The sequence below is a fragment of the Panthera tigris genome, chromosome B1, assembly GCF_018350195.1.
Source record: "Panthera tigris isolate Pti1 chromosome B1, P.tigris_Pti1_mat1.1, whole genome shotgun sequence".
Classification (NCBI taxonomy): Eukaryota; Metazoa; Chordata; class Mammalia; order Carnivora; family Felidae; genus Panthera; species Panthera tigris.
This window is the reverse complement of record NC_056663.1, coordinates 66,831,418-66,903,506: the sequence shown is the minus strand read 5'-3', so window position 1 is coordinate 66,903,506 and position 72,089 is coordinate 66,831,418. Positions and strand designations below refer to the sequence as shown.

Below are 72,089 nucleotides of genomic sequence, written 5' to 3'. Positions count from 1 at the left end.
CAATCAAAGAGTGCCCCTTAAAATTTCTTGTGAGACTGAGGAACCTGGGTGGCTCAGTTGGATAAGTGTCCAACTTCAGCTCAGTTCATGATCTCTCAGTAACAAAATTGAGCCCCACCCCGGGCTCTGTGCTGACAGCTCAGAGCTTGCAACCTGTTTCAGATTCTGTGTCTTCCTCTCTCCCTCTTCCCCTCCCCTACTTGTGCTCTGTTTCTGTCCCTCAAAAGTAAATAAACATTAGCAATTTTTTATTTAAATTCTTGTAAGACTGTTTTAGTGATCTCGAATCTCTTTAGTTTTTATTTGTCTGGGAAACTCTTTGTTTCTCCTTCTATTCTGAATGACAGCCTTGCTGGATAAAAAATTCTTGGCTGCATATTTTCCTCATTTCAGCATATTGAGTATATCCCTCCACTCCTTTCTGGCCTGCCAAGTTTTTGTGGAGAGATCTGCTGCAAAACTGATCTGTCTTCCATTATATGTTAAAGATTTTTTTTTAATAGAAAAGAAAATAGAATAAAACATTACTCATTCTTTATCCAAGAAAGAGAAAAGAAAGAGAGAAAAATAACAACAAACAACTAACAGAAAAGGAACAAACCAGCAAACAAACAAACAAAAAACCCAAATGAAGCTAGCTCCAGTTTTCCCTAGAACTGAAACTTTGTAGCACACTATGATCCCTTGACTAAGTGTGTGGAAGAGATTTGTGCTGGTCTTTTGGAATAGGGGCCTGCTGCTCTGGTTCTCAGTAAGACTTGCCCTATTGGAGATGTGCCTGGAGGGTGCAGGTGGGGGAGGGGGGGCTTTGTGTAACAGCTCTGTTCTCCACTTAGTGGCACTACTTAGGTCATTGGGGTCAATCACTACAGGTGTGCAAGTGGTGAAAATGGCTTCAGCCTCTCTCTAGTCTCCAGAGTGGGAATTTAACACCCTCACATAAATAAATGTCATCAGTCACCCCTCCTTTGTCTTAGGCTTAAGTCTGCATCCCTGTGTCCAAGCTGTTCGTCTTCCAGGTGGTGGCTCCCTTCAGAGTTTTATATCAGATGGGGCTGTGTTTCAAAACCCCACACTCAGAGACCCCCGGGGCTCAGACCGCCACTGATCCTCTGGGGGAAGGTCTTGATGAGCAATGGCTGGGTAATGACTTGTCCTAGAAAGCATTCTTGCGACCCCACAATGGCAGATGCAGAATTTATGGTAAATCACAACACATAGCCAGTGCCAGGGTTTGTTGCCCTCAGCCAGTGTCTTTATTCCTATATGGTAAACGTGGCAGCTCTCTGATGCCTTCCGGGACTTTTGCCTGCCTGTGAAGAGGGTGTATTGCATCTTCCAAATGCACTCCACGCAGGAGAACCCCTTCTCCTCAACCATACTGCAGCTCCCGGGGATTCACCCTGCCTCCTCACCGGAGCACTGCCAGGCACTGAACTCCAAAACTTCAGACTCTGTGCTCCACTGATTATAAAAAACTGATGGTATTGAAACCCTCTCATATTTTCCCATCAATGGTTTTGGGGAACAGATGTCTTGTTCAGGCTCCTTTGAGTGTTTTCACCCTTCCTCTCTCTCTTTCTCTCCAGTTAATTTCGGGCAGAGTGCTTTTCCTGCATGATCCCAATACACTGCGCTCTCTTCCCCTTTCTCTTTCTCTCTCTGTCCTCTCTCTGCGAAAACAGCTCCCTACCCTTTGCAGCACCACACCTTTTTTCTCCTCCAGTTCACCTCTCTGCACCACATACATGCAAAAATCTCTTGCGCAAATTATGCAGGTTGTTGGGTTAATCCTCAGGTCAATTTCCTAGGTGTTCAAAATGGTTTGGTGTTGATCTAGCTGTGTTTCAGGGGTGAGACAAACTCAGGGTGCCCATACTAGTCTGCCATCTTAACTCCTCTCCCTATTATTATTATTATTTATCTGACAAAAGGGACAAAAAAGATAATGAAGAATTAGGATGCATTGAAATTTATTAGGATGCATTAGGATGCCCTTTTAAAGTGGCATCTAGTGTAAACTCAACAACAATTTAACAATTAGCTACTTCATGTCCACTACAGTGGCCCACTTATTGAGGAACTGTGTAAAAATGAGGACAGGTTCCAATACACATGGGTTTCAATTATTATGATATCATGCAAAAGCAAGGATTGCTTTATATTAAAAAAATTTGGGATCATATGGCCTTTCTGCTCTATATCTCTCAGTTAGTCAATTATCCTTAAGTTTTCAGGATGCTCCCAAAATCTTTCTTGATAGTGTACATAAACAATTTTGCACTAGTTTTATGAACATTCAGAACATTGATAATACCAATAATAAGTGAAGCAACTTAAAATATGCTGATTTTATCATTTTCATAGAATCATTCCACACTCTCAACATGCATTATGTCATTTAATGTTTACAGAACTTTTAGAAGTAGTAACTTTTAGTATGCTCATTATACAGTCAAAGGAAAAGTTTTACTTGCTCATATTCACAGTCCTAGTTGCTGGCAAAATAGACACTTGAAACCACGTTTCACTTCAAAAGCTAAATGCCAGAGCCTTTTTATACAGTTATTGTGATTTCCTCCATGTGGGAATTGCCATGGAAAGCATAAAGCATGAATTTTTAAATCACTTTATCCTAAATTGAATCCCACATTTGAAATTTACTACCCAATCAAAAAAAAAAGCAGTTAAACTTTTTGAGAGAATTGTTTCTCCTAGTGATTCTCTAAGAAAAGCTTCCAGTATAATGCACATTGCAGTCTAATATTCACTTTTCCCCCTCTTACCCTACAATGAAAAAAATGAATTTTTAAGAATACTTGTGGAAATAATAGATTGAAATCTCCATAATTCAGAAGTGGGAAGTAATTATTGAGTTAACAAGTTATTTCTTAATGTATTTGTATAGTTTGAAGATACTAGTAGGAAATTTTTAGATATGCTACCAAATCAGCACAATATTTCCATATAGATAAATCACTCACAGATATGAATAACACTTGGATTTAACTTTTATAGTGGAGATGATTAATATTCTACATGTATTATACAGTTGTTTATTATATACTGTTCTTCAACAGTCTACAGGTAAAGCATATCTAAGTTCTTTAACTATTTTTAAAAGTACATGAAAGCGGCGCCTGGGTGGCGCAGTCGGTTAAGCGTCCGACTTCAGCCAGGTCACGATCTCGCGGTCCGTGAGTTCGAGCCGCGCGTCAGGCTCTGGGCTGATGGCTCGGAGCCTGGAGCCTGTTTCCGATTCTGTGTCTCTGTCTCTCTCTGCCCCTCCCCCGTTCATGCATGTCTCTCTCTGTCCCAAAAATAAAAAATAAAAAACGTTGAAAAAAAAAAAAGTACATGAAATTCCAGTACATTACTTTTTCAATAAAAGAAATATAATGTTGATCTCTGTATCTTCAATTCATTAATCCTTCTATGTGCTAAATTGTACACAGGATATAGAAAATATAATATTTTCATCTTAGAAGCATTTATACTTATGGTGTAGAAATCAATCTTTTGTTAATCAAGTAATTCTGCTTGGTAACAAAGATTATTACTGAATGGCTAATGTATCTCTGGGAACATCACAACGAATTTGAATAGGTTTCTGTATCTCAGATCCTAAGTGGGGAAAATGGTCAATTTTGTGGGAGAAACAGGTATTTTCAAAAAATGTAGTAGATTTATGAGAATTACAACAGCAAAAAGAATTCTTTAAGGCCCAGAGCAGAGTCATTTCCTTCAGGAAGATCAGATTATTGAGGGATATTTATGTCTATGTTTTAAGCCAAAGACTATGGAACAAGGGGTTCCATCCAGAATTAGATAGTCCCATTGCTGCTGAAGCCTGATGTGGACTCTTAGAATATGAAACAAAAGTATTTGAAAACAATATTTACATTATAATCAAGTAAACTAAATTAATTGTACATAAATGCAGGGGTTATCTCTGGAAGGCATGGCTTGTCACTGCCTCCTGCTGTTTAATGTTTGCAGTTTTTCTCCTGGCAGCTTTTCTTTTTACAATTTTTCTTCACTCTGTGCTGCAGGACGCTTGGTGCTGTTAGCATGCTCCCTTCTTCCTTTGGATTATATTCTAAGTCCTACAATGTACAGTCTTTCTCTTCTTTCTAGATCCCATTTTATCATTTTCCCTATTTCCCATTTCTGACTCCCTATCTCCACTGACTCACTTTGGTCTAGGCAAAGTGTTATGAGCAATAGCTTCTTTTCTAACCTTCCAATTTCTATTCTAAACCATTTTAGTATCATCATCCATACTTTTTTCCAAAATGTAATTCCAATCACACTGTTTCCTCATTAAAGTTGTTCAGTGGCTCTTCAGGGCTTTCAAGGATGAAGCTCAAACATCTTTTTTTTGTTAATTCCAAACATTCTATGTAACCAATTCCTATTTTAACTCCTCTTTATTTATCTCTTCTATTTTGCTCAATCATTTATGGACAAAACTGGCTTCTTACTCTTCCCTCAGTAAGTGCACTTTTGTGCCTGTGTGGTTTTCTTCAAGTTATTTCTTATGCCTGGACTGACCTCAATCACCTTGCTTTCGTTATTCACTTGAATACCTTCTCTTTCAATCTACATCTCAAGTATCTTTTTTTCTAAGAAAGCTTTATCATCCCAAGTCTTATTTGGATGCTTCACACCAGTCTTTGTTATCAGATGCATGAGGCACTGCTGTGACTAAGAATATCCACATGTTACTAAAAGATATGAGACATTTGAAGGTCCATTGTATGTATGTATGTGTGTGTGTGTGTGTGTGTCTGTGTATGTATGTATGTATTTATTTTTTTAATGTGTATTTCTTCTTGATAAAGGGACAGCTCTCGTGAAGGATAGAGAGGGAAACGAAGGTTCAGAAACAGGCTCTGTGCTGATAGCAGAGGGCCCAATGTGGGGCTAGACTTCATGAACTGTAAGAGATCATGGCTTGATTCCAGGATGGAATGCCCAACCAACTGAGCCACCCAGGTGCCCCATCAACTTCTCTATGTTTAATTAATCATTTTACTCTGAAATAACTGAAGATCCACGGGGTGTTGCAAAAATTAATATGGAGAGATCCCATGTACAGTTTTTCAAATACCTTTGATGATAAGTTCTTGCAAATGATAAGAGAATATAACAATTAGGAAACTGACATTGATCTTGTTCACATTTCTGCAGTTTTACAAGTACTTTTCTAAGGGTGTGTGCACAAGAACAGATGTATGTATTTAATTCTGAGTAATTTTATTACATCTTTACATTTGTGTATCCACCACCACAGAAAATAATTCCATCACCATAAAAGATCCCTCATGTTATCTTTTCTTAAGTGCATCCACTTCCTCCCCCATTCCTAGCTCTAGCTCTAGCAATTAAAAACAAATAGGGTGCCTGAGTGGCTCAGTTGGTTAAGTGTCTGACTCTTGATTTTGGTTCAAATCAGATCTCATGGTTTGTGAATTCAAGCTCCGCATCAGTCTATGTGCTGATGGCATGGAACCTGCTTAGGATTTTACGCATATATATAATATATATATATTATTATTATATATTATATATATTATATTATTATATGTATATATATAATATATATACATATATGTATGTATTTATATATATAATATATATGTGTATATAATATATATAAATATGTGTGTATATATATGTAGAATATAATATATATAAATATATGTATATGTGTAGAATATAATATATATATATACATGTATATATATATTATATTTTCTTTTTTATTTCCATAGTTTTCTCTCTTTTAAATTGAGGTATAATGGACATACAACCTTATATTAGTTTCAGGTACACAAAATAACATTTTGATATTTGCATATATTATGAAATAATCACAATAAGTCTAGTTAACTAGACTTATGCACCATCATAAGCAGATAAGAATTTCTTTCTTGTGATGAGAACTTTTCAGATTATATTCTTTGCAACTTTCAGCTATGCAATACTGTATTACCAACTATAGTTGCCAGGCTGTATCTCATATCCCCATGACTTATTTAGTTTATAACTAGAAGCTTGTTCTTTGTGACCCCTTTCACTGATTTTGTTTACTACCACCTCATTGCCCCTGCTGCTGACAACCACTGTTCTCTGTACCTATGAGCTTGTTTTTCTTTTTTCTATTTTAGAATCTATACATAAGTAAGTTCATATGGTAGTTGCCTTTCTCTAACTTATTTACTTAACATACTGCCCTCAAGGTCCCTGCTATCACAAATGGCAAGATTTCATTCCTTTTATGGCTGAATAATATTCCACTGAATAATATTCCATATATATATACACATATATTCATTGCATATATATGTGTGTGTGTGTGTGTGTGTGTGTGTATACTATATTGTATTCATCCATTTATTCATTGATGAACATTTAGCTTGTTTCCATATATTGGATATTACAAATAATGTTGCAACTACAATAAACATGAGGGTGCATATATCTTCTTGAATTAATGTTTTCATTGTCTTCAGATGAATACCCAGAAGTGAATTGCTAGATCATATGGTAGTTCTATTTTTAATTTTTTGAAGAACATCCATACTGTTTTCCATAGTGGCCATACCAATTTATACTCTCACCAACAGTGCACAAAGGTTCTCTTCTCTTCATATCTTTGCCAACATTTATTTCCTATCAAAAAGATAGTCATTCTAATAGGTGTGAGGTCATATTTCATTGTGGTTTTGATTTGCCTTTTCCGGATGAATGACGATGTTAAACACCTTTTCCTATATCCCTTGGACATTTATATGTCTTCTTTGGAAAATTTCTATTTAGATCTTCTACCCATGTTTTAATCAGATCTTTTTTTTTTTTTCTGGCTACTGAACTGTATGCATTCTTTATACATTTTGAATATTGACCTTTTTTCATATACATGATTTGCAAGTATTTTCTCCCATTCTGTAGGTTGCCTTTTCATTTTACTGATGATTTCCTTTGCTTCCCAAATTTTTAATTTGGTTAAATTAAAACCAAATTATGCTATTTTTAATTTGGTTAAATTAAAACCAAATTAGATGCTGTCGGTTGAGCATCTAACTTTGGCTCAGGTCATGATCCCACTGTTTGTGAGTTCGAGCTCTACATCAGGCTCTGTGCTGACAGCTCAGAGCCTAGAGTGTGCTTCAGATTCTGTGTCTCCTTCTCTCTCTGCTTCTCCCTGCTCAAAGTCTCTCTCTCAAAAATAAATAAAGATTTTAAAAAATTAAAAAAAAAATTGAAGTAGTCCAACTTTTTCTTTTTTTTAATTTTTGCTTTCAGGGGCAAATTTTTAAAACTTAGGGCCATGAGCAATGTTAAGGATCTTATTGCCTTAGTTGTCTTCAAGGAGTTTTATTGTTTCAGGTCTTACAATTAAGTCTTTAATTCATTTGGAGTTATTATTTACTTATAGTTTAAGATAATGGTACAGCTTCATTCTTTTGCATATTGAAGCCCAGTTTTTCCAACCCATTTATTGAAGAAACTGTCCTTTTACCATTGTATATTTTTCATTCCTTTGTTATAAATTAATTAACCATACATTTGGGGGTTTATTTCTGGGGTCTCTATTCTATTCTATTGATTTATGTATCTGTTTTTATACCACTGTCATATTGTTTTGATTATTATAGTTTTTTTGGAATTTTTTTAATGTTTATTTATTTTTGAGACAAAGAGAGACAGAGTGTAAGTGGGGGAGGGTCAGAGAGAGAGGGAGACACAGAATCCAAAGCAGTATCCAGGCTCTGAACTGTCAGCACAGAGTCCAACACAGGGCTCAAACTCATGAACCATGAGATCATGACCTGAACCAAAGTCAGACGCTTAACTGACTGAGCGACCCAAAAACTTCTGATTACTATAGCTTTTTAATATAGTTTGAGTCATGCACAGAGGCCTGTCTTCTACCTTTTCTGATGTGATGGAGTGGATTGGCCTGTCCAGGTGCTGCTGTTGCTTCTTCCATGGGAAGATTGTGTCACTGCAACCAGAAGCTGTAGAACAAAGAATGATTTTGTCCCCTGAGCTCTGTTGATCACATTGCTGCAGGTACGTTGGATCTATTGTTTTCACAGAGAATGGGTCTTCTCCCTAAGTTCAGCTGAGATGTACCTTTCCTAGTTCTCTAGCCAGATAAACCATACTCTTTTTTTTCTTTTTTCTTTAATTTCTCCATCTCTTTCTCTCTCCCTTCCTCTCTCTCGCTCTCTTTGTCTCTCTCTGTCTGTGTCTCTGTGGATGTGTGTGTGTGTGTGTGTGTTGGCATTTCTAATTTGTACAGCATACGTCCACCCAACCTAGAATTACCCTTGCATTTCTCTTTAAGTCTTGATGTCTCTACCTAGTTCGTCTCCATCTTTTCAACCTTCAGGGTCCTTTTATGGTTGTGTTAGATTATTTCTAGTGTGTTTAATTGTATATAGAGGGGAGGAAAAAGGAAAAACGAATCTCTGCCATCTTTTCTTAGGACCAGAAGTTATTAATTGACTTTAATAAGCTCAAAGTGATAGAGGGTTATTTATTTTTCAAAGGAATTGGCTTCTGGACTGAGTGTCGAAAGAAAAACTATTCAACAGGTGTTCTTACATTTTTACTTTTGATCCTCATCTGGTTAAAAAAAAAATCTCAGGACAACAAACCATATAGGACTTAATAGTTATGATAGCTTTTGAAGTATTTAATCTTTTTTCTATTTTAAGTTGCACAGTTTTGACAAAAGTGAAATTGTTATAGATAGGATCAGATTGCAAAGCAACATAGAAATAGATACTGTGGAGAAATGGGCACAAAACATGAATAGACACTTCTCTAAAGAAGACATCCAGATGGCCAACAGGCACATGAAACGACGCTCAACGTCGCTCCTCATCAGGGAAATATAAATCAAAACCACACTCAGATACCACCTCATGCCAGTCCGAGTGGCTAAAATGAACAAATCAGGAGACTATAGATGCTGGTGAGGATGTGGAGAAACAGGAACCCTCTTGCACTGTTGGTGGGAATGCAAACTGTTGCAGCCACTCTGGAAAACAGTGTGGAGGTTCCTCAGAAAATTAAAAATAGATCTACCCTATGACCCAGCAATAACACTGCTAGGAATTGACCCAAGGGATACAGGAGTGCTGATGCACAGGGCTCTTGTACCCCAGTGTTTATAGCAACACTTTCAACAATAGCCAAATTATGGAAAGAGCCTAAATGTCCATCAACTGATGAACGGATAAAGAAATTGTGGTTTATATACACAATGGAATACTACCTGGCAATAAGAAAGAATGAAATATGGGCTTTTGTAGCAACATGGATGGAAATGGAGAGTTTTATACTAAGTGAAGTAAGTCATACAGAGAAATACAGATACCATATGATTTTACTCCTGTGTGGATCCTGAGAAACTTAACAGAAGACGATGGGGGAGGGGAAGGAAAAAAAAAGTTAGGGAGGGAGGGATCCAAACCATAAAAGACCCTTAAAAACTGAGAACAATCTGAGGGTTGATGGGGAGTGGGAGGGAGGAGAGGGAGGGTGATGGGTATTGAGGAGGGCACCTGTTGGGATGAGCACTGGGTGTTGTATGGAAACCAATTTGACAATAAATTTCATATTTAAAAAAAAAAGGAATAGATACTGTGAGACAAGCTCTGTGAACTGTGTTTGTTCCAGATTTTACCAAAATTGAACAAACATAGATACGCATTGATGGTGGATGAACACAGAAGTGGAAAATCTGTTTTTCATGGTAAGGAATTCACTCATTCTGTGGCCACCACTGGAATTTTGAGAGTGGGAACACTGGAATTTTGAGAGTGGGAATTATGTGATTGAATCTGTTTCTTCTTATAAATGTGATAATGCAGTTAGTATCATCCAGGCAACAAGTGGGCTGTCTTATACAAAATAGGTCAATAAATATTTGGTGACCTGCCACAGTTATGGAAGAAGTACAGAATATAGAAGACTAGGAGACTAGAAAGTTGTAGTGATCAATATTATGCTGTGATGTTCCTCTGATACCAAAAATACTTTTATGTATTTATATTTCTCCCTATAATTGAACATCACATTAAAAAGTGTTTATTGTTGTCAGAATTTAAGCATGAAGGAAGAATGTGTTTATTTAGGTGGAGCTGTGAGTAGTGGCCTGGGTAACATTTTCAGTTTTATTTGTTGTCACTTTGTGCCCTCAATTTATATGGAGTCTTTCATCTTCTCTTGGAAACTTTTTTCCCTTGAATTGTGAGCCAGGTTTTATTGTGCTCGATATAATGTCTGTCTTTCATGCAGACATCATGGAAATTAGTAAAGAAATACAACAGAAAAAATATTCTTTCGACATATGCAAAGTCTTCTGAAGTACAGTGAAAATTTGAATTTTAAAGAATATTAAAATAAGATAAATAAACACAGACAAATTCTAATAGAACTTGCATCAACTAAATTCAATGCAAAATCCTGTTTGTAATGCATGTTGAATTAACCCAATCAAAATGTGATTCCTTCTTGTCTTCTGACCCCATTGCAGCAACATGGATGAAACTAGAGTGCATTATGCTGAGCGAAATAAGTCAGTGAGAGAAAGACAAATATTGTATGATTTCACTCATAGGTGGAATTTAAGAAACAAAACAGATGAACATAGAAGGAAAACTAAGATAAAAATGGAGAGAGAGGCAAACCATAAGAGACTCTTAAATACAGAGAAAAAACTGAGGGTTGCTGGAGGAGAGGTGGGTGGGGGGTTGGGCTAAATGGTGATGAGCATTAAGGAGGGCACTTGTTGGGAAGGAGCCCTGGGTGTTATATGTAAGTGATGAATCACTGGGCTCTACTCCTGAAGCCAATACTATACCGTATGTTAACTAATTTGAATTTAAATAAATGTTTTTTTAAATGCAATTCCTTCTGAATAGTGTAAAATTAAGTATAGATAAACTATACTGTATGATTTTGAATAAATGTACTTTCCCAGTTTTCAAACAGATAGGTCTTTTTTTTAAGTGTGAATATGTTATTTTTATGTTTCTCCTTTTAAAGGATATTTATTACATTATTTTTACTAGTTACTAGTAGAGTTATTAGTAGCTTTAACAGTGATTTCAGACACTTCTGAAATCAATGATGCCTCTTAAAATTTGTGTCTTAAAAATGTTACACGTTTTGTGTACAATATTTATATCAAAATTATAGTATATAGCTAAATAAATAACTGACCTATTGTCTAATCTATGCCTTCTATGTGGTCACTGCCCTCAGAGCTTCTCACTCCCACTGTTGTATACTAGGATTCTATGGAGTTGCCAATTGAGAAATCTTATCATTCTTCCCAGAAGGAAGTGTAAAGGTCTTACCAAATCTGAGACTACTCACCTCTACCAAAGACAACAATCTCTCCCCTTCCAGTTCATAAACCATCTGATTCAGTCATTCTAGACATTTTGAATAAAAGCAGCTCTTGCTACTAAAGATAGCCAAAGATGTATGCAGGCTGCATACCTACAAAACTTATCATCACACAAGAACATAATGTTTTGATTGACATCATATTATAGTCACTCAAAATATACCTTCAGTCCTCATACCTGCTCATCTTCCTAATATATTCCAACTCATTTTGGTCTGGATATAAGCTCTGCTCTATCAGTCAATGCTTACATTCTTTTACTCTTCTATTTTTTAATGTTGTTCAGCTAGTTACTAGATTTTTTTGAGGCTATAGTACAATTGAATTGCTAATAAGTTTACTTTCTGCATCAAGCCTGTGCTTTGTTGTTTCTCATTTGAATTAGCTAGAGTCTACCAGACTATATTGCTATACGGTGTATAATGCATTTAGTACTGCTTTTGTGCAAACATCAATTATGAAACTAAATTACTTTTGTTTTTAATTTGGTTTCAAAGAACACAATATCAATATGTAGATCATGAAATCATTATTTTATGAATATCAATATGTAGATCATAAAATCCTTATTATCCTTTGATTTTAGATGCTTATAATATATTTATTATAATTAAACTTATATTACCCCAATGATATCAAAGCAGAACTTGTTGAAAAACAAAATTTTGATAAATACCTTGTAGGAAGAGAAAGTAACTAATTATACGAAGCAATTTGGATCTATGAATGAAATGCATAATCCCAGAAATCCCCATAGCATCTTCACAATAAAATAAGCAAATTGTAGCCAAAATATATCTACATTAATTCTTGGCCAAATGACTAATTAAAATTAATGAAAGTGGGAGGAAATAATTTATTCTTCCTTGTAAGCAAACTCTTTGATATTGTTTCCAAACCAAGCTGGGATATATTCCATCATAACATGTTGTTACTAATAGCTATAAACAGTAAAATAATATTTCAAGATTTTGAGGATCAAAGATGATTCACACAAATATAGTAATGGCTAAAAATTAGTATTAATAAGAACGAATTTATAGTAAGTTAATTTTTAATGCATGCTTTATCAAATAGTTATTAATCATCCATTACCTCATAACAAATTACCCCATAGCTTTGTTGCTTAAAAAAATATACATTTATTATTTCAGAGATTCTGTGAGCCCATAAACTGAGTATAGTTTAGTTAGATGCCCCTAACTCGGTGTCTCTACCATTCACTAAAAGAAAGGAAGAGACATAGAAACAGAGCAGAGACAGGGCAGGAGAGGAGACAAACAAGACGAAGGTTGCAGTCTTTTTGCAGTCTAATCTCAAAGGTGACATTCAATCACTTTTATCATATTTAGTTCCTTAGAAGAGAGATAGGTGGTTAGCTCACAGTCTAACGGAAGGGAATACTGAAGGGCGTGAATACCAGGAGGCAGAGACCCGTGGGGGCCACTTTAGATGCCATCTACCACAACCTATTTGTGTATGTACATGTGCATAATTATCTATCGTTAAAAATTACTATTGAAAAATCTCTCCTTAAAGCCACATGCATTTGGTTGTTTTATATATAGAAAATAACTTCTCAGGATGGATATGGTTTCATTTCACAGTAAAATAATGTTGTGGACAAAATGATCACCTAATAAATGTCCACTAAAGTTAAATTAATTAAATCTCAACTCATACCTAAGGTGACCCAAAATCTTTCAGAAGTTTGCCTAAGTGGCAAAATAGTGTCTTTTTTTTCTCTTCATGCTTTACCAACTGACTTGACTTTCATAGTCAACCAGGGAAAAACTAACACCACAAGTAATCGCTGTGTGTGACTTATTCTTTAATAAAAGGTTTCTATACACACACTTGAAAATTTTTCGAAAAGTTTCTAATTATGCTATTTTGCCACTTATGTTGCCACTTATGTTCCCTTATGGGCAAGAAAAACTTCAGAGTGCCAACTGTGCATATTTAAATGCTCCTACTAACTTACTAAAATGAGAAGCATCCACACTGATGCCCTAAACATGGGAATTTGACCCAGATTGCATCAGTTAGTGTTGAAGTATCTTTTCTGGATATAGTACATGTTTGTCTGGAGTTCGGCCCACATTAAGAAAAAAAAAAACCCACCAAATTAAAAGAGGCTATTAGTTAAGTAGAATTAAATACTAATCAAAGATCAATGCAGATAGTCTACATAATGTTAAAACTCCATAGAACCTCAAAATTAAAAATAAAATAAATAATAAATATTCTCCCTTCCACTGAAGGACCAGATAGATATTCTGTGGAGATGACAAGCTGGACACACATTTATGACTCCTCCCTCTCATAACTTCCTCTCGTGAATAATAACCATAAAAACATGTGGATGATGCATTGAATCTGAATCTTGACATGTGAGAGTTATTGACTAATCCAAGAGTTCTACATAAGTTAGCATTCAGCTGGTACTGTGAAATATTTTCAGGTTTCACAGTTGGTAACAATCATTATGGTTATTCAGGGAAATGCTTAGAGTCCATTTAACAATTTGTCAGGTGAATTAGAAAAAAGAACCCAGAATTAGGGTAAAAAATGACAAGAAATAGAATCTTCAATCTTGAAATATATAAGTAGGTTGAGGATGACATAACTGAAAATCAATAATGTAAATATTCAGGAAAGCTGTTACAATAGGAATAATATGTAAGACAAAAGAAAATATTAACCTGGATCTAAAATTACCTATAGAGAGGGATGCCTGGGTGGTTCAGTGGGTTAAGCATCCGACTTCCGCTCAGGTTATGGTCTCATACTTCATGAGTTTGAGCCCATTGGGCTCCGTGCTGACAGCTCAGAACCTGGAGTCTGCTTCCAATACTGTGTCTCCCTCTCTCTCTGCCCCTCCCCTGCTCATACTCACTCTCTCTCTCTCTCTCTCTCTCTCTCTCTCTCAAAAATAAACAAACATTTAAAAAATTAGCATAGAGATAAAAAAAAAAGCTAGAAACAGTTTGGGGAGAAGAAAGAATAATTTCTGAATATTCCAAAGAGTAAACAAGCAAACAAATCTATATTTGTAGAGGCAAGGAATACCATAGATAAGGAGAAAATCATAAAAATTGACTCAAATGTTATTATCTGCAAAGAACTGCACTTAAGCTAATATTTGAATTGTCATCAGCAATGATAGAAAACAGTAGAGTAATTTAATATTAGCTGTTTGAAAAAAAGTAAATTTCAACTTACATTCATGCATTTACTTTTTACCATTCAACTAAATGTTTTTTCCCTTACAAACAAATTTCCATCCAATAAAAAGGACTTAATACAAATAAACCCTTAGTAAGAAAACTGCTAAAAGATGTATTTCAGGAAGAAGTTCTGAAATCCAAAAGAAATGATAATATAAGAAGGTTTGATATGCAAGAAAAAAGTGTAAAACAGTTAAATTGATTGCTTAAAATAAAAATGCATTTTAAAAATTTGAATGACTAGTAATCAGCAAAAACAACAATGACCATTTTCAATTTCTCTCATCAGTGTTTTATACTTTTCAGAGCACAGTTCTTTCACCTCTTTGGCTAAGTTCATTCACGGGTATTTTATTCTTTTTGGTGCAATTGTAACTGGAATTGTCTTCTTAATTTCTCTTTCTGCTACTTTAGTATTAGTGTATAGAAATGCTACTGATTTCTGAGTATTAATTTTGTATCCTGTAAGTTCACTAAATTCACTTATTACTTCTAGAGGGTTTTTGGTGGAGTCTTTAGGGTTTTGTTATTTATAGTGTCATGTCATCTGCAAATAGTGACAGTTTAATTTCTTTACCAAAATTGTTATTTCTAATTTCTTTTTCTTACAAAAGTAAAGGTCCATAGATTGGCCTAGAGAATATTATGCTAAATGAAATAAGTGAGACTGAGAAAGACATACACCATATGATTTCACTAATATGTGGAATCTTAAAAAAAAAAAAAAAAGAAGTCAAAAGAATAAAGAAGCAAAAAGTACAATACAAATACAGAGAACTGGTGGTTCCAGAAGGGCAGGGGATGGGAGATGTGCAAAATGGATGAAGATGAGAAGGAGATACAGGTTTTCAGTTATGAAATGAGTAAGTCATGGGAATAAAAGGCACAACATAGAGAATGCAGTCAATGATATCGTAAGAGTGTTGTATAGTAACAGATGGTAGCTACACCTGTGGTGAGCACAGCATAACGTATAAACTTGTCAAATCACTCTGTTGTACATCTGAAACTAATGTAACATTGTGTATAAACTTCACTCAAACAAAAAATAATAATTTTAAATGAAAACAAAAAACCCCCATAACATTAACCAAAAATCATCTGAATTAAAAAGAGAATATTGGAAATAAAATGCTCTAAGATTCTAATTTTACAAAAAATGAATAAATATGTTTAAGTTTGTGCTTTTATGATTTTTGTATTTTAAAATTCTCAAAATAATCACTGAAAAGTGGCATTCTAAATAGTAAAAAAAAAAGTGAAGAAAGAATTAATTCATTTAAAGGCAGGAAAAAAGATAAAAGAAAACATTTTTAATTAAGACTAATAGCAGAAAATATACCAGTAGATACAGTGCAAATAATATTTATATTCAGGTTCAATGTTAGCAGAATAAATTTGCCAACTAAAAGACAACAGATGCCAAACTAGATTAAAACCAAATGGTAAACTTTTGAAAAAGGCCCAAGAAAAATTATAGGAACACTAATAAATGACAAGTCAAAGTCGAAAAATATCCCAGTCAATTAATATATCAGATAAAATAATAGCAGACAAGAAGAGAGTATCCATATTTGTTTCCTGTGACTCCACTATAAAATTACCACAAATAAATGATTTTTTTTAAGTTTATTTATTTTGAGAGAGAGAAAGAGAGCACAGAGGCAGTCAGAGAGAGAGAGAGAGAGAGAGAGAGAGAGAGAGAGAGAGAGAGAAAGAGAGAGAATTCCAAGCAGGCTCCGCACTGTCAGTGCAGAGCCTGATATGGAGCTTGAACTCACAAACCATGAGATCATGACCTGAGCCGAATCAAAAGACAGATGCTTAACCAACTGAGCCACACAAGTGCCTCCAAATTACCACAGATTTAGTGGCTTAAAATTATAGAAATTCATTATCTCACAGCTCTGGAGGCAAGAAGTCTTTAATGAGTTTGGACTGAAATTAAGGTGACAGCAGGGCCCTCCTCCTGGAAGCTCTAAGGAAGCATCAGTTCCTGGACTCTTTGAGCTCCTGGTGGCCATCAGGATGCTTTGGTTTGTGGCCATGTCACTCCAATCTTCAAGGCCAACATCTTCAAATCTCTCTCTGCTTTGTCTTCACATCACCATTTCCTCTGCATCTTGTCAAATCATCCACTCCCTCCTACCCAAAAGGATCCATCCAGTTACATTTATGGCTCATACAGATAATCTAGGATAATATCCCCATCTCAATATCTTTAAGTTTATTGCATCTACAAGGATCTTTGTGGGGTGCTGTTGTTGTTGTTGTTGTTAACTTTCATTTTGTTTTCCATATAAGGCAACATTCATAGTTTCTACAGATTGGAACACAGATATTTTTAGAGGATGTCAAAAGCATTTTTCAGGCTAACACAGAATCACTAATTATGAAAAATGAATGCACTTAAAATATAGTCTAAACATGCCTACAAATGACTAGTTGGCTTCAAAATGTCTAAAAGTGCACTTGACAGAATTGCAAAGATGAAAAATCCCCTATAATAGATCTTTATCTAAATACATTGTTCTCAGTAACTGATTAACCTAGCATTCAAAACAAATAAGAAAGTATATACAAGTTTTAATAGCATAATTAACAAGCTTGATTTTACAGAGATAAAGTTTATGCAGATAAATAGGAAAGGAAACACTCTATTTAAACAGAAAATGGAACATTAACCCAGACTTATCATGTATCATGCATAAACCATAGACCACATCTTCAGTCCATAAGATATTTAAGTAAGATATAAATAACAAAAGAACTTTAAAATCTTTTGTACAGATTGGAAAATATGTTATTAATAAAGTGTGTTATGATGTTAAAAGTATTTAACTTGATAAATAAAAAAAACACATTTCAAACCTTGTTGCAATTACAGGAACACAACAGATTTTTGTTTCCTCATTTTATTTTACTTTTCTAAGGCTTATTAAGATAGTTACATATAGTAAAACAGTATACAGTTCTATAGATTTTGACAAATATATGCAATCATATAATCACCACTGAAATCAAAATATAGAAAGTTACCAGTAAACCAAAATGTGAAGCACATCCCTCATAACCCCAGCCACATGTATTTGTTGCCCCTATAGTTTTGCTTTTTAGATCTCGTTTGTCCTTTCTATTATTCTGAGCTCTACCCTGAAATTATCCAGAATGCACATTCTATTTATTAGATCCAGTTCATTATTTAGTCTATAACTGTCATAATACTTTGCATATTTTTTATTAAAAAGTGATTACTGAAATGGGAGATTTATAATCTACACTTGAGCCAGCAAATATTTCTTGTGACTTACATTAATCACTATTTATTAACATTTTATTCACTATGTTATTTTTGTACCCTTCCATGATCACTAATCAATACTCATTCACTCGACAAATCTATGCAGAGCTCTTAGGAGACATAGTTACCTTGATAAACAAAGGAAATTTCCCTCATATATTTAATAGGTTTATGGGAGAAGCTGATGTGATTTTTGAATTACAACAGAAATGAATGCATCAAATAAGGTGTACAGAGTTCTTTGAATGGGAAGTAAGATTAATATTGTTGACCATTGTGTGCCTATTCATTGTACTTGGGTTTTGATGAGCTACTTGCCTCTGTGAGTTGGTTTTCATTAAACTTAGAAAATTTTCCTTTTCTCCCCAATTTTTCCTACACGTACTCTCTCTCCTCCTGGGAGTCCAATTACATGTATGTTAGACTGTTTGATATTACCCATCAAATCCTTCATGTTAATTTTGTTTACCTACTTTTAATCCCTCTGCTCTTAAGCTTCATGATAGCATCATGAGAAGAACCCCTTCTTGCATTTGAGATATTAGGTGTTATTTGAGGAATGTGCCTGGGAATTTGCTGCTTCTGCTTCTGCTGCTGCTTCTTCTTCTTCTTCTTCTTCTTCTTCTTCTTCTTCTTCTTCTTCTTTTAGCAATTACCAAATGATTTTGTAAATTATCAAAAACTCTGAAATGATTCCTCTTAAATTTACACTACTTATAGCAGATTCAGTTTTTCTGGAGCTAAATATTGATCCGTATATAAAAGTGACTGAACCATAATTACGTGTGTGTGTGTGTGGGTGTGTGTGGGTGTGTGTGCATATGAATGCATGATTATTCTGGAGATCTGACTTTTGACTTAAATATAAAATGCTTTAAGGAGTTAAAGAAATATTTTGCAGGTTGTATGCTTAAAATATGTTCTTCTTTAAAAAAAATATTTGATGTTCATAGTGATTGTTGATAAGACCCAATCAGGCATCATAATATCCAAACACCCCATTAATAATTTTTTTTCTATATGCTCTCAAAAGGGAGTCATCACAACAGAAAAAATGTACCATTTTTTAAATAAAAATCAGTAATTAAAAAATATGCTTACAATAAAAATGTCTTGCTTTGAAAATTAAATATAAATTTTATCAGGTTGGATTTTATTTTAAACTCTTCTTACTTAAATAGAGTTTTGGTGATAATGCATTAAGTTAGACAAATGTGCAATCTCAACCTTTGAAGTTTAACCATGTGTAAAAAAATATGGTATTGTTGATAATACTCTAACATTGTTTCTGTGGTCTTTAGAAGTAAAAAAAAAAGGTATTTATAAAATTTCATTAAGCAATGTTTGGTATAACAGAAACATTTTATTATTCACAAATAATTAGGGGAAATTTGAATTTTTCATTTGAAGTATCTCCTTTCAATGGCTAGATGATATATATATATGTATATATGTATACATATATATGTATGTATGTATGTGTACATATACATGTATACATATATGTATGTATGTATACATATATATACATATATATGTATATATATGTATATGTATATATATATATGGGTAGATACATAGATAATGATAACAGATGATAGATAGTTCATACATAAATAGATCACTGGATGGAGCATGGTAAATATTAAAATTGGAGTTAATACTGAATTTAGAATCATACACATTGATGTAATATTTAGTATGTTTGTTTTTTGCAGTATTGGTGATGGAGTTAGTATAAAATAGGGAAAGAAATCACAGTTTTTATTAACATCACTAAGAATGAGATCACTCCACTGACATAACTATAAAATAAAGATTAAAAAAATAAGCATATCTAATTCATACATATATTTCTTGGACAGAGTAATCTTGAATAGATGGGTATTCTCCATATAACTATTAAAGAGTCTTAAAGATTATTTAAGCAATAATAGAAACTTGGATTTATTTTGTTGAATATGATAATGTTTGAAGCCATTTAAAATGATTGACATTGATTTATATATTTATAAGCTACTCTGCTTTGTCACTGTCAGATAATGAGAAAACTAAGCATCAGAAATACTCCAGTACAAACAAAAACACAGGTTTTACAATGAGAATCAGTGAATCTCCAAGTTCTGACCTCCTGCTGCCTTTATGAAAGATTCAAGTGAGGTTAACAAGGGGTAGTCTAAGTAGGCTAATTAATATCACACCCTGCAGAAGGAAACTTAAACAAAGCATTTGCTCGAGAATAGGACTAGATAAAAAGGGATAGTGGCACATTCCTGCAACTAATTCTTCCTTTTTTTCTGTTTGTTTACTAGTTGTAATAAATAAGCCAAGTTGCTATACATCCTCATCTTCAGCATATGAGCTCAGGTTTTCAATTTGGAATTATTACATTTTCTTTACTTCTTATTTCTGACATTTTAAACATATAAATTAGTATAACTTAAAATTCTTAGTGGTCCTTACTGAAATATAAAGCAAGGAGAAGAGATGGCTCCATTTTAGATTTTCTTTTTTTGTATTTTCAAATTTGTTTATATTAAATTAACAATGCATATGGATTATTTTGGTTATTAAAACAAAATCTTGACAGTTAAATTTCACCATTAATATAACTAAGTACACATACAGAAAATTTCTTACATTTTAATATTAAATATTAATCTGCATTTCCATTTATAATTGATTACTCACAGAGTTATATTTGATTGAAGTAAACAGTTTGAGGGGAACCTGGGTGGCTCAGTCATTTAAGCATCTGACTCTTGATTTCAGCTCAGGTCATGATCTCATGGTTCATGAGTTCGAGCCCTGCATTGGGCTCTGTGCTGACTGCAGAGCCTACTTTAGAATCTCTCTCTCTCTCTCTCTCTCTCTCTCTCTCTCTCTTTCTTTCTCTCTCTCTCCTCCCCCCTCCACTACCTGCTCATGCACTCTCTCTTTCAAAATAAATAAACTTCTAAAAAATAAAAAATAAAAGTTTGAATCAATTTCTAAATCTCCTGTAAGATTATTGTCTTCTTGAATATATCTAGACTTCTCAAGACAAGTATTTTTTCCAAGTTTTTATTTAAAGTCCAGCTGGTTAGGGGCGCCTGGGTGGCTCAGTCGGTTAAGCGTCCGACTTCAACTCAGGTCACCATCTCGCAGTCCGTGAGTTCGAGCCCTGCGTCAGGCTCTGGGCTGATGGCTCAGAGCCTGGAGACTGCTTCCGATTCTGTGTCTCCCTCTCTCTCTGCCCCTCCCCCGTTCATGCTCTGTCTCTCTCTGTCTCAAAAATAAATAAATGTTAAAAAAAAAATTTAAATTCCAGCTGGTTAACATACAGTGCAACATTAGTTTCAGGTGTAGAATTTAGTGAGTCATCACTTTGTATGTAAGTTGTATGTAACAACTGGGTGTTGTATGTACACCCGGTGCTCTTCACAAGTACCCTCCTTAATGCCCATCACCTGTTTAACCCATCCCGATACCTACCTCCCCCCAGTAGCCATCAGTTTGTTCTCTATAGTTAAGAGTCTGTTTCAGGACAAGTATTTTAGTCATAACTACGTAATATGATTAGGTTAACAAAGGTGATTTTATGATTATTGACAGAGTAACTGATTAAATCCACCATTTTATGATCCAGGTTTTATTTTTTCCAACACATTTCAGGAAAAAAATTCTCCTTTTGTAATCTTTGGGTTATTTTATGGTATTACATATTGCATCAGTTGGGTAGTAAGCATTAGTCAACAAAACGAATGATTCTGGATATTCTGAAAAGAGAGCATTTAACTGGATAAAAAAGTGTTGAGATAATTAAGTGGATAAAAAAGAAATGAAGTCACCCAGAGCTTAGTAAAAGCAGGAAAATCGACTCCCCTTTCTTCTGGTGAGTGTCTCACTTGTCGCTGCTCTTCTAATATCATGTGGGATGATTTAATATCAAGGTGAGCAAGGCAGGAACTTGTCAGACATGTGTTCCCTAGAACTGTGATGCAAACACAGAAGAAACATCATTTGAATGATGCTGGAGCAAACAGGGACACACTAATGCCTGGTAAAATGTTTTAAGCTGGGGATGCTAGAACTGACCAGTCTCCTAGACTCCATTGTTGTCCGATGTTGCTGGACAGACACTGCCAGACAATAAATTGAAACAGAAAGAACACTATTTCTCCTTCCTCTTAACTTTCAGCACTCCAAGACTACCTCCCTTAGGCAAAGCTAGCCAGAAGCCAAATGGAAAGAGTGTGTGAATAGAAGATTATAAGGGTTATTGTTTCCATAAATCATACAGTATTAAAGAGAAGAACAGAAATGGGGTTTCTGAATTCACAATCATAAGAAATATCTGCTCAAACATTACACAAAACATTTGGAGAACATGGTGTTTCTTAACAGCTTCACAAACTAGAATTCCAACTGTATACTTTTCCATTTGTTATTGTTACAGAAATCCAAGGCACTTAATACCATTACTTTTTAAAAGTTATAATTTGATTTCTGGCTTGTTATTATACTATTTTTTGAACAATGATGTAATTCTGAAAGCTACTGAAATGTATTTTCTTTGAAAAGTATTTAAATATTGATGGGAAATTAGGAAAATTGCTTTCACAAACATTTTATGAAATCCTACTTCATAATCTATAAAATCCTGCTCTATATGATACTTTGTGACAGGATCTATAAAGACATGCTTTTAACTGTAATGCTTCAGGCTATTACTACCCAAGAAAAATGTAGTAACATTTACAGTAAAACATATTTTATTCTTTTTTACTTGCTCATGAAAAATTAAATGTGTCATTCTTTAAATTATTGATACAAATAATATTGGATATTTTGTACTAATTTATTTATTTCTGCATTCTTAGGAAAAAAAGTACCAAAATACCAGTTGAAATTGAGCAATATTAATAGAATAAATAAACCATAAATTCACTTTAATTTGTATATGTATTGAATGGACTAGATGTTCATGTAAATCTATCTTGTAGGACTATTGTTCTCAGTAAATGTTAGTTACACACAGAACATGAAAACTCTGACGAGCACTGTTTGAAGAATGTTTAATGATGCTGGTCAATAGGGGACCCTTTTTTCAAATATGAGTACATGAAGGAGATGACCTACTCAGTTTTCTAATGTTTTCCTCATTGTTCAACATACAAAACACAGACACAGCACAGTTAGGCTACAGAGATCCAGAAGGCAGTAGCATCATGGGGCTATGGTCATTAACCAGTAACATGGGCAGCCAGAATTTCAGAATGCATGCTGGAGAGAACAATTTCCTATAGAAGTCAATGAGTGAAAACATTGAGCATCAAGATTCTGTTTGTTATCATTACAAAATATCAGTGACTTCCAGCAATTAGGAAAAAGAGCCAGGCAAAGGGGTACCAAGTAAATATCATTCAAAATAGAAAAAACCCAAGACTTCACTGTAAGAGGATATTTTTCCTGGGCTACTAGGAAAATTCTACTTAGTGTTCCTTAATACAGGAACATTGTAGGAAATACAGATTTGTATCAGAATCAACTGTGTTTTCATTATAGGAACTGATAAAAGAGAATTCACAGTTCTCACGAATGCTACTATTAGATGTAATCCCAAATTAAATAATCATCTAGTTTCCTTACATATGCAGATTTATATTGGCTCTGATATTTTTTTTAACTTGAACTTATTTCTATATAAATGTGTCCAATATATAAATAAAATGGTTAACTTAATTTTTACAGGTATCTACATTTTGTACAGCTTCATGGCAAATGATGGAAACAAAATAGTTTTACTTAACAAATCTTTATCACTTATGCTTAAATTATTCAAGTTTCTGTTGTGTTTTGTATCAACAGTGTTTCTTACTATAAGAATTATAAGGTAAAAATTCAACATGTACTAACAGAGGAGAGATTACAGATGATTTTAAATTAGTATCATTACCAGATATGATTACCCTAATCATACCCAAGTCCTTGAGGGAAGTGAGTCCTTACCTCAACTTAACCTTACCTATTCATAAAATTAAATCCAGTAATATATTCTTTTACAAAAAAATAGACTAAAATGACAATTTTTTGTATCAAACTTATTGAGGAGATGGGGTGAAACATACCAGGAAATGGAAGCAGACACAGGAAGAATAGAGATAATAATAATGTCAGGTGATGAGAGTTTAAATAAAAAACAATAATAAAAATAAAAAGAATATTATATAGCATATTATATATACAATGTATATATAATAAATACAATGATGAGAAAATGTATGATAAAAATATATGATAATAAACCACAATGCTCATAGGGTATGAGTTAACACATAAATTAAAAATAATTAGAAATGTAGGGATATCTTGATAAAATATATATTTATGTAAAGTACATGTCACTATATCTCTCTCAAAACTATGCTGATTTCAAAATGATGGCAAACATACTACTACCAATAATTAGGGTGAAAAATAATTGTGCAAAGCATTTAAGAAAGTGATCAAATGACACACAGAGAACCTTACGATATTTGAATTCAGTATAAACTTAGTATCAAAATGAAACAAAATTTTCACATAAAAGGAATGTTTTCTAGTTTTGATATTAAATTTATACTGAATTCAAATATCATTATTGAGTTTTGCTGGCTAAAACTTCAGTTTTTTGCATTGTTTATTCATGGATGTGATTTATTTTTATATAATAATTTTATTTTTATGTGAAAAAGTTTCTTGATTATATACTAAATGTACACTGATAGGGTTTCAAATATTGTAATGTCTTGTGTATGTTAATGTCTTGTGTAATGTCTTGAGAGGAATGTCTTATTCCTCTCCTAAATGCTTTGTCCTTGGTTGGAAAGACAATATTATAAATACATACATTCTCAGAAAACTTCTATTCATTAAATTAAACTACAGTGAAGATACCCTAAGAGTTATCATTGTTATTTTTATTTTTCTGAATTCTGTAAAATAATTTTAAATTTCTTCTGAAAGAACTAATTTTTTAAAGTAGTCAAGAAAAGAATGCTAAAATATAACAATGATGGGGGAATAGCTCATCAGAGGAACATTCTATGGACTCACTGTAATTAAATCAATGTAGTGCTGGAATGGCATAGAAGGAGATTAATAATGTAGTAGATACCAATATATAGGAGATTAATTAAAATATGATAAATTGAAGTGAGATATATTATTTAATTAATGTTTCTAGCATATTTTGGTATCCATTTGAGTTTTTAAAAAGAGAGACAGTCACCTATGTAATGAACAAAAGTCAGATAGGATTAGTCTTAAAAAAATATGCATACCTTAACGAATATGAATAAAAGTACATATACATTCTAGAATTAGAAGATACATACCTTATAAAGATTTTAAACTCAGGAACTCTAAAAGAAGAGCCATTTATGTTTGAATAGGCACCAAAGACTCCATTCATAAATGTAATTATAAAAAATAATAAAATATTTAGCAGATGTTATTGAAACATATTTCTAATAGGCAAAGATCTCCTATAATAGGTAAGCATAGAAAGAAATCTCTTGCACTTCAATATAAAAATGACTAAAAATTATGGTACATACAAGGCATGTAGAATTTAATAGACATTAAAAAATATGACAAAGAGTATTAATACATATTATGTAGGGATGTCCATCTTATGCTGTTGTGTGAGAATAAAAAATTTCAAGATGCTTGGAATTATGCAAAATGTGTTATTTTTTAAAAGAAATCATAACAGGGGAGCCTGGGTGGCTCAGTTGGTTAAGCGTCCGACTTCAGCTCAGGTCATGATCTCACGGTATATGAGTTCGAGCCCTGCGTCAGACTCTGCTCTGACAGCTCAGAGCCTGGAGCCTGTTTCAGTCCTGTGTTTCCCTCTCTTTCTACCCCTTTCTTGCTCATGCTCTGTCTCTCTTTCAAAAGTAGACATTTAAAAAATTTAAAGTAAATAAAAGAAATCATAACAGAAATTTGTTTCATATATACCTATGCCTGTATACCTATTTATAAGAGTTTATGTATCGGGGCGCCTGGGTGGCTCAGTCGGTTGAGCATCCGACATCGGCTCAGGTCATGATCTCATGGCTGGTGAGTTCCAGCCCTGAGTCGGGCTCTGTGATGACAGCTCAGAGCCTGGAGCCTGCTTCCGATTCTGTGTCTCCCTCTCTCTCTGCCCCTAACCCACTTGCATTCTGTCTCTGTCTCTCTCAAAAATAAATAAAACATTTTAAAAAAAGAGTTTATGTATCTATAGGGTTATTTGAGTATAAAAATAAAATACCAAAAGATATACATTATGTTGTTAGAATAGGTGAGATGCTGTGATATTAAGTAATAATGAGGATGGAGAGGGGCCAAGAGAAAAATGAAAGTGGGGATGTAGAAATAAAAAAAAATCATTAAAAATAAATAACTGTTTAAAGAAAGAATACAATTACACATAGGTAGATTCTTTATGTAAAACTAATTACAATGTAGATCATTGGAAAAAAAGACAAGGAGGCTATGCTTTAAGAGATATGTATATTGATATTCACACTGATATTGATCTGTTTAACTTTGAAAAAAATCGAGACTTGGATGGGAAATGCATGGTGATCATGCCACCGAAATCACCCCTCCACATGCATCATGACTGTCCTCTTCCAGAGAGGTTCTCTGGCCTGCTGAATTCAGAAGTAGCCCCAAATCCTTCTCCGCATAAAGCTTCAGGTAACCATTAACAATCTACAGTTTTCACTCCTCTCAGACCTTTTAGATCCAGGCAGTTCTGCCCCAACTAGCTCAGTTCTCTGAAGCAATCTGATATGATGAGTGTCAAGAGATAAATTGGCACAAAACCTAAGTTTACATCTCAAATCTATGATTTTTATGATTATTGTTAAATTTTAATAAAAATGGTACATCTAACCTTGGAAGCAATATTCCTCTTCCATATACTTTGTTACTCAGATCTGTACTATCTCACTCTGCCTTACAGATGTAAAAGTTAACTATTTGACATAGAATATATGCTTATTTATGGCCATTATCTAAGAGCACATTGCAAATACTCGGTGGGATTCTCATATTTAACTAGAGATCTGTAGCACTTTCTCTACCCTGATCATTTTATTTATGTGACTCATCACATCATCTTTTTCCCTCCTAATAGGCGTATTTGTCTTGTAGCCATTCTACAAAATTCACTGTATGTTCATTATAGCACTTGATTAAAAGTATACAAACCTCCATTAATCCTACTGAGCCCTGTAGAACTGTGCAGTGTTCTACATCATTAGTTTAGGTCACAATCTCAAATTTTTATGACTCAAGGTAAACTCCAGGCTGTGAGAACCTGATGTGAGGAAGACAGTAAAAATTGAAGCAGCAATATAACAAGGAACATTAAAAGCATTAATGAACAAACATAACCCTAGAAACTTTTAAGAACCAGAAGTAGATCTCCATAAAGCAAAATGAAGAACCATTACAGTTAAAGACAAAGAATTTCCAGTGAATCTAGAATAGTATAAGTACCAGTAAACTCCTCTTTCAAAAGATTATTTGAGATTTTTTTTCAGCCTTAATAACTTCATGATAAAAAAGAAAATTATCTCACTTAATACCTCTTAAGGTCAGAAAGCTTTTTATTGTGGTTCATTTAAGTTTCAATATATGTCGTTTTTGAATCTGGATATCTAGGTACATGTGAAATATTTAACAGAACACATTTTAGTATTTGAATAATTTGATATATAAAAACCAGAACTGCATTTTTGAGTTCTGACTTGATATTTCTTCAACTATAATGTAAACCATGTAAACAGCAGGCAAAGCAAGTAAATACATAATTGTAATCCTACAAAACTGACTAAATCTTGACTTGCTAAACCTTAAGTTGAAACACAAATAAAATGCAGAAGTCTCCAGGATTGAACACCTATAAAACTAGTATTTTCTGAAGAAAAATCAGAATAAGCATAACTTAAAAATCAGAATCAGCATAACTTACTGAGAAGCTGTTAAATTCAAGAGTTTTTGGAGCTTTGTTTTGTTTTGTTTTGTTTTGTGTTATAAGTAAGATGACCTGGGACATTTTATTTTTTGAAATAATTATTTATTGGTCAAAAATTGGTTTTACTAAATTGGCTAACTTTGCTTCCTTTAGAAATACAGTTTTAAAACATATTCTTCTAAAAGTAAAATGGCATATATCCCATCATTGAAAGCCAAAAAAATTATTTTTTAATTTTGATTATCTGAACATTGAAAAACAACATCAAACAAGAAGTAATATTTGGAACTATTCATATATCTTATCAGATTCTTAACTATCACTAATACTATCACTGGAGTTTTCTAAGAAATATATATACTTTTTCAATATTGCGTAATTTTTATTTTTGTATAAAAATTGCCTGAAATTTTCTTTGAGAATTGTAAGATAAATCTATTAACTTATGAAGTTAATCTATTAATCCTAATTTATTTAATAATTTATTAAGGTTAATATATTAACTACTAAACTATTTTATTTTTAATTGAAAAAACACACTCTTACACTGAGACACCTAGTAGATTAGCAAATTCAACTAACTCAAGGATTTTTGAGAGAGAGACAGAGAGAGAGAGAGAGAGAGAGAGAGAGAATCCTAAACAGCCTCCACACTGTCAGCACAGAGCCTGATGTGGGCTAGATCTCACAAACTGTGAGATCATGAACTGAGCCAAAATCAAGAGTTGGATGCTTAAGCAACTGAGCCATCCAAATGCCCCAGATCAAGGATATTTTAATTATAATTTATTTTATATATTAAAACCTAAATTTATAGGTTTCAGCCCAAGTAGTTTCATTAACCCTGTCTTTAGGCTTCCACTGAAGATATCTGACTTTGATATGCATTTTTATAAGCTACATATAATAAAACAAGTTGATTTCTTTTGAATGAGATAATAAAGCAACTTAGGCTTCTGAATTCCATCTCATTCCATTATTACATAGAAATTTAAATACAACTAAAAGTTGAAATTTCTATCAATAGATTCTTCCTACAATTTAAGATATTTCAAAGTACAATTATGAAATTCAAAAGTAAATCTTGAAGATAATTTTGAAGCTCTCATCTTAGTTTTTTTCTTCCATTTCTCCCTTTCTTTTAAAGAAACATAATTCACTTTCAACCTGCTTATGACTTTATTGTCAGTAAATATTGTCTGTTACATATTGTTTCTTGACTACTCTGGTTGATAGCTTTCAACTGACTTTTTTTTAATCACAATAAGTATTAGAAAGCGTATTTACAAAATTATTTTAGAACTTTGTAGAATATTTAAACTTGTTTTTAAAAGTTTAGAATCTTAAGAATCAAAGATTCTAAAATTTTTTAATTCAATTGGTATCAGGCAAGAAAGAACATGACCACAGAGTTTCTATTTCATTGCTATACATCACAGCTTAGATGGATTTTAAATATATATATTTCATACCAGTTTCAAGAGTATATATTTTTTAATTTAGTAAGAATATTGTTTATATCATGATGCTGTGTTCCACTGAAATTTGTTTTCATATTATGATTATAAGCATAAATAATTCATCTTCACTTTTTTAAATTTAGAATTTACTACAATAGTCATTTGATCTATTAAGAAAGTCATATGTTGATGTTTCTTCAGAAAATTTGCATCTTATGATTTCCATATAGTCAATAAAACTACTATGCCCTCAGATTGGGTGTCAAATGAATAGTTTGCACAAGTTACACAATCATATCTCTCACTTACAAAAGCAGAAATTCAATACTCATGTTTCCACTGACATACAATTTATGTATTTTTTGAGCCTATAGCTGTAAAATGTTTCATTTTAATTTTTGTTAATGTTTATTTATTTTTGAGAGAGAGAGAGAGAGAGAGAGAAAAGGGCAGAAAGACAGGGAGACACACAATCTGAAGCAGGCTCCAGGCTATGAGCTGTCAGCACAGAGCCTGATGTGGGCTCGGATTCATAACTACAACATCATGACCTGAGCTGAAGTTGAATGCTCAACTGACTGAGCCAGTCAGGACCCCCAGGATGTTTCATTTTAAAATTAAAAAGAAAAAGAACCTCTTGGTTTTGGCTCAGTTCATGGTCTCACGGTTGGTGAGATCGAGTCCCCCATCTGCTCTCAGTGCAGAGTCTGCTTAGGATTCTCTCTCTCCCTCTCAATCTGCCCCTCCTCCACTCATGCTCATGTATGAACACGCACCCTCACTTTCTCTCTTTCTCAAAATAAATAAACATTGGAAAAAAGATTCTCTCTCTCTCCCTCTACCCCTCCCCCACTCACGCTCTCTCAAAAAAAAAGAAAAAGAATATCACAAATGATAAAAATACATTGTATAAATTTATGTGATGCTATAAATTATGCTATTACCATAACGAGAGTATCCAGACCACTCTGTACAATCTAGACTAAGACAACTCATGTTCTATTTCCAATACATGTTTTACATGCACTGGACCTGTAATCTCACCTATTTCCCTCCAACTTCTATATCTGCTGGCCTGGCTTTATATAAGATATGGGTTGTCCTGTGACATGAGCTGTACGACTCAATGGCTGATAGAGCATGTGTCACGCAGAGCAGCATTAAATACTTCCTTGAAAGCGAGATAATTCATTATGTTGCATCTCACAGAATGTGAGTATGCTGAAGTGAAAATGCTGTCACAGCACATGCATCTCAGTCACTGCTAAAGGAGAGTCTGACAGAAGCCAAAGTATAAAAAGGAAGCTTAAGAAGCTCATCCCGGCTTTATTCATGCAAATAAAAATTATAATGATAGAGATAATATGAAAAATCTGGGACTGAATATAAAACAAATGGAATTTAAAGACAACATATGTAAAACATAATTGTTCCAGACTAATAAGAATATGTAATCACCCTGATTATAAGCAATATGCTGATAAACACACGAAACAAAAAGTATATTTCCCAACTCCCAGAAGTATGTATCCTACCTTTGGAAACAGCACACTAACTATACAAACTGACCAAAAAACACATAAAACACATAGCAATTAGAATTAAGAATGTAATTAGTAACACCCATCTAATAGAATACACCAGAGTGAAAATCAACTGTTTTTAGAAATTTCACTATATTAAAATTACTTCAAAAACTATCAAATAATTAATAAAAATGTGATAGTTCAGTATGGAAGAAGTACATTTGATGTAATCTGTATTATTGGTGAGATTTTTACAATTTCACGTGTTTCTAAGCACAAAATAACTGTGTCCTCATGGATGTATTTATCCTCTGCAGTGTTACTGACAAAACAGAGTGGGAATCTTAGCTGCAACCAGAAAATCAGTATCATTTTTATATAGAAACTTAAGTGAAAAAAGTGTCTTTAAAATAAAGTGAATGAAAATGTTAAACCATAATTTGATTGTCATCTAAATATTTTCCCTTTTATTTTGAGCCTGAAAGAATTGAATGCGCTTTCTGAGAAGAGAGCCATATATATTTCAGTGATCTTCAATTCTTCTTCCCTTTAGAGGAAATTTAAGTTAAGAACTGAAAACTAGGTCTAAAGAAAAACCCTATCCGTGTATCATTTTTGTCACTTTTACATTTCCTTTATGTCATTATTTAATTTATATGTAACTGAACTCTTCTCACAGTCAGATTTCCAAGCTATAGTGAGGAGAGTACAATCATTTTCATAAAATATACCTACTGGGTCTTTGAGATCGAATCTTGAATGCACGATAAATACAGGTGTTTACAATTTCATTGGGATTGACATTTTCTACATTGAAACTTAATGAATGGAGGAATTTTTACTTCACAATTGCACACTGGCAATCTTATCCAATGAAGCAATTTAATAGCAAAAATATGTATTGAGATTATATACTGTTAAAGGAATCACACTCTGAATAATACTAAAGCTATGTGATTCTCAATGAGATACTTAATGAGGAGGAAAGATTTATATGCACTAGTTAGAAAAACTATAATAAAAATATTCTGTAGAGAATAGAAATGATGAGTAAAGATAAATTAAGAATAAGATAGTAATATTTATTTTTATTCATTAATTATAGGTTACTTGCTTATAACTTCTAGAAATCTTACTATTTAGGGGAGAAAGAACATATTTTAAATCACATCCATATAATTCAATTGTCTTAATTTCAAAGCTCTTTGGAAAAGATATTATGTTCTCACTATGGGATAACATCAGTGTTTTATGTCAGTTAGACTCCATACCTCCTCCAACATACATTTTAAGTTAAATTATCTAGGAAATCATAATATGCTACATAAAACAGAATATATGGTAAAATATCATAGTTCCTACAATCTGATAAGAGATCTTCAATGACTACATGAATCCTGAAGTAATAGTGAAATTAAAAAGAATAAACTATTGAAAAAATAAATTCTAAACAATTTTAAAATAACTTTAATAAAGTTGATTCATTTTAATATTCTTGGACTATTTTATTTTGCCCAATAAAAATGAGAACTTTGATCAACTATTAATAAGACACAATCTGTATTTTGTGAAGTAAAGGTGTTGCTACAAGTCAATTTTAAGTCTAAAGCAGGAAAAATAATATACACAGTAAAAAAGATAATAGTTTTTTGAAAATCATATAACCATTACCAAGCTTCTACACTGATTAACTCATGGATAATTATACTTTAACTTCATTCCTACACATTCCTTCTCCTGGATCATTTTGAAGCCTCTTCCAGACATCATATTATTTTATACATAAATAATTTAATATATATCCTTAAAATACAACAGTTCATGTAAAGCAGAAACATACAGCTTTTAAGTCTATAAAAACCTGTAATGAAACTCCTTAATATCATCAAATATATATCAAATTACCCTGATGGATCCTAATTTCTATTTCTGTCCATTTGCTTGAATTATGGTCCAAGCAAAATTTACAAATTGCACTCTTAAGTCACTTAATCTCCTCTTTTGCTTTTATTACCCTTTCAACTTAATTGTTCTAGAAATTGGGTCATTTGTCCTATGGTTCTCACAATCTAGATTTTACTCCTGGTATCCCATTTTAACATTTAATATTCCCCTTGGTTTACTGTGCTTTAGAAAGTTTGCTAGTTATATCTAGAAGCTTATTCAGGTAGACTGGATTTATCAAAACTCCTATAGGTGACTGCGTGTCTCAGTCAGCTAAGCATTCAGCTCTTGGTTTCGACTCAGGTCATGATTTCACAATTTGTGAGTTTGAGCCCCATGTTGGGGGTCTTTGCTGACAGTATGGAGCCTGCTTGGGATTCTCTCTACCTCTCTCTCTCTCTGTCTCTCAAATAAATAAATAAACATTAAAAAATTAAAAACAAACTATTATAGATGTTGATTATTATCTAATTATTCTGTGTATGATGTTAATTAACCACTATTTATGATTATTCCATAGATCCACTATGTAATTGGGGCTTTGCAAATTCTGATAGTCTATCATTTATTTATTCATTAGTTTGGATATTTCTATGAGACACTTTTCATTCTCTATTGTTGGTGACACTATGGTACATTTTAAAAAGAAAAGGCAAAAAAAAATCCTGAATGTTTTCCTGTTGAATATTCAACCAATATGCAACCAAAGTGAATTGGTTCTCTAACATCCTCCAAATATGATAAAAAATGTTTTAAAATTATTATTATTATTAACAATTTGTCTATCTTGACATATTTGGTGTGTGTTGATCCAAAAAGGTTGTTCTTTCTGGTGATCAAGTATTTCTTCAAGTTCACTTCTGAATCATTTTGATATGACACATGTAGTCATTGATAGATTTCTTGCCTTTGCATAGAAAAGAATATTCTAAGCTCATTTTACACCAAACCAAGAATGGTCCATTTATCCTGGTTCCTTTTAATGGGAGTTTATTTAGAAACTATGATTGGGATACTAGAGTTACTCATTGTTCCTGGTTATTCATTTTTCTACATTATTTTAGTAGAGAGAAGTAAAAAATTTACACTTATCAGATATTCCAGCAATCATACTCCTTGGAATTTACCCAAATTATTTGAAAATTTGTGTTCACACAAAACCTGTATGTAAATGTTTATAACAACTTTATTCATAATTGCCAAAACATAAAAACAACTAAGATGCCCTTCCGTATGTGAATGGATAAACTGTAGTATATCCATACATTAAAATATTATTCATTGATAAAAATAAATGAGCTACTGAGGCGTGGAAAGACCCAGAGGAAACTCAAATGCACATTGTTAAGTGAAAGAAGCCAAACTGAAAAAGGTACATACTGTATGATTTCAACTACATAACATTCTGGAAAGGCAAAGCTATGAAGACAGTAAAAAGATTAGGGGTTGCCAGTGGTTTAAGGGGAAAGAGGATGAGTAGATGAAGCACAGATGATTTTTATGGCAGTGAAACTATTCTGTATGATTCTCTAATGGTAGCTCCATGCATGTCATCATACTTTTGCCAAGAATCATAGCCTGTGCAACAAAGAGTGAACCTTGCTGTGAACTTTTAATGCAAGATGTGAATAGAGCATCTGAGGGGGGGTGGGGAACAGGCATGTAGGTATGTGGGAATGCTCTGTATTGTCTGTTGAGTTTTTCTGTAAACCTAAAACTAAAAATAGTGCTTTATTTTAAAATATATGTGTACATACACACACACACAAATATATTTAATTTTTGTATGATATGGGAATAGATTTGAATTAGTGGTCTGCCTTTATGCCAGGACACTTGGAAGTCTTACATTTTAAAATACATGGGCTGGGGCGCCTGGGTGGCTCGGTCGGTTAAGCGTCCGACTTCCGCTCAGGTCACGATCTCACGGTCTGTGGGTTCGAGCCCCGCGTCGGGCTCTGAGCTGACAGCTAGAGCCTGGGGCCCGTTTCAGATTCTGTGTCTCCCTCTCCCTCTGCCCCTCCCCCGTTCATGCTCTGTCTCTCTCTGTCTCAAAAATAAATAAACATTAAAAAAAATTAAAAAAAAATAAAAATAAAAATAAAATAAAATAAAATACATGGGAACTGTATTAGGGCCATCAAAATTAGCTCTCATTAGTAAAATGGTTATATGTAAAGGATGAGATTATTAAGAATCTTTTAAAGCAAAATGTTAGAGAAAGTCCACATGACGGCATTGTTATATTTCTGTTTTAAAAATAGACCTAAAATACCTGACTATTTCATAAACTAAAAACCTCAGAAATTGAGACCCATGGAAAATAAGTACATTTTTCATCATTTAACACCGCTCTCCTGTTTTAAAATTGCAATTAAAGTTAGGCTTTCAGGTTCCAAGTCTAATAAAACTTACCAAATTATGTTAATAGCACTTCATTGAAATGTTATCAGCCCATGTATACAATCTTACAACAGTTCTCCTATATCACCAATGGAATATCATCTCTAGACTTACTTGTTTTGTTTTAGAAGATTTTATAAACATTGTTCTCCATCAGTTGTAACATTTAAGTAACGAGAACAGCCCTTCTAAAGACTTCTACACATTTCAGCTATCTGGAGACTTAAATATATTTTCTGAATCACATCCTTAATGATACTGACTTCTTCATTCAAGAGAGAGCCAAGTCCAGCAGTATCTACCAGTCCATAAATGTAAAGATACATCAGTAGAAATCACTTGAAGCATATATAAATAGAAAAAGAAAGATTTAAAATATAATAAAAGAAATAAAAAACAGAGAAAATAGCATCCAAGATCTTTGAGACTACCTCAAATAGTGCACTACACATATAATTAGATTTCATAACAAAATTCTATATACAGAAATATAGACTGGACATAACACCAATCACAGATCCAAGAGACTCAGAGAATAGCAAAGAGTGTAAGTACTAGAATAAAGTAAGAAAACAGGAGCATCTGGGTGGCTCAGTCGGTGAAGCGTCTGACTCTTGCTTTCGGCTCAGGTCATTTTCCTACGGTTCCTGAGATCGAGCCCCATGTTGGCAAGTCTGCTTGGGATTCTCTCCTTCCCTTTCTGCCAGGTTTCGCTCTCTCTCTCTCTCTCTCTCTCTCTCTCAAAATAAACATTAAAAAATAAGAAAACAATCATGTTCTATTAAACTGCTAAAACCAAAACCAAATACGATAGAAAATCTATCAAAAAATCAAAATAAACAAAACACTCTACCTATAAGGGCACAAAAAAAAAAATTATCAGAAACCATGTGAGCAAGAAAACATTGGACAACATCTTAAAAGTCTTGAAGTGGAAAAGAAGAGGTTAACTCAGAATTCTGTTTCCTATAATCACATCCTTTAAAAATGAAGAGGAAATGGGGTGCCTGGGTGGCTCAGTCGGTTGGGCGTCCAACTTTGGCTCATGTCGTGATCTCATAGTCCATGGGTTCGAGCCCTGCATCTGGCTCTGTGCTGGCAGCTCAGAGCCTGGAGCCTACTTCGGATTCTGTGTCTCCCTCTCTCTCTGCCCCTAACCCACTCACATTCTGTTTCTGTCTCTCTCAAAAATAAACATTAAAAAGAATTTAAATTTAAAAAAATTAAGAGGCAATAACATCTGCTCAGAACAAAAACTTAGGCTCCACACAATGGGATTCTGTACAGTAAAGAACTTAAGCCTAATTCTATCATCTGTAACAACATGGATGAATGATACAGATACTGAGTGATAGAATCCAACAGAAAATAATACTACGATATGATTGCTTACATAGGAAGTTCAAAAAAATCAAAATGAATCTGTGTGTAAAAGTGACAATAGAAGAGGAGCTTACTGGCAGAGGGCATAGGTTAGGCTTCTAGGGTGCTCATCACTTTGTATTTCTTGAATGGGCTTAATTACCCACCAATTGCATGCATGTTCCATACCTTGATTTAATACAGTAACATATATTGTTTTAAACGTTTAAAAAATTGTAATAACATTTCAATGTATTTTTTTTCCATTTCTGTAATCAGCATTGCTTTCTGTATACCAAAAAGCCTTTCTTTACAAAACATGCGCAGGTATGTGCATGCGTGCTTTGAAGAAATGTATATTTCTATCAATATTTCAGTATGGGTTTTTTTCAGTTGTAAAGTCTTTGGCTGTGGGCATGTCAGGAAAAAGTGCTTTTTATTATTCTTGAATGGATCTTCCTTTGTGCATAAAATAGAATGTTGACTGTCATTTTTTTCACAGTAGTTTCAAGTCCTTATTACGTTCACTTCTGTCTCCTGCAGTTACTAATGAACAATATAATAATAATTGGATTTTCATTCTTGTGAAGGTTACCTGTATTTTCAATCTGGTACCTTTTAAATTACTTTGTACTCTTATTTTTGATGTACTGAAGTTACATTTTAATTTGTTTTGAAATGGAAATAGATATCTTAAAAATAATCCTTTTATTTTCTAGGTGAATTGGTAAATTTATCATTAATTCAGTTTTAAAACTAGTGTTTATTTCATATATAGTATTGTAAAATTTTGCTTACCATGTATTTAACATTTTAGATGGTTTTCTTTAACATCACACATTTGTGTTTTGTTTCATTATTGTAAAATTTCTCAGTGTTTATAATGATTAGATCTTCATATTTTTTAAAATCACATCTATGTAAATTTTTATTTGCAGACTCATTTTCTGTAGGATGTTTGGGAAATTTATGCACTACCCTTCTCCTTTTAAAAAAATTCTCTTTTAGACCATTATGTTTGCACGTATACACACACATCACTTCTGCTTCCGTGTGTGTGTGTGTGTGTGTGTGTGTGTGTGTGTGTTGTCTCATTCATCAGGCGCACACTCTTTAGCAAGAATTGGGGGAAATTAGAAGCTTCCATGTCATGAACATATTTACAACAATACAAAGTCAGACATATAGTCAGCGATTGGCTTAACTGAGTTCTTCATCACTATTAAGAATGTATATACATTCTTCCAACTCACTGGGTAATCAGTTTCTATAAAATACACCTTTAGGTAGAAACTTTGGCTGTTTTTCCCCACCTTCTTTCTTTGAAAGGAAAGGCCCAACACTACTCCTGGTTCCAGTTATCAAACTGGTTCTCCCATGTTGAGTTTAGGAGTTTAATTCCTGTGACTGTTGGAGTCAGACTTATCCCTACAGTTGTCAGTTCTCATAGGTAGGATACTGAAGTGGCTTCAACTGGCTTATCATTTGGTGTTTTAGTACTCTTAAGCATAGACAATTTAATTTTTAGTATAATTCATAAACAACATTTCGTACAAGGAAATACATTGTGTGTTTACACCAATCTTCTCATCTTTACTATTCTAGGCCCCTGGCCAACCAGCAATACTCTACTGTTCCTTAATCTGAATATATTTTTACTTGAGTACTTTTATTTCCAAACAAGCTCGACAGCTAGATGTACTGCCCAAAGCTTTGCTCAGTGTGAGGGTTTCTTGTACTCACTACCTTTTAGGGATATCCCTAAAAGGATATTAGTATTAGTAAGTATATAATCCTGGTTTGTACCAGGATATTTGGGTTTGTACCCAAATATCAAGTCAATCCATCATAGACTAGTCTCTGCTTTTTCGTTCATTTCCTAGTTGGTCAAAAGAGACACCCTTATGTGGTCAAAGGTAAAGTTGAAGGAGAAGTGACAATGGAGCTGATAGTCCTAGTGACATAAGTGCCTGCTGTGTGTTAACTTAAAAGTACTGTTTCCAAACTACAACAGATTGCTGCCGGAGGTGCCTGAGATCATGACTTGGTGAGTCAGATTGAAATTAATGCTTGATGGACACTTTGGACCACATGATCACTCTTAATATCTTAAAGTCAAATGCTTCATTTCTACTAAGACCTAAAAGTACCAACAGAGCTATTTGTCAAATGGCAATTTATTATTGTAGAAATCAAAGCTTTGCTCCAGGTCTCTAATGTACATTTTTATTTTCCTTGGGAGATTTGCACAAATTTCTCATAATATTCTGCACCATCAAGATACTATGAATCCGTTACAGCTGAAAGACATACAGCCCAAGTGGCAGATATGCTTGCCCACAGACAAGGACACTTTTGTATTATTGGTTTATTTCAAAATCTAAACCTTTCTGTGTCTCTTGGTAAATAGTAAGGATCTCTTCAAAAATGTGCAATGTGCTACCTCTACTAATGAAAGTTCAGCACCAAAAGTAGGAGGAAGCAAGAGACGTGGACCACACACCAGGGGAGTAGTGTGTTACCTAGCAAAGTGGATATTGCCTATACTCTGTCTAAGAAAAAGAAGGGCACCAGCCTTCAATAGAAAGGAGGAGCATTTTCATAGGTCAAGGAATATTTCATGGAAATCTGAAGTTTCAAAGTCTTTGAATTTATCCACCCAGATGATTCTTATATGTCTCGATTCTGCTGCTCCCAGTGTCAGCCCTGGCCTTGGCGTAGCAAAATTGTTAAGGTTGGAATTAAAACTTACATGAAATTCATCTACCCTTGATTAATTTTCATCCCTGATCCTGGACTCTGCAGCCTTTCTTGCCCTCTACTGCAGATGAAAATCACTTTATATGTTGCTGAGGCAATCTCTGGTTTTCTCATTTAGCCTCAAGTGGCTGATTAATCACTGTCGGGCTTTATTGTCTTTCTTGAACCCATCAATTGCTCCCGGTAAGGGCCATACAATCTCATAGTCCTTTCTAATTAATTCCTGCTATGACCAGAAAACACACTTGGTATAATTTAATATTTTTAACTATATAATAGAATACCTGAAATAAAATAATTAGCGGATGTGCCTTCAGCAAACTGGATACTACAGAAGAAAAGATTGTTGAATTTGAAACCAAAGTAATAGAAACAGTATTAACTGAAGCATGGAGAAAAAGAACACAGCAGAAAAAAGTGGACAAAATGACAGTAACTAATAGAACAATTATAAGAAGTTTCATAAACTTTGAAATTGAGTTAGAAAGGGATAAGAAAGAGTAATGAATGCAGAAATAAATACTTGTAGACAATAAAAAGACTCATATTCAAATTAAAAAACAAATATAAAGCTACAGATTCAAGAACCACAACTAAAGCCAAATAAGATAAAGACAAAGGAAAACATACCTAGACATATCAGAATTAAATTCCTCACTTCGCAAAATAAAAGTCTAAATAAGAGATGGCAGAAGGCAGCACCAATTTCATATAATAAAATTGTGAGTGGCACTGTTTCCTTTTAGTCCTTGGACATGTATACAGTAATTCTAATTACAGAACATACAATTATACCACAATTGTAACATATTTATAGATCTTTGACTACTAATTCCAATATATGTGTCAGGTCTAGGTCTGTTTATACTGACTTGAGCTTGTCCCCCATGCAAATCACATTTTCCTCCTTCTCATAAGTCTGACAAGGTTTGTTTGTTTGCTGATGTTTGGTGCCACATTGTTGAAAGATTAGATTATGTTTTTGAGTTAATGGATTATGTTGGTTTTTTTTTTTCCCAAAAGTGTTATGCTATGTTTAACAGGCAGTTAATTTACTGGCTTTTTATTTTGATCCTGTCAAGGTTTAGTTTTACAATTCATAAACATGGGTCTAGCATAGGCCTGATTGTATGGCCAGTACAGCTCTACTTCGAAGAATTGACCCTAGTGTAGTCTTAACTGAGTTTGATGTTCTGTCCAATCCAAATAATCAGAAATCTAACTGTGGAACCTGAGAAATTTCTATTAAATACATAACTTACTTAGTTTAAGGGCAAATGCTTAAGGAACACCCATCCATATTTCTTTGGCTGTAACTTTCTTACCTTAACTGAGTTTAATTTTAAAGATAGCTATTCAATGTTTTCTAAGTCTGAATTGTAATATGGTATAATTTCTTTTAACTACTCTGTTAAATTCAGGTAAGTAGAAATGATCTTGTGAGGAGCCCAAATTGTAATTGGTAAAATGCAACTATATTTTATTGTCTAGTTGTCCACAATATGAACCACATTTCTACATGTGTGTAATGTGGTATGTGTTCTGTAATGTGGACTCAAACACTCAGATGCTGTGATAGGCTTAAAAATGGTCCCCTAAAAAATTTCATCCCCAATCCCTAGACTTTTAATTGTTACCTAATATGGCAAAGATATTGCAGGTGTGATTGAGTTAGATGCCATCTTGAGATGGCAATATTATCTTGGATGATTTGTTGGTGCTCTAAATGCCATAAAAAATGTCCTTTTAAGAGAGAGGCAGAGAGATATTTGACACAGACAGAAGAGGAGGAGACAATATGAACACAGAAACAGAGATTAGAGTAATGTAGCCACAAGTCAAGGGTTGCCAGCAGCCACCAGAAGTTGGAAAAGTCAACCTGCACAAGTATTCCCTGGAGTCTCTTGAGGGAGCACAGCTCTGCTGACACTTTGATTTTGGCCCAGTGATACTGATTTCCTGACTTCTGACTTTCAGAACTGTGAGAGAAAAAGTTTCTGTTGTTTTATTTTTTTAATCATCTGTTTTATTTATTATTTATTTATTTATTTATTTTTATTTTTATTTTTATTTTAGAGAGACAAAGAGAGAAAGTGGGAGAGAGGAGCAGAGGGAAAAGAGAAAATCTTTTTTCTCCATACTCAGCACGGAGCCCGACATGGGCTTAATCCAACAACCCTGGGATCATGACAGGAGCTGAAATCAAGAGTCAGATGCTCAATTGACTGAGCTACCCAGGTGCCTCAATTTTTGTTGTTTCGAATCATGAATCTTATCCTCATTTGTTAGAGCAGAGACGGGAAACTAATGCAGACCCTTTTATTTTACACTTGATTTGAAATTTGGTGTCCATAAGGAACATGGGAATGCTGGTAGTGTTCTCTCCTACCATGAGGCCTCTCATTTTCAAGAACTGCAGAAGCAGAATGGCAGCAATGGTGTATAAAGCTCATTCCTACCAATATTGGTATCTCCCCAGGATTTTTTCCTAGTAAGGATTTAAATATGTTTTTGATTCCAACCTGCATTATATTTTTCTAACCATATCTTAGGCCTGTTTTTCCCCCTCAACATTTGTGAACTCCCTAAGTCATTTAATTAAAATTTCTACTGTTTCATTAGCCAATGTTAATTTTTGTTGGCAGGCATAGTGATCTATTCATCTCAAGGCCACTGAAGACAAGCCTCATTTGTAAAGTCTCTTCCTTTGGGGCACCTTGTTGGCTCAGTCAGTTAAGCATCTGACTTCGGCTTAGGTCATGATCTCACAGGTCATGGGTTCAAGCCCCACGTGGGGCTCTGTGCTGACTGCTCAGAGCCTGGAGCCTGTTTCAGATTCTGTGTCTCCCTTTCTCTCTGCCCCTCCCCTGTTCATGCTCTGTCTCTGTCTCAAAAATAAATAAACATTAAAAAATAAATACAAGTAAATCCTCTTGCTTATTAAACCTACCAGCTACCAATTTGGAGTGGTCTGCATCTTTGGTCTCTTTTTGCTCTCCTCATAAGGAGGCCAATTTCAGATTATAGGTTGGCAGCTCCCAAGGAGTTTGCAAATCAATAGTGGGGGAAGCAAAGAAAACAGAACATTCAAGAACGATGGGAATGATGCAAAAGATAAAACAAGTGAAACACAGGGAATTTTTTAGGCTGCTGAAATAAGTTACGGTGGATCCAGGACACTGCATTTGCAAAACAAATGGAAATTTATTGCATAAAGAGTGATCCCTAATGTTTGCAATTGAAAAAAAAAATCCTTTAGAAAGTTGTGGGATTCCAGGAGTGAAGGTAGACTGTGACAACAGAATCTAACTTAATTATAATGTGGGAAATAACCTCACTAAAGTGGGTGGGGGAAATGTGTGGACTTAAGTAACTTGGACAATGAATGGTGATCATAGACTAAAGCAAAAGAACTGAACCTAAGTACCATACTCTTGTTGGTAATTTTTTTTTTCTTTTTCATGGAGCTACAGGTTGATAATTCTAAAACTGTTATGCATGAACACTCGAATTGAACAATTAAGTGATCAATGGAGGAGACTAGGGGGGCCAGATTTTTCACTCTTGGAATGAAAGTTTATATATAAGCAAAAAAGCCTGGTAGAATAGTACATGTTTTAATGGGATAGAGATGGAGGTGTCAATATAAACTCACATTTAGCTTAATATAGACAGAAAGGGATACACAGAGGTATATTTACAGATATGTGTATATACACTGTGTACCATGCATATGTGTATTTGCTTCTATTCTCAGTTTAGAGGACTTAGAAGACAGGTCATCCCAGTAGGAATGAATGTATCTAGAATCCAGATCTTCTAATACCATTCTTCAATATAAGTAACCAAGACTTCTTGGAGAAATAGCTGATTCTAGGAGGAAAGCAGGGGAAAAACAAGATGACCCTGAAGTATCTTATAGAGCTAGAGTGTAAATAAATGCCAATTAAAAACACAACACATATGTCAAAGGGATACAGGAAACAAATGAAAGTTCTTTCAGTGGTGAAAGCTGGAATGATTTGAACATAAAAATAAACAAAGTATCATTGGATTATAACCTAAGGTATAAAATAAGTATCTATGATTCCATGCTGATATAAATAAATGATTGAAAAAAATAAGCAAATAGAACATGATAGAGAACTCTCTCATTTAGGGTATTTCCAAATAATTCATGTAGATTATATGCACTCAAAGAGGGAGGATGTAAATTCCTACTCCTTATGTGCAACTTGTGCACAGTGACTTCTTTCTAAAGAGTAAAATATGAAGAGGAGCATGATAGTAAATTTACAGTAGAGAAATCTAGCAACACTATCTCAGCCAGGTGATCACGGTTAACATCAACAGTGATAAGTCATGTTGATGGTGTGTACTTTTGATATGATATGATGAGAATTGCACTTTGCCTCTGTGATCTTCCTCCCCAAAAATCCATAACTCTTACTCTAATCATAAAAAAAAAAAAAAAAAAAAAACCACCTCAGACAAATTCAGAAGGGCATCCAACAAAATACCTGGCCAGTACTCCTCAAACAGTCAACATCGTCAATAACAAGGCAAGTGTGGGAAACTGTCACAGCCAAGAGGGGACCAAGGAAACATGTAATGTAATATCATACATAATACATATGTAATATCATATTCTGGTTGGGATCTTGGAACATTAAAATGGACATTATATAAAAACTAAAGAAATCTGAATAATAGATGAATTTTAGCCAAAGATCATGTATCAGTTCATTAATTGTGATAAGTATACCATTCTAATGTAAGATGTTAATAAAAGGGCAAACTGGTTACGGGGTATATGAGAACTCTCATTACTATTTTAAAGACTTTTATGTAACTCTAAAACTATTCTAAAATGGAGAGCTTACTTAACATTTAAACTACCAGGGGTGCCTGGGTGGCTTAGTTAGTTAAGCATCTGACTCTTGATTTCAACTCAGGTCGTGATCTCATGATATGGGCTCTGTGCTGATAGTGCATAGCCTACCTGGGATTCTCCTTCTCCTTCTCTCTCTGTCCCTGCCCCTCTCTCTTTCTCTCTCTCAAAACAAATAAATAAACTTAAAACAATGAAACTATGTTTAGGTATATTGGAAAAAAATACAATGATCCCAGGACAGCAAATACATTTTTTTTTCATTTAGGTTATTTCAGAAAAAAAAAAAAATGACTACAGCATTAAGGATTTAAATAGGAAGAATAAACACTGAAGGCTAAAAGACATAGGTGATACACAGTTATTTCACTTGAAATAAGAGAAAATGATTATATATGAATGAATCCCTGATACCTCTGTTGGCAGGAGTTGGTACAGCAGGAGGAAACACATTAATTATCTTATATTTTATATAGTTTGTTCTAATTGTTTTTTCAAATAAATTGTGAGTGGTACTTGTAGGTACACTGAAGTGTCTCAAAGCTAGTTGTTTTTTTAAGTTTATTTATTTATTTTAAGAGAGAGAAAGAGAGAGAGAAAGAGCATGAGCGGGAGAGAGACAGAGAGAGAAGGAAGGAGAGAATCTGTGCCTGCAGCCAGGAGCCCTATGTTGGACTCGATCTCACAAACCACGAGATCATGACCTGAGCCAAAATCAAGAGTCGGATGCTTAATGGATTCAGCCACCTAGCCTCTCAAAGCTACTTTTCTATTCCAATACATTTCTACTTATAAGTAGAGTAATTTAATAATTATAAGAATCACATAGAACTTTAATCTACAGGCTGTAAGACAGAAAATTAAAGTATATTCTCTCTTCCCACTCTTAAAATGCTATCCAGAAAAACAAAATACTTGGTTTGTGTGAACGTTGTGGTTCATAAAAATGAATCTGAATATTGTCAGCAAAATATCTATTCAAAGCACTTTAAAATTATCTAAAAATAGGTAAGACCTGTGAACAACAGGTTTTATGTCAAAATAAGTCATTTTTGATGAAATACATATGAATTAAAGTAAAATAATCTCTTTTGTAACTTAGAGCATTGATAAATATTTTAAAACTAGGTATGTGAGTAAAAAGACATAAAGAAAAATGCATATTCATGTGTTGATTCCATTAATATAAATTGCCAAAAGCTTTTTGGAAATTAATTTTGCAATTCATAGTCAGGACCTTAAATACCTTTTATCAGTCAGAGACTAGCCAATAAAACAGGAACCGTACTAATATTTAAAATAATAGATTGACAATAAGGAATTGTTTACAGAGGCAAGAAGTCTAAAAAATAAAAACAAAAAAACACAGAGCCAGAGAATATGAGTGTGGGAAACATTATCAACATAAGGACAGGAAAACAAAAGGGGAGAGGTTGGGTTTCCAGAAATCAGGAGGTTAAAAGGTTGAATAAGGGTTTTTTTGCAATTATAATTCAGATATTTGAGGAATGGATCACCTACATATTCTTGTATCTCAGGACTTCAGAAGAGTACTGTGGAATGCTCTTGCTCAGATCTGTCAAGAATGAATAGTTGATGGGGGGTGGGGGAGAGAGGAAAGTGGGTGATGGGCATTGAGGAGGGCACCTGTTGGGATGAGCACTGGGTGTTGTATGGAAACCAATTTGACAATAAATTTCATATATGTGTGTGTGTGTGTGTGTATACACACACACACACGTATGTGTATACACACACACACACACACACATATATATATACACACACACACATATATACACACACACATATTATATACACACACACATATATATATATATATATATATATATATATATATATATGGGTGTCAATGGAACCGCTTCAGGGACTGTCAGAAGAATCTGGCTCAACCTGCTGGTGCTGGGATGAAATTTTAATTCAGCTAGGTGATTCTGGCAAGAATATAGGGAAAGATGTCATTCTCCTTCCTGTCTTCCTAAGTTTCTTCTAGTGTCTCCTAATGGAAAAATGCAATAAGAATCAAACTGACAAGGATGTATGAGTAATATATTTTGCTGAGTGCCAACTTTACATCACAGAGTATAAGAGGTGGATTTGGTGTTTATAGACAATAATTGTACATAAATTTGTATCTAAAAGTTTATTATTAATGGTATATAAACAGGCAAAATGGGGACCTGTATTTATTATGATAGTTATAATGGAAACAACCCAAATGTTCATCCGCCATAACATGCATAGACAAACATAAAAATGTAAGAATAATATAAAACCAAGTTTCCATACATTAAAGGTTTTTTTTTCTTTAGTTCTCCGGTATTTCCTGTGTGCCATGGTCGTTCCTTCCACAGATCTTTCAGAGTTGGTCTTTTGAAGGGAAACAGAAAGTTGTGTTGAACCCCTTGGAAATAAGATTCCAAATACCATATGAACATATATTACTTAGATTATAAAATGTGTAACACTTGGAAAAGTCAAATATGACTGGGGACAGAATATCTAAGAGACATGCCAAGAGCACAAAATGTCCTAGTAGACAAGATTTATTTATTTATATATTTTTAACTGTATTTATTTATTTTGAGAGAGACAGGGACAGCGTGAGTGGAGAGGGGCAGAGAGAGGGAGGCAGAGAATCCTAAGTAGGCTCATGCTGCCAGTGCAGAGCCCGACCTGGGTTTCAATCTCACGAAACCGCAAGATCATGACCTGAGCAGAAACCAAGAGTCGGATGCTTAACCAACTACAACACGTAGGCACCTCTATTTATTTTTATTTTTAACACTTGATTATAAGACAGATATGTATAAAAATGTAAATTGATTCTGTGGAAGAGATCAGAGATTTTGGTTTGTAAAGTACTTGATCGGAGGTGAATGTATATCACAAGAGTAGAAAAACATGAACAGAAGGGAGGGAAAAAGTAACACAATCCCTGGGTGCTCTCATATCAAGAAAGAGAAAGTGATGCCAAAATAACATACTCGCGAAATATATTGAAACTCGGATGAAGAACTAATCATATACCAAATTACATTCAAGTTAGTAATATCTTTAATTACATCAACAGATTTGGAAATTAATTAAAGTGGAAACCCAAGTATAACAACAAATTATTATGATCAAATTAAAAAAATACTATTGAATAGATAACCACGTAGGCATACTTATCTAAAACTGTAACACATTTCAGTACATAACAAAGGTCTCAAGGAAATGCTCTCTGAAGATAACACAGAGTGATGTTTCAAGACCTTAAAATGTACTGTTTGAAAGTACGGATAACAACATTCACTAGGAACTGCTCTTAGATTTTACTAATTAGCAAGTATTTTGACAGGTATTATGCTACCAAGTGTTTTGGGACACCCTTTGCTTTATGCTTCAGAAATTCTGTTCAGCATGATGAATTTAAATAGTATCCTTAACTTGCATGTTTTTTTCTTTTTCCTTTAAAGTACATCTCATAAATTAAAAGCAGTGGGTGTATTGTAAAATCTAATTAGTGTTCAAGCTTCCTGTCAGCTTTGTTTTTCTACTAGTAGTGAGAAAATATGCCATATATAAGATATTACTTCTCTTCAACTTTTGTAAAGAACATTACAAAACCCCTAGTATTTAAGCTGGAAAATTTAAAAAGTACATGGACTCTTTCAAGTCATTAGGGGAACATTTAGCGCAGCAGAGCAGTAATTCACTGAATTTCAAGCGCTGGTGGCTGAATGCAGTTAGTACAATGTAATTTACACTCAGGGAGTAGCTCATACACCTGGAAGGATCTAAACCATTGACTACTTAATTGACATGATTTTTTAAAGAGAGATGGAGCACCCTAATATTTACGTGAAAGGAAAATTGGAATTAAATTACCTCTTCAAGGTCGGAGAAAAAATTAATTGCTGAAATAAGACTTGAAATTTTGTTTTCATTCTCTATGTTTCACTTAGAAAAAAAATCATTATTGTGGTGTGAACATATGTAAGTGTAATTCTGGACTTTGTTTAGGTTGCACTTTCAAAATATACAGGTTAACATAACATTTAGCCCTAAAATTATACAGTACATTTGTCATTTATAAAAGGGTCAAATAATAAAGTCAGCAAGTTATGCAAATACCACAGTCAAATTACCCTTGAACAAACTCTTTGGAGGTGCTACAAAAGAGACATGTATATTTCCTCTTAAGAATCCAACACCTAATCAGGTTTGATATTAGAAAATATTATTCTTCTCTTGAAAACTAGGTAAAACCTAGTTTTAATTTTAGGAACTGTGAAAAGTGAATCACTTATAACACTAGACTTATGCTCAGTGTGGTATGTTCAACTTTGAGGATCAAGTTAGGGAAGGGTGATCGGAAGAAAGCCATTCCAACTAGATTCCAAGGAGATGTAGGGCAAATGAAAGGTTTCACTTTTATCAGAGTGGCACCAAACTTTTCCATGAAAACAAAGGGGGAAACAATTGAGGTTTTACACATCTTAAAGCCTGAGTGTGTGCTGCAGTGACAGTATAAACTAGCTGGGAGCCACAGACATATATGGAGCCCACACTCACCCAGCAGCTATTTCCACAAGCCTTGACTGTGGGCTCGCAAATCAGGTTAAGGAAAAGGCGAGAGACCTGGCTGCCATCCTTTGTGGAACACTGAAACAGAACCCTGTCTACTCCTTAGCTTCTTTTCTCATGTGATCATAAAGCCATATTCTACTGCTGGTGAAACAAGAAACACTCCTGTCCTAGATCACTTACAAAGATACACTGCTGCTGGGGATGGGGGGAGGGTAGAAGCAAAATCCATCTGCTCTTGAAGGAGGGGAAGGAAAGACCCCTACCTCCCCACAGGTCTTTCAGCAAATAACCAGCTAGTAAGGCACTTAGCACTTCAGAGGGACAGAAAACTCTATTTCAAGGCAAAGGTTCTCTGAGAAGATTAGAAGAAAAAGCTACCTGACCCAATGAGAGAGGCAGAAAAACCAATCAGAACAATCATCCTGTACTGATATAAATCAGAAGATTGTTGCCACTAGGAAAGGGGCAGGACACTCAATCCCACAAAGAATCTCCACAGACATGAGGCAGATTTAATGTTCCAGGGTTTGAAGGATGTGCAGAAACACTGACAAAGCTCCAAACCAACACACAGGCACACAGGGATTTCCTAAAACTGAGCTGGAGAGGATAATTCAAAAAATTAGAAATATAAGAAAAAAAAAGTGTGCCGCTGGAGAAAGGACAAATGCATAGAATAGAGAGAAAAGCCCTCTGGGTCGTCAGACCCTACATAATTCAGAAGTAGCACCCAAGGTTAACCAAGTGTTAGACATATCAGAAAAGCTTTTTAACTTATATAGTCATGATTAAGATGCTAAAAAATCCTGTGAAAAAGTTGGAAATAGATGTGGACAGTTGGGAAATTTTAGTGACACACTGGAAATTCTAACAAGGGGTTAAATATGAATGCCAAATTATATACAATCTATTACATAAAGCAGATTTATAGAAGATAGCACAGGTAAAGAATTCTTTCAAAAGGTTTATCAGTAGACTCAAAGGTTTATCAAAATCCTCAGAGTCAAAAAAATAAAATAAAATAAAATAAATCAACAGAGATTAATGGCAAACTTTAAAACAAAGGCACAAAAGAGTACACAAAGGAGAACAAGAAATCCAGGAACAGTGGGGAAATATTACCTATATTTATCTGCCAAATAGAGAAGGAAAGAAAGGAAATATAGAATTATTTGAAGAAATAATGCCTATCAAGTTTCCAAATTTAGTACAGGGCAACAGTGCATGGATAAGAATCTCAAGAACCCCAAGCAATGAATATTTTTTATTTTATTTATTTATTTATTTTTCAATATATGAAATTTATTGTCAAATTGGTTTCCATACAACACCCAGTGCTCATCCCAAAAGGTGCCCTCCTCAATACCCATCACCCACCCTCCCCTCCCTCCCACCCATCAACCCTCAGTTTGTTCTCAGTTTTTAACAGTCTCTTATGCTTTGGCTCTCTCCCACTCTAACCTCTTTTTTTTTTTTTTTCCTTCCCCTCCTCCATGGGTTTCTCTTAAGTTTCTCAGGATCCACATAAGAGTGAAACCATATGGTATCTGTCTTTCTCTGTATGGCTTATTTCACTTAGCATCACACTCTCCAGTTCCATCCACATTGCTACAAAGGGCCATATTTCATTCTTTCTCAAGCAATGAATATTTTTTAAAAAATCACACCAGAGTCAAGCTGCTGAAAACTATAAGAAAAAAAATAATAAAGCAGTCAAAAGAAAAAAAAGAAACTTTATACACAGAGAAACAGATCTCAGTCAACAGCAATTTTTCATATGAAATTTTGGAAGCCAGAAAACAATGGAAGGATTCCTTTAACATACTGAAAGCAAAAATTGTGAACCCAGAATTATATATTCACTTAAAATATCTTTTAAAATCATGGCAAAATATGAGTTTTTTCATAGAAAAAAACTTTGGAAGATCCATTGCCAGCAAACCCATAATTGAAACATTTTAAACAATGTTTATTAGGCAGAAGGAAAATTATATTAGATGGAAATGTGGTTCTACATAAATAAAGAAAGCAAGCTGAAAATTTGAAGAAAATAATGGTAGATATAAAAGAGTCATATCATTTAGTTCTGATATATTTAAAAGAGAATACACTATCTAACCAAAATGGTATAAACATAAAACAGTTAAAAATCTTAGTAACGTAATGTGGGCGTGACAGCATATGTGAGGATGTGAGAGATGAAATCATGGTATAATGTATTCTACTACAAGTTAAAGGGTATACTACTTTTAGACAGACTGATACATTACGGAGAGTATATTGTAATACCTAGAGTAAACAATTGAAAAAAAAAAACAACTTTAAATAATGACCCACTAGTGGAGATAAAAGGCAACAAAACAAAGATGTGCAGGAGTAAAGTAAAACAAAGAACAAGATGGTATATGTAATCTCAATCATATTTACAACTAAATTAAATGTTAATAGACTAATTGTCACTATTTGGAGGCAGAAATGGCCAAATTGGATTAAAAAAAAAAAAACCTCATTCCTCAAGGAAAACTTTTTAACTATCAAGTTATAGATGAAGTAAAAGAAAAATAAAGGAATATATGTACCATATAAATACTAACCAAAAGAAACCATCATTATTTATATGAGAATAGACCTCCAGACAAGGAATATTATCAGGGTGAATGAGGAATGTAACATATTAATCAAATGGTCAATTTGCCAAGTGTACATAACAATTCCCATTCTTGCTTTAAGCTGATACACCACATTGCTGTGTGTATATTTCACCCTCTACCTATTTCAGTCCCATCTTGTTTTTAAGTTGCCATTTCTAATCTATTTCTTATTGTTTTATACATGCACACACACACAAGGTGACAATTTAAACAAAAAATGCTTTCATTTAAAGTAGTATTTCTCAAACTTTTCAGTCATTGTCATACCTGTATCTGCTTTAAGATTCCTCATTGCATGATTGAGAGGTGCCTGGGTGGCTCAGTCAGTTAAGCGTCCGACTCTTGATTTGGGCTCAGATCATGAACTCATGGTTCAAGCCCTGCATCATAGGATCAAGTTCCTGCTTGGGACTCTGTCTCTCACTCTCTCTCTGCCCTTCCTGTGTGTGCTCTCACTCTCTCAAAATAAATCAATAAAAACTTAAAAAAAAGATTCTTATTATTAATGGCTCATTGTGGCTGTGAATTTTAGTAATGGGAAAAGTTAGAGGACATTTGTGGTTATAATAATTTTCCCTGGGAATGATATCCTTCACTTCTCACTCATTGTTAGGATTATATACCAAATCCTTAATAAATCACTTGTTAAGTGCTTCTAAATGCTTCTAAAAATTGAGAATGAGTCCTTCCACAATTTGGTTAGTTTTTACTCTAGCTCAGTCCCTTGAACATAGAAACTATTAAATAAATAACCATTTAATAGTAGCTATTAAAAAAACAATAACAAGCAAACGATGAATGCTGTGAAGATGATTATTTTCAAGACTTACTCATAGAAGCACAAGGATTGCCAGGAGAGATATGGCAATGCCTTAAATATTACCTTGGGATTTTGAAGATTATAACTGAAATTATAATTTCAAAGGGATAATAAAATAAAAAAATTAAGCTGGGTATTGAAAACATTATTTCATCATTTCTAATTCAATATTTGATGTAATAAAATTTACTAGACCATTAGAATTTACAACATATCTTTACATATATTAACTCATATCAGTTAATACAAATGCTATGTTATTAATCTTGGCTTATATTCAAAGAACATGAAGTTTAAGATATACATCATAATTCCTAACATCAAACAACAAACTCTGCTGGTGTGATCATAATGCTATTCAGGTAGATATGAGGCCAGTTCTTCATTTTTGTATCTACAACTTGAAAAAAAGGATAGGGCAGTTCTTAAAATATGGGCATGTTAAAATGTTACACATTCTAACACTTTGAAAAGAACATGTGTTTATTAAGACAAAGGCAGCTGTAAGAAGCATGTCAATCATTTGTCTTATGCTCATTAATCTGTCAGGGTTGTACTTACAAAAAGTTATAAAACCTTTTTCAAAAACAATTTACATTGATAAGTCGTTAAGAGTATAAAATAGAACATCAAAAATGTGCCAAAATGATTTTCCACATATGATGTTTTTATAAGTACTATATTTACAAATATATTGATTATCCTCTCTAAACAGCCCTCTGCCCTGCTTTGGGAAATATCTCCTTTTACACACCCTTCTATTAATGACAGCCTCATAGTTACTACCCACATAAACATAACAATCTTTGCCTCTCGTCAGTTGACTTAACCTTCATATAGATTGTGTATCCTTTTTTTTCTAGGGTATCTAATTAGACATTCCAGTCCATGACCACATCTTTTAATGATCTTATTCTTCCCACCACCTCAGTACTTAGTGACCTCATGTTTTACCTAAAATGATCTCTGCTTCAATTGTTCTGCTTATCAGAATCCAAAACCACCTCTTCTGTTATGCTCTGAAAATAACAGACTCTCCTAGTTCATTGTAAAACCACTTAGAACGTCATTCTTCACATTCTTCCTTCTATTCATCAACTACTTTCAAATTCCTAACTCATTGCATTCTAGCTTCTGCTTTACTACATTATTGAAATTAATTTTCTCAGGGTACTAATTTATTTCATAATTATCTCTGCATTGTTCATGTCTCAAGGCATTGTGGAAAAAAAATCCAGACAAATGGAATGTCATTCATGAATACAGATCTGAAAAGTGGAGTTATATGAAAGATGGATAATCTTTCATTTAAAAAAAAAGCTCATTTAAAATGTTGTTTCCAAATGTGAAACTATATGTTTAAATTACTATAGACTGAATCTTATTTTTTTTATCTTATTGTTTATGAGGAAAGAAAAAAAAAAGGATGGCAGTGAAGATTCAATGATCATTATTTAAGAGGAGTCAAGATATCCTAATACAACAAGAATAAAAAATGATCAAATGTGTGAAACTTAATTCAGAGGGCAAATAATATAGTAACTTAAGCAAATACAAAGATATTTAGAAATGGTTTGAGTTGGCCCAATTTCACTTGGAGAAAGCTGTGTCAACAGAGGAACTAAAAGCACAGTCCAGTTGTTTCTATAAATGTTTAAATATATAGAATGTATACCACATAGGTTAAAGAATGAAATCTTCCAGGAGAATGAAAGATGAATAATATCAATTTTTAATTATGGCTCCAGCTGGAATAGTGGTTTCACCAAATGTGGTTGCATATCCTGAGGGGTGAAAAAGACAATCAGCCCATAGAAGTAGAAAAAAATTTATTTAAATTTCTATTTTTTTCTACATGGGAATTTAAAAAAAGAGCAAGTCCACCTTATTATTAGCTGAACAAGATGCCTAAAATATGTATTTATCTATGCCTATATATCCATTTATGTACTGATATTAATATCTATATGTTTATCATCTAACTTTCTAAAAAATAATTCTTCAGTGAATAGTGGTTGTCATTATCATCCTTATTTTCTCATAGATTTCAGAGATATATGAAAACTTATAGTTTATCTATAAGTGGGCACAAGGGATATGTAGATTATATTATATTGTTGTCCATAAATGTAAAAGGATTTTTTCAAGAAATAATAATTAAGAACAGTAAGATTGGAAACACAGCAAGTAAGTGAAGACCTGAGCTTCTGTACTTATATGTACATTCTCTTTGTCAGCTCATGACAAGGGAAAAATTGTGACTATATATTTAACAATAAAGCAATAAAAATTTAATTTTGGAAGAAAGGCTATTTAAAAACTTGCATTCTTCTTAAGAGTGATAAACTCTTCATTAGCGTGTGTTAGCTTAGTAGGGAAATTTCATTATTTTTTATTCTTGTTTTGTAAGATATACGGCATTTCAATATAAGTACAGGCATATGATTTACAGTCCAGGTATTTCACATGTGTTTCTAAACCTGAAGACATTTCACTGATAAGTGAGTGATATAAATATTGGGGGATATTTTCTAAAGGATTATTTTTATGATTGACAAATGTATAAGATTTTCTGAAAAATTCAAAGCAATGGATGAGAAATTTTAACCTTGCTTTTCATTGCTGAAAGAGGCAGTTGGAAACCAATAACTAACACAGCTACAGATATAATAGATTTGATTAGTAAAAGATATATAAATATAATGGAGATGTTATAGCACAGTCAAGAATTTTTAAATAATTTAGTTGAAATTGAATGCCTGTTGTTTCAAATTTATAGCCTGGCATTTAGGATGCACACTGAACTGAAGGATGGATGATTCATCAATATTGTTTCTGTCTGTAATAAGATATTTAACTTGAATCCTCTGAATTACAGAGCAGTGAGTCCCACATATTAAGCAAACTGTTGTAATCTATAATTGAAGGTAGAGCCATGAAGTCAAAGGAAGCATTCATTAAAAGACAAGGAAATTGTCTTATTGAGAGAAAATCACTTTTTGGTATTGTCAACAAGCTCATATATTTGTTAGCAAAAATTAAAGTATAGCATGACAATTCGTATCCAATATTCCCTCCTTTCTTCCTATTTTTGGTTGGGGAAGCAGTGCTCAGCTAAATAATGATTTACCAAGGTTCCCTGTAGTTAGCGACGTCTATTTTGTTTTAACCAGTGAAATGTAAGTGGAATACTGCCAAGTAACTTGGGGAAATATTTGTAAGATACCTTGGGGTTGAGACAACACTATGGTTCTAAATTAAAGGCAGGGGAGAATAAAAACTATTTTACTGATAATCATATTTTATAAAAGGTTATAGATGTATCTGGTACTGTTCTTATGTTCTTTTTTTCTGTATTTTCTTGGAATAAGAATCTATAGATTTTGGGGTACCTGGGTGGCTCGGTCGGTTAATGGCTGACTTGGGCTCAGGTCATGATCTCATGGCTGGTGAGTTCCAGCCCCGAGTCGGACTCTGCTGACAGCTCAGAGCCTGGAACCTGCTTTGGATTCTGTGTCTCCCTGTCTCTCTGCCCCTTCCCCACTCACACTCTGTCTTTCTCTCTCAAAAATAAATAAACATTTTAAAAAATTTAGATAAAAAATAATCTATAGATTTAGCAAACTTCAGTACATTCACAAGACAACACAAATGAAGAATAAAGTCCATATTCTAAGATTGGGAGAATAGAAAGACGGAAATAAACTGGTTTATTAAAAAGATTTTTGACAGCTACCAATTCCAGCTTCCATATATTTATACTGTGATATGAGATACAAAATAAACCTCTTATCACTCTAGTTGACTAAAAGTTTAGCTTCCATTACTTGCAGCTGATTAAATTCATGTATGTAATAAAAATTGGTATCATAGGCACTACATGGGAAATATTTAAATATTCAAAGAATATTTAATTTGGTTTCAGTTCTCCAATTTCTACACATTCCTGTACAACATATGCTCTGAATTGAATTGTCTAACTCTTCTCATTTAATATCTTCTTTCTCACACACAATCTAGGATAAATGTCATATTCAGTATAAATCCGTTCTTGATATTTTCATCCAAGACACAAACATCATTTTTCTTGGTTGATCATTTTTATTGTTGTTATTATTTAATGTTTATTGTGTTGTGTTCTAATTTGGTCCTTTCTTCTGAAGCTCCTGAAAGATAAGGCTTTGTATTTGCATATAACTTTGTTACAAACTCATAGTAGTTGTAAGAAAATGTTAAATGAATAAAAGAATAGCATTTTCATAATCCTTTTTCCAGGGAGAGCTTTTGGTTATTTTTTTTTTTTCTTAACTGTGAATGTGTTTATTGAAAGAAAGAATTAGAAAAGCATCCAGGAAAAATCTGAGATCAAAAGGACAAAGAACAAAAGAAGTCAATTGCTAAAGGGCTTTTATATCCTCTATAAATTTTTGTTTAACAAACAGTTCCCTAGCAATAATATGACAGATAGTTTTATCAGAGCTTTACAAATATTAACTCATCTGGGGCACCTAGATGGCTCAGTCAGTTGAGCATCTGACTTCAGCTCAGGTCATGATCTCACAGTTTATGAATTGGAGCCCTGCATTGGGCTCTCTGCGCTCAGCACAGAGCCTGTTTGGGATACTCTGTCCCGCTCTCTTTCTGCCCCTCCCCCGCTGGTTCTCGCGCGCGCGCGCTCTCGCTCTCGCTCTACCAAAATAAATAAACTTGAAAAAAAAACACAAAAATTAACTCATGTAATGTTTGTAATAACCTTATGATATATGAACTAATTTCACCAATTTTTAGAAGGCAGGATAACGGAACAAGAAAGGGGATACATAATTTTAGATGTGGTGCTTTGTCAGCATAAGTTCACATACCAAAAATACTAAATCAATATGTAATTTGTCCAGCTCCTTGTTTGATTAGTTGACTACAAACACTCTAATGGGATTCCCTAATGAAGCTGAGGTATCAAACATTACCTATTTTTTTTTTTATATTTTAAATTTTCTGACAGGATCTTTTAATATAAACCAGAGAAAAAACATCTCAACTCTTCAATCTGCCAGTATGCCTTGATTTGTCCAAGATGCATGCTAGACTGTAAGACTAAGTAGCAGACTCTTTAGATGCATTTGGTTGGGAGAAATGGAAAAAGCAGATGTTAGGTAAGTCCAGGCAAGCCCCAAAGCTAAGATACATCCTTAAACACTAGAGCAGTCCTTGTCTTTTCAGATCCTCATATGTCTTCTTATTCACAATGTTCCACTGTGAATTCTTCCTCAGTGTCAGGCTGCCATCATTCTAATGCCTTCTTCAGTTTCAGTGTGGCCCACAAGGAGACATCGTCTTCAATCTGTGTCACATCAGCAAAGGGGACAATGTTTGGGATGCCCAAGCACCTCATGCCTTGAGCACGACACCAGTCAGCACGGTGCTGCTAGAAGGCCTCAGGACCTCGATAGGTGTAATATCCACAAAACTCGTGGTTGTAGTTTAGACCATGAACCTAATACAACTGGTAGGAAATGGGTTTGCCATGCCAGCCAAGAGGCAGGTTTTGGGAGCTGGAAATGATCTCATTCTCTTTGTCTTCACTTTCATCCTCACTGATATACTTTTCCTTTTTACTTCTCAATCTTCCCCATCTTTGCCTGTTTGTTATGTATGTTTTCATGAATGAGATGTCACTGTTCCCCAACAATCTCTACGTATTTGTAGATCTGGGCCTCTAGGACAGCAGTCTTTGTCCTTCTCAGTATCTCATTTGGTGCCTTTTGACTTGGGATTTTTGCCAAACAGAGGTGTCAAGTGACTCCAAGGGCTTTCGTCTGGTGTGGAATAGCCTCTGGCCATGCTCTTCTTAGGTCCCACCACATTTCAGGCCTAAAGCTTAAAGAGAATGCAGAAAGGTCACAATAGTTTCCAGCATGGGTCAGGGCACGGCTTATCTCTTTTGGCCATTCAGGGAAGGTACCATTCTCTCACTTCTCAAACTTACTCCAAAACTTTGTTCTGATCTTCGAGGGGCTTCACTCAGTCTGTATAATCTTGAAGGTACACAGGCAACATTTCAAAGTATTTCTTATATTCAGTATTCTTCCTTTATTTAGAAATGTCAAACAACTGATCAAAGATTGACAGGTACACGATAATCCAGCTTTTCCGAGGACTTCAGGTTAATGTCTTTAAGATAACAGTCATGGAGGTCAAGGTAACCACAGCATCCCTTTTCATCTGTGAACTCCACCAACCTTCCTGCTTCTTCACCTGGATTCTCTCCAGCCTTCAGAAGCTCCCCAAACTCCACTGACATTGGCACGCAGATCTCATTTGGGTGTTTCTGGTGAAAATTTTTTATTTGCTTGAGTCTATTATAAAATTTGGCAAATTCATTGGGTCTTGAAATGGCATTGAGTTTCTCCTTTCTTAACCCACCTTGTCATACATTTCCTGCAGGTTCCCACTGACTTCCATATACCTATCTTGCATGGTCCTTGTGTGATGGTCAGAATTCATCTGGTCCTGGACCATGAACTTCTTAGTGAGCATCTGTTTGGCTAGTATGTCCATAAGCTGCTCCTTGTCCTAATAACACCACTACTGCTGCTGCAGAATTGTCTTCATTTTTCATCCAGCCCTGCACCTCCTTTCAGACCACCAACATGGCTCAGACAACTAAACATTACCTATTTTATTTATCATTTTTTTAAGTTTATTTATTTGTTTTGAGAAAGCAAGGCTGAGAGCAAGAGAGAGAGAGAGAGAGAGAGGGAGAGAATCCCAAGCAGGCTTCACACTGTTAGTGCAGAGCCCCACTTGGGATCCAAACTATGGCCTAAGTCAAAATTAAGAGTAGGAAGCTTAGCTGACTGAGCCATCCAGGGTGTCCCTAAACATTACTTATTCAGAGAAAATGGCTTATACAATGGGAAGGTGGAGGGAATTTATCATGTGATCTTATCGTATACCTGTAAATATCTCCTCAAAGACACCTGGACCATGTTATTGAGAAACTTTTGAGGAAAGCACTAGCAATGAAATTTCTACCTACAGAAGACTGAAATAAGGCAGAAGATGCTACCATTTATATCTACTCCTTGACTTTATTAGAAATGGTATGCTATGAGATTGCAAGAAGCCATATAGTAGCATATAATTTCCAGAGATAAATCAGGTCTCAGGTTTAAAAAACAGAGATTTGTGGCTGTGGTTAAGTGATGCTGAGGTATAAATAACCAAAATAATTAGATAATGCACTTAGGGATCATTTCATTTATACAGAGAAAACTAGATGTCTTTCAAACAGATATAGTTTTGTTGCCATGAGAATTAATAATCCATCCTCCAATTCCCGAACATGAGTAAGCACACAGATTCATCACCTTTTTTTTCAATATTTATTTATTTTTGGGAGAGCACAAGCAGTCAAGGGGCAGAGAGAGGAGGACAGAGGATCTGAAGTGAGCTCTTGCTGACAGGTTGATAACAGTGAGCCTAATGTGAGGCTTGAACTCACTAACCTTGAGATCATGACCTGAACTGAAGTCAGATGCTCAACCAACTGAGCCACCCAGGTGCCTCCAGATTCATCACCTCTTAAGAGAAAGTCATATGATCTCCAGAAAAGATTTTCCAATCACACTACAAATATGCACATATTATAAATCTCATTCCTAACCTTTCCTATAAGGACCAAAGAATCTTTGGGTAACAGGGCTTTAGAGAAAGAGAAATAAACCAATTTTAGAATTTTTTGGATATTGCTCTAAACTGATAATTTTTTTCTCAAATACATAGTGCCACTGAGGTCTGCTGGTTAGTTTTAGAGGTCATGGGGATCAGGTAGTAGGTGTAATTTTTCTCAAGAGTGTCTTAACAGTGATCTCAGTGCATATAAGTTCATCTTACATATGTATTACAGTCAGTGAATTCAGGTTTAGACCAGATATACTTAGAAACTGTCAGAATCATCCAATCTGATACCTAAAACTTTGAAGGAAATTTATTGTGGAAGAAAAGGCCAAGTACATAGACCAAATGTCAGAGAGTTTTAACTTCACACCAAAGTTTAAATCAAAAGTAATACTATATTCGTAACTGAATGGCAAAGTTTAGTACAACCATTAAAAACCTAAAAGATTCTAACCACAGCCCCTTTGAATTTACTTATTTGGCCTTTACAGAGCACAATTTTGTGTGTGTGTGTATGTGTGTGTGTATGTGTGTGTGTGCGTGTGCGCATGTGCGTATGTGTAGATATACACTCTGCTTTAAAAAAAAGTTTTCAGATCACTTCATGTAAAATGGAGTACATAAATGTAGTAATTTTAAAAAAACTCCTTTTAAGATTGCCTTTCCAAGAAGCTAAGGAAAAAATTATCAAGGTTTCAAAAATAAAAATATATTCCCAAGAAAGAGTTTTAGTAAGAAAATAGCATAAAGATAATATATAAAAATGATACAACACAGAATGGTTTCGAGGTAAGAAATTAATATAAAATCCTGGGATTCCAGACAGAAAATGGATTTTGCTTTAAGTGAAATATGTATGTTTTATATTAAATACTAAAGATACATCTATTCTCCTTATAGAAAGAAAGTAACTAAAGTTTAATGGGGGAAGTAGATATAATGTAAAAATCTTTGGTTAAATAGCAAATACCACATACATTAAACAAAAAGTTAAAGATAAATTTAAGGTGGTTCTAGCATTCTCACTGTGTATAGCATGCACAAAGGATAAGTTGAAAAGAAATATTTTTTTGAACAGGAAAAACAAATGTTACACTCTACAATGCAGAAACATTATCAATCATTGAAAAGATTTAGTATAAGCAATAGATATTCAAGTAATCATCATGTAAAATAGTGTAAGAAATTCATTTTTCTTAACTTTCAGTCATAAATTTACCTTATGCAGCCAAGGGACAATAGTGTCATGAAATTATTTTGAGATCATTGCTCTCTCAAATATGGTAGATAAAATAATAACTTCTTTTCATTTTATAAAATATAGGATTACAATTGCAAAAAATATGCAAATAATTTTTTAAAAAATCATGAAAAAATATTGCAAGATTCCCTGTATTGCATTTGTTGTTCTCTGACTGACTTACTTCACTTAGCATTATACTCTCTAGCTCTATCCATGTTTCTGCAAAAGGTAATATTTCACTCTTTTTAATGGCTGAATAATATTCCATTGTACATGTGTATCAGATTTCTTTATCCATTCACCTATTGACGGACACTTGAAATGCTTCCATAATTTGGCTATTATAAATAATGCTGCTATAAACATAAGGGTGCATGTATCTCCTTGAATTTCTACTTTTGTGCTTTTTGCATAAATACTCATCAGTGCAATTCTTGAATCATAGGGTTATTCTATTTTTAACTTTTTGAGAAACTTCCATACTGCTTTCTGCAGTTGCTGCACCAATTTGCATTCCCACCAACAGTGCAAGAGGATTCCCTTTTCTCCACATCCTTGCCCACACTTGTTTCTTGTCTTTTATTTTAGCCACTGTGACAGGTGTGAGGTGACATGTCATTGTAGTTTTGATTTTCATTTCCCTGAGAATGAGTGATATTGAACATCTTTTAATGTGTCTGTTGGTCATATGCATGTCTTCTTTGGAGAAATGTCTGTTTGTGCCATCTGCCCGTTTTTTAATTGGAGTATTTGGTTTTTGGGCGTTGAGTTGTAACTGTTCTATATATATCGGATATTAACCCTTTATCAAACATGTCACTTGATAATATCTTCTACTCCATAGTTTGCCTTTTAGTTTTGTTGATTATTCCCTTCACTGTGCACTTTTTTTTTTAACATTTATTTATTTTTGAGACAGAGACAGAGCATGAATGGGGAGGGTCAGAGAGAGGGAGACACGGAATCTGAAACAGGCTCCGGGCCGAGCTGTCAGCACAGGGGCCCGATGCGGGGCTTGAACTCACAGACCGCGAGATCGTGACCTGAGCCGAAGTCGGCGCTCAACCGACTGAGCCACCCAGGCGCCCCATGTGCACTTTTTATTTTGATGTAGTCTGAATAGTTTATTTTGCTTTTATTTCCCTTGCCTTAGGAGACATATCTAGAAAAATGTTGCTATGGCAACGTCAGGGTGATTCTGCCTATGCTCTCTTCGAGAATTTTTATGGTTTCTGGTCTCACGTGTAAGTCATAATGCATTTTGAGGGTTTTGTGTGTGTGAGTGTCTGTGTGTGTGTGTGTGTGTGTGTGTGTGTGTGTGTGTATGCTGAAAGAAAGTGGTTCTTTTACATGTATCTGTATAGTTTTCTCAACACCATTTGTTGAAGAGACTATCTTTTTCCCAATGCATATTCATTCCTCATTTGTTGAAAATTAATGACCATATAATTGCTGATTTATTTCTTGATTTTCTGTTCCATTCCATCGATCCATGTGTTATTTTTATGACAGTACCATACTGTTTTAATTAGTATCACTTTGTAATATAACTTGAAATCTGAAATTATGTCTGAAATCTGATACCTCCAGTTTTGTTTTTATTTTTCAAGATTGCTTTGGCTATTCAAGATCTTTTATGGTTCCATATAAATTTGAGGATTGTTTGTTCCAGTTCTGTAAAAAATACTGCTGGTATTTTGATAAAGATTGCATTACATCTGACAGTTGCATTGGGTAGTATTGACATTTTAACAATATTTGTTCTTCCAACCCATGAGCATGGAATGTCTTTCCAATTCTTTGCATCATCTTCAATTTTTTATTCAGTGTTTTATTGTTTTTGGAGGATGAAAAGGAACATTACAAAACAAATATCTGTCAATGACTAACAGCTTCAATAAAGCAAATAATTTTTTTGAAATATAGAAAATATTCAAACTGATGTAAGAAGTAGAAGCCTTAAGGGGAGCCTGGGTGGCTCAGTCGGTTAAGCATCCGACTTTGGCTCAGGTCATGATCTGGAGGTCTGTGAGTTTGAGCATGGCCTCCAGCTCTGTGCTGATGGCTGAGAGCCTGGAACCCGCCTAGGAATCTGTGTCTCCCTCTCTTTCTGTCTTTCCCCTGCTCATGCTCTGTCTCCCTCTCTCTCTTAAAAATAAAATAATAAAAAAAATAATAAAAAGAAGTAGAAGTCTTAAAAGATATAAAAATAAAATAATGAAAAAATAATAAAAAGAAGTAGAAGTCTTAAAATATATATATATATATATATATATATATATATATATATAATTGAAGTGTTTCTAAATCAAAAGATAGTTTATGTTAAATTATAAGAGGAAACTTTCTTTATGTGGGATGATTATGGTATGATCATTTGAAGACATGACCTTGATGATGAGGAAGGAAAGAAAAAAGAAAAGAACATTTTATGTTACAGGGTCAATATGTGTAAAGGTTCCTCTGTAGAAAAATCTTTCTTGACTTTGAAGAATTGAAAGAATTTCAGTGATTTTGGAGTGCAATGCGTAAGAGGCCCAGTGAGGTGAGAGGTGATTTCTAGTGGTCAATAGGGCATTATGAAACTCATAGATTAAAAATGCATTTAATAAACTGTTCTCTGTCTTTAATACATTATTTATTACAAATTATAAGTAGGATATATAAATGTAATATTTTGAACCTTCATGTCTTTTTTCAAAAGTCATCTTCTCATCAAAGATCATCCCTGTTGCTATCTGATAATATTTTATTCCCTCAACCTCTGCATTTTGAAACTTCCTATTCATCCTTCTTAGTTGATTTATCTCCTTTAGATATTAATCTTTATTTTTTTCTTATCTATTCTTCCCTGCTGGAATGTAAACTTCACGAAGACAGTTTGTTAGGACTGTTTCACTTATTGCCCTATTCTCAGTGCTTAGAGAGGTTGCTGGCACAAATAAGCCCTCAATATTTTTTAATGAATAAATGATTAACAGCTAAAACAGTAAATGGTCACTAAATTCAAATGCAAAATTTGTGTATGCCAATTCAAAAAAAGGATACATAATTTCTTATTAACTGAAAGGAAAAAGAATTCAGACCATTCAAGAAGTGAAATTTATTTATCCATGGGATCTTGTGCATGAAAATTCTCATTATGTGCAGTGTGCCTTCAACAATTTTAAGCAAAAGGGAATTTATTTCAAGTATCTTTTTCCCAAGGCATGTGAATGGGATAAATGCTTCATTTCAGGTGCCTAGAGAACATGATCACTTCTTTAATATCAACCCCAATAGCTCACATTATTCAATGCCAATATGCACAGAGGTCAAATTTCTACAGGTAAGTCGTTCCACTTTGAACACTTTGTAATGGACATAAGTAATACTTGTCAAGAACATGTCAAACCCACACACAAAAATAAAGGAAGAATGCATGTAAAATTTCAAAATAAGAACAGCTGTCCCCTTTACATTTAGCTGACATAATGTCTTATGACCTATATAACCAATGACACGTAGGATGAATATTGCTACGTTTGTTATTTGTCCAACCGAGGCATAGGCATATAATTCTGGCAGTTAGACAACTGTGTATTAAAATCTATACCTAAAAGTGGATAGCGTCTAAAGTACATGCTAGGGTGTTTAATGTGAGTGTACACAACAGCAAATTTGACAAATGTAAAATGTTGGAGTCAGTTGTATCCTGACTTAAATATCAGTGTTATCACTTCTTACCTTTGCAAACCTTCTTATTTACTAAGTTTCTCTAAGCTGTGTTCCCTAACTATTGACCAAAAATGCCACAATTCAAATAAGATATTTATGAACAGCGATATAATGTATATACAATGTCAACAGAGTGGCTGGCTTATTATGACCATATGATAATCATTTGTTCTCTATTATGCATCCCCTTTCCAGGCACTGAATTGGAAGATAACACTTGAAAGTGTTACCTTAGTAAATGACAGGGTAAATATTTTCAGTGTGTTAGAGTACCCAGTATGATTGCAATCATAACATAAAATGCTTAAATATTCATTTTAGGATAATACAACATTTAAAAAATACCACAGACGATTTTATTAATAAGGTTGAATCACAGGTTCTTTTTATTCTAATCTTTTTGTATTGAAGCATTGATAAATATGGTGGCACAAAATTATCCAAAATGGAATATTAACAAATATTAACAAAGCAAATCACCTTAAACATTTCTTATCCATACGATTCATTACGGGAAAATTACTTCTCCATATTTCTGACAAAAAACTCTCCTAACCAAAAGAGTAATTTCATATCATGTGTTTCCTGTGGAAATAACTCATACCATTTTTCGGAAAATAAAAAAGCTGGTTATGCCTTTTTCAAAAATTGAATCTCATCTATGTGAGATGATGATGATTATAAATGCTTATTCAGAAGAAATCTCAGAGAAAAGTGCACCAATTGGATTCAGGTAACATGATCCCCACCAAAATTATCACCTTTAGAGATATACAATTTTAGGTTGATAAATAGCTATCTATATTGTAAAGTATATGTATTTTAAGAAGAATACTATAGATAGTTAAATTTTGCTTAATCTGTAAGTGAAAAATAAGGGCTCATATGAGTGAGGGAAACTCTTTTTACCTATCATTAAAGCGAAGACTAAAATAGGCAACTGCACCTCACTCTGCAAATGTATTCTGAATCATAAAGATGTATTTTATATGGAGTCTCATTTGTAATGAGAATTGTGGTAATTACCTCATATTTTTCCACCTTACATAAATGATCTTAGAGTTAATTATCTAATAGCATTCTTCTCTTCCTGGGAGGTATTTGCCAAAATGTTATTTCTAATAGGTAAAGGTAGCGTTTCAAAAGAGTGTAGAATAAATCATAGAAAGGTGATATAGCAAATTAAAGATTTAGTGGAATACAATAAACCATAGATGCTATTAGATGGTTTCATACATCCTTTTATTATTTACTCATTCATTAAATACATATTTGGGCACTTATTTGCAAGGTAAATATTCACTGATGCCAGAGATGCATAAATGTATAACCACTTTTATTTTAAAGGAAAAGTCTCCAATAGATATAACCCATTTTCTTCAGAGAATAATATACTTTACTTCAGTTAAGTAATTTCAGAAAATAAATGGAATAAAATGTTACAACAAGGGGACTGAAAATATCCTTTAAGCTATTTGAACACTTAAAACATTAATTTACATTAATTTTAGGGGCACCTTGGTGGCTCAGTCCGTTAAGTGTCTGACTTCTGGCAGACCAGGTCATGATCTCCCAGTTTGTATCCGAGCCCTGTATCAGGCTCCTGCTGACAGCTCACAGCCTGGAGCCTGCTTCAGATTCTGTCTCTCTCTTTCTCTCTGCCCCTTCCCTGCTCACTCTCTGTCTCTGTCTCTGTCTCTCTCTCTCAAAAATAAATATTAAAAATGAATTTTAATTAAAAAACATAAAAGACAATAATTTCCATAATTTTCTATCAGTGTGGCATGAAACTTAAATTGGTTTCTCTACTTGCATGATTCTTTCATTTTTTTTTAAAGTTTCTTTTTATTTATTTTTGAGAAAAACAGAGACAGCATGAGTAAAGGAGGGACAGAGAGAGAGGGAAACAGAGAATTCCAAGCAGGCCCTGTGCTGCCAGGGCGGAGCCCAGCATGGGGCTTGAACCCATGAAACACAAGATCATGACCTAAGCCAAAACCAAGAGTTGGAGGCGTAACTGACCGAGTCACACAAGCGCCCCTTCGCTTGTGTGATTCTGAAGGTTAGAAGTATTTTTTCAGTGAATTTTGGTAATTCGATTTTATTCATTAGTTTCTTATATTAGTTTGCATGAAGATGTTTTTATTCGATTTTTTGAATTTTTGGCAGCTTACTTTAGTAGGACTACTCATCATGACAAAAGCATAAATGTCAGCTCTGAAGCTTGTTGCTCCAGTTAGCTTCAACAAGAATGTCAGAAGAAGTGACAAGGCACAGAGTGATTCAGAGTGATGACATTCCTGTTGATGATAGATTGGCTTCCGTGTATGCCATAGCAGCTTTGATCTCTGAAACCTCTCATTTCTTAAAAAAAAAAAAAAAAAGAGAGAACTCCACTAGTCTGTGGCGGGAAATTTTAATCTTTCTACCAAACATTGTCAGAATTATCTCCAGATGATTTAAATGTCACATTCATTTTATTTGTTGGGTTATTATTATTTTTTTTTTCTAATATGAGTACAGACAGATTAATTATCTTGTATAGATTTGGGAATTATAGCCAACATTTACTTCTGAATATAATCTGTGGTGTGCAAATAGCAAGTATTCATGACTAGTATGGTATTTTGAACCAAAATGTCATGGAGACAGAAGAGAAACATTTTGTGAATATGCCACAGATTATTTATACATCATAGTGTTGGCTTTCTTGTGCATGACAAGAACAGCTCAGCACTATCCATTTGTGTACAAACGTCTCTTCATTGACTTTTATGATGCAATTTAAAAGAAAGTAAAGGTCATCACTTAAAGCTTGTAGAAATTGCCTTGTCAGTTTTATCAGCATAATATTAATTTAATAAAAAATTTAAAAAACTTAATATTAACTAGTTCTTTCAAATTCTAATATTAGAGTCAGTCTTTATAACCTATTATGCTTGAAATATTTTTTCATGGATTTAGCAATTAAAGAATTACTTAAGCCTCAAAGAAAATATATTCAATAGCTAGGTTCGACTGTATTTTATAGGTTGTGACAATTTCTTATATGTATTATGTTTATGAGAGTTCAGAATATGATTTAGAGATACAAACTCTAAGAAATATTTATAGCAAATGGACTGCAATATATCAAGTAGATCAATATATCAACACTATACCAACAGAAGAAATGAGATTAAAAATCTAAAATTATGTGGGAGTACATGGAAATACCTATACTAGTAAACAAGACAGAGCTTGTGTCTCCAGGAAACTTACTGTTAATAAACAACAAATATTACTCTGTTCTTGAAACTCTTAACTTAGTATGACACTCAAAAATAAGATGAAACTCAGGAACTGTACAACCATATTACATAAGTCATTTATTTTTATCTAACTCTTTATCTTTATACTCAATCTTAGGTGAATACCTATCATACAAAGATGATCTCCTCTATTCTCTAAGAAGAGTAAATCCAAACTCTCATTGGGCAACATACCCAAGACAATGTGATGCACAAACTCTCCCCATAAGGTCTAAATTATGTAGTTGAGTATCACACATTAAGGAAAGGAAAGGGCAAAAATAAAATTTTGATTAATATACAAGTAATATGAATACACCTAGCTGCTATAGTTCTTATATCTGTGCTGGCCATGAAGGTGTAGTGGCATTTATTAGATTTTATCTAACTCTTTGTACATAGCCAGTTCCTAAGCTGGCCAGGTTTCTCGACCTTAAGGTTATTCAAACCTTCATTTTGAAGGATCTGAGGTTTCAGTAGTCTTTGATTTATTGGGTTGTTGGATATTCCTAGTAAACTTGGTCATGGAAGTGCTAATTTTTAGCAAAAAACTACTGCTGTAGATCAATTTTATGGTTCAAGGGATTAAATTTCACTCTATTCATGATTTCAGTTCAGATCTCATAGCCTTTGGGTATACCACAGCTATGTGTTTGGTCTTTATCAGGGCCTAGGAGAAAGACAAGAGTTGCCCTTCAAGAAGAGAATAGTTATCATTAGAGGAGGGCATCGTTTTGCTGCAAAATCCTCAGAATATGTGCTATAATTATTATTTAAAACATTTTTTTAATGTTTATTTTTTTGACAGAAAGAGAGTGTTGGGGGGGGGGAGGGGATGAAAGAGAGAGGGAGACACAGAACCCAAAGGAGGCTCCAGGTTCTGAGCTGACAGCAAAGAGCCCAAAGCGGGGCTTGAAGCCACGGACTGTGAGATCATAATGGGAGCTGAAGTTGGTCGCTTAACAACTGAGCTACCCAGGTGCCCCTGTTCTATAATTATTGTACTGGGACTAACCAGATAAGGATGGTTGAAGCATTCTTTACTTATGATTGGCAGTGACAGCACCATTGTATCTGCTGGCTTATGAGGCATAATTTTCTGGAGACTTTTATTTCAGGCAAACCTGCTACATGTAGAGCTATATTTTTCTCTTGACTCCACTCAAAAAATTTCAGCTAAATGAGTTAATTAAAATGAGTTGGGGCAGGCAGACCAATGTGGTTCATGTTGCCTCTAAAATCTGAAGAGACCCAAGATGAAATTTGCCACTTTCTGTGTTAGTGCAACCTGTCTCTCAATTTAGAGGAGTTTCCCAACATTTTCAAAATGCTGGGCCTCTAGAAACTTTAGTAATTTGACAGAACCCAGAATTTTCATTGGCTTACCTTTTATCACTAACCTGCATATATTTCACTAGAGTATCTGATTAGTAGCTATATTCTGCTTGCCATATCCCATCATTTGGAGTTACCAAAAATGGGACAGAATGACATTCTGCAGAATATTCAGGTAATTGATTTCCTTTAAAACTCTTTTAAGACAGAGATCATGAGAGCTGATATAGCCCCGAGATAAGATAGTCAAGATATACATACTGCTATTCCTCCCCAATGAAAGTGAAGTGCTTCTCCTCATCTCTGGTGATTGCTTTGGAAAAAAATATACCTTGCACTACTTTTCAGGGAGTGAATTGTGAGTTGGATCTAATCAAAGTACAATATGTTAACCAGCAACTGGATTTAGATAACATCTGCTTAAGTTTTAAATAGCAAACAATCCATGTGGGTTCTGCACCAAACAACACATCAGTTAAACGGAAATTTGAAAGAAACCACTACTCTTACACTTTTCATGTCTTAGATATTGCTAGTAAGTTCTGAAATTCCTCCAGGAATGAGGAGGCATTGCTTACATTTTGCTAATTTCTTAAGAAGGGGCAGTTCTGGGGTCTTCTACCTAATTCTTCCTTTTCTTTCATAGCACCTTAGTTACCAGGGAGCCAAATGCAGGCATTCTGCAGTTTACTAATTAGATCTATTCAAACAATACAATGTAATTATGAGAATTACTGTCCTACAGAACTTGGACAAAAGTTTACCTGTCACTTAGCATCCATAAACATGTATGGTGGCTCTTCCTTAACTAGATGTGTGTCAGTTTACTGGCTTAATGTAGGAACTATTTTAGCAACTATGATTTCCTATTAGAGCAATCAAATCAAACATCTATGCACTATCCAGGCTTTATTTTTAATAAATAAAGTATGATTTTAAAATAATATTTTAGAAGTGTTTGGGTGGCTCAGTTGGTTGAACATCAGACGTCATTCAGCTCAGGTCATGATCTCACAGTTTATAGGTTTGAGCCCTGCATCAGGCTCTGTGCTGACAGCTCAGAGCCTAGAGCCTGCTCCAGATTCTGTGTCTCTGTTTCTCTCTCTGCCCGTTCCCTGATCATATTTTGTCTGTCTCTCTCTCTCTCTCTCTCAAAAATAAATAAACATTAAAAAAATTAAAAATAAATAAATAAATAATTTTATTGCACTGTCATCTATTTATTCTTAAAGGTGAAGTTGATTAACAACTACAGATTTTTGCATGTCAAACCAATAATTACCATTCCATTCATGTTTCTGATCATGTCATTTCACCTACATTGTCTCTGATATTTAATCACAGTGACCTAACCTCTGTCACTCCAGTATGCTATTATTCCTATTGAAGAGGGACCGCATTTCAATAGTGATATTTCCTATTCTTATTCCCAACCTGAACTTCCCAGGAATACTGGTGTTCCTATCACTAATACATTTTTCAATGTCTTGGAGAAGGGACTATCCTCATGGTCCCTTAAGTGAACACTAATTGGTGGAAGGCACGTGAACTTTTTACATAACAAATACAACACATCATTTGTGCCTTCACATTTTTCTTCTCTAAAATAGACCAAGTGAGCCCAGGAATCTTAACATCATTTGATGTAGATAACAACACTGTTAACCCCAGGCTTCATGCATTGAATCAAACAAAGTGTTAAAGCTACTTCCAGCTGCCAAAGCTACTACATTAAATCCTTAAATACGATGAGCTGTCTGCATGTAGATAATTTCAGCCAAATTCAAACTTATCCTCCAGCCTAATACCCCTAAATACATTCTCATAAGATTCTTGGTATTAAAACTTGCAAAATCTTTTAATTCCTTTAGTGTATAGGCCATGGTTTTCTGCTCAAGATTTTATAATTCTCCTCTTGGGATCGAACTTACTTCATGGGCTTGAAGGCCATAAGAGATGAGTGATTTGTGTTTTCAAAGGTCTCCAATTCATCTAAATCTACATTAATATCCTCAAACCAAGTCTAAGTTACTTCATCATACTGTACTAATGCCACAACCTTAGTTTGGAAATTTGGCAGGCTTGCATATTAAACTTGATTTATAACTTCAACACTGACCACAATCAGATTGAGGCTCGATGCTCAGATATTGTCCTTATCTATTCCAGATCTGTTCCAGAAAATAGCATATATTGGGTAGCTTATAAATAACATGATTTTATTTCTCACAGGTTTGAATGATGGAAGTCCAAGATTAGAGCACAAGCATGGTCAGATTAGGACCCTCTTTCAGGAAACAGACTTTTGGTTGTATTCTCATGTGGCAGAAGGAATGAAGGATCTCTCTATGGCATTAATCTCATGCATGAGGACTCTAACCTCATAGCCTAAGCACGCCCAAAAGGTTCATCTCCTAACACCATCACACTGGATACTAAGATTTGA

General features: G+C 34.0%; 1 long non-coding RNA gene and 1 pseudogene across 1 annotated transcript; both read right to left on the bottom strand.

Moving 5' to 3' along the window:
• Positions 1-21,598: 21,598 nt before the first annotated feature.
• Positions 21,599-48,969, bottom strand: LOC122237643. Its single transcript, XR_006216234.1, has 3 exons — positions 48,893-48,969; positions 27,197-27,305; positions 21,599-21,941 (listed from the first exon to the last, which is right to left on the bottom strand). It is a non-coding gene; the product is annotated as an uncharacterized LOC122237643 (long non-coding RNA).
• An 8,605-nt stretch (positions 48,970-57,574) lies between these two features.
• Positions 57,575-58,990, bottom strand: LOC102951386 (annotated as a pseudogene).
• Positions 58,991-72,089: the final 13,099 nt, after the last annotated feature.